The sequence below is a fragment of the Corvus hawaiiensis genome, chromosome 14 (genome assembly GCF_020740725.1).
Source record: "Corvus hawaiiensis isolate bCorHaw1 chromosome 14, bCorHaw1.pri.cur, whole genome shotgun sequence".
Classification (NCBI taxonomy): Eukaryota; Metazoa; Chordata; class Aves; order Passeriformes; family Corvidae; genus Corvus; species Corvus hawaiiensis.
Window position 1 is genome coordinate 11,728,307 of NC_063226.1, and position 70,608 is coordinate 11,798,914.

The 70,608-nt window shown below is 40.0% G+C and overlaps 3 protein-coding genes across 7 annotated transcripts; 2 read left to right on the plus strand and 1 right to left on the minus strand.

The window, feature by feature from the left end:
- Positions 1 to 297: 297 nt before the first annotated feature.
- On the minus strand, positions 298 to 13,243 carry FAM199X (family with sequence similarity 199, X-linked). Its single transcript, XM_048318952.1, has 6 exons — positions 12,950 to 13,243; positions 9,918 to 10,137; positions 7,658 to 7,807; positions 7,175 to 7,336; positions 5,835 to 6,095; positions 298 to 4,983 (listed from the first exon to the last, which is right to left on the minus strand). Exons 1-6 carry the CDS (start codon positions 13,135 to 13,137, stop codon positions 4,813 to 4,815), a joined length of 1,152 nt encoding a protein of 383 aa, XP_048174909.1. The 5' UTR covers positions 13,138 to 13,243; the 3' UTR covers positions 298 to 4,812.
- Positions 13,244 to 13,322: 79 nt separating this feature from the next.
- Positions 13,323 to 29,647, plus strand: COMMD5 (COMM domain containing 5). Of its 3 annotated transcripts, XR_007206816.1 has the most exons (8): positions 13,323 to 13,465; positions 15,522 to 15,682; positions 16,793 to 16,821; positions 20,623 to 20,673; positions 24,757 to 24,852; positions 26,558 to 26,633; positions 27,415 to 27,597; positions 29,126 to 29,205. XR_007206816.1 is itself a non-coding variant. In XM_048319074.1 (7 exons), exons 1-7 carry the CDS (start codon positions 13,330 to 13,332, stop codon positions 29,225 to 29,227), a joined length of 651 nt encoding a protein of 216 aa, XP_048175031.1. In that variant the 5' UTR covers positions 13,323 to 13,329; the 3' UTR covers positions 29,228 to 29,647. The 3 variants fall into 3 exon arrangements, 2 of the variants coding, with proteins under 2 accessions (XP_048175031.1, XP_048175032.1); XM_048319074.1 differs by lacking the exon at positions 27,415 to 27,597 and having other exon boundaries at positions 29,126 to 29,647; XM_048319075.1 differs by lacking the exons at positions 20,623 to 20,673; positions 27,415 to 27,597 and having other exon boundaries at positions 29,126 to 29,647.
- Positions 29,648 to 35,988: 6,341 nt separating this feature from the next.
- LONRF3 (LON peptidase N-terminal domain and ring finger 3) lies at positions 35,989 to 56,147 on the plus strand. Of its 3 annotated transcripts, none has more exons than XR_007206784.1 (12): positions 35,989 to 36,625; positions 37,882 to 38,000; positions 38,586 to 38,708; positions 40,870 to 41,025; positions 42,435 to 42,678; positions 43,364 to 43,454; positions 46,720 to 46,834; positions 47,246 to 47,367; positions 48,021 to 48,179; positions 49,198 to 49,360; positions 49,444 to 49,704; positions 50,149 to 50,227. XR_007206784.1 is itself a non-coding variant. In XM_048318872.1 (12 exons), exons 1-12 carry the CDS (start codon positions 36,004 to 36,006, stop codon positions 51,174 to 51,176), a joined length of 2,223 nt encoding a protein of 740 aa, XP_048174829.1. In that variant the 5' UTR covers positions 35,989 to 36,003; the 3' UTR covers positions 51,177 to 56,147. The 3 variants fall into 3 exon arrangements, 2 of the variants coding, with proteins under 2 accessions (XP_048174829.1, XP_048174830.1); XM_048318872.1 differs by lacking the exon at positions 49,444 to 49,704 and adding an exon at positions 51,018 to 56,147 and having other exon boundaries at positions 50,149 to 50,298; XM_048318873.1 differs by lacking the exons at positions 40,870 to 41,025; positions 49,444 to 49,704 and adding an exon at positions 51,018 to 56,147 and having other exon boundaries at positions 50,149 to 50,298.
- The last annotated feature ends 14,461 nt before the right edge of the window (positions 56,148 to 70,608 follow it).

Genomic DNA, 70,608 nt, shown 5'->3' on the forward strand with positions numbered 1-70,608 from the left:
TGCCACTGCTGTGTCCTTGCTGGTGCTGAGCGTACATAAAAAATACCTCTGGCACAGGAATCAAAACAAAGGACAGCTCAAAGTACATGACCTTGGGTTATATAATTCACAACAATTAATTGCTTCCCTATGAAACAATTCTTGTCAGATTTTAGTTAAGGGGGGACCAGTTTGGTTTCTGCCATCAAGAACAGTTGTGCCACTTTATTTGTATTTTCTGCCTGAACAGTGACTCCGCAGGTCCTGCATACAAACTCCCCTTCTCTGAAGAAGATACTACATAGTTTCATTAGAATATCTTTGTTATATCATTAATTTTAATTCCAACCTGTACTTCAATATGCACATAACTATTTTCAAATACAATGAAAACTTGAATTCAACAGCATCAGAGCTTTCAGTAAATCCTTCACAACTTCAGAAAAATCTCTATAAACATTATGTAAAGTAGATACAGAATGTACAGAGAACAGTTTTCTATACAAAAGTGCATTTTAGCAATACAATTAGCAGAGAACCTGGGAAAAGAACACCCTCAATTTAAGCAATACCATATACGCTAATCTATACCCTCATCTCTCCCCCCGACTAAAAAGAAAAAAAAAAAAAAATCAACCCCCCCACTTTCCCCTTGCTTTGGTTATTAACTATATTCAAGGCTTCAGTATTACATTAATTTTTTTTTTTTTTTTACATTGAAGAATTTGTCATTTGGAAATGTTTTGAAGTTAGCCAGATGAGAGAGAATGCAAATATGACTCACCAGAGTTAACAGTCAAAATAGACAAACTTTTAATATTACTAAGATTTTCCCTTGATAGATTAATAAACTAATCTTTGCAATCCTTAAATGGACAACTGTTGACTTTTCTGTGCCCAAGAATTGCAAGATCAGTAAGTTTAAGAACATTAAACCAATAAATCTAACAACATTTGCCATGAAAATCTGGCATATATGAATGAACTTTAAAAGCTCCCAAAACAGTCAGGTTTATTAATATTTATAGACCAATGCATCAACTGATTTAAAAGCTGAAAGAGTGTTAGGAGAAAAGAAATGGCTTCAGGCCATTCAGCACAGATGAACAGTAAATATTGCCATTTTATCTTTCTGTATTGTATATGCACTCTGATGTAAATGCATGTAAGAAAGTTCAAGCAGGTTGGTCGATTTGTTTTCTCCCCAGAGAATGATCTTCACAGGTTTCAAACAACAATATGAGAACTAAAATTTGAGCCGAGGAAAGTCTTGCAAAGACTTTTCTTGTTCTTCCAAGTAAGCACCCCATACTGAGCATATTGTAACCATCTTTTTATCAGCTTCCCAGATTACAAAAAAAAAAAAGGTATTTTAACAAAAGATGACATACACAAAAATCAGCCAAGTTTGTCAGGCAGCTTTCTTCCTCATATTTAAAAATCATATTAGAAAAGAATGTTCTCTCTTGTTTACAGTCCTATTGCAGTCAGACTTTCAGTGCTCCTTCTAAGCCTTTTTAGAGAAAAAGTTACCATGGAAGCAAACTGTTATTGTTACAGAGTGTAAAATGATTATATTCACATTGCAGTGGGTACAAAGTTCCTACAGACACAGTTTCAGTACCATGAAGCCATGTAACTATGAGCTTTTTCCTGTGCGTCTCTATGTTGCTTTTAAACTTGACAGTTTTTCTCTATTAATAAAAAGCAGGGATTTGATTTAATTTTTTAAGAAAAAAACACAATAAGGATGCATTATTTTAGCGGTCTGTTACTCTTGTTCATCAGTAGTTGCACCTGTAGCCACAATGGCCAAAACTTAAATCGGCAAGACCAAATTTCACTGACATTCCAACTGTTTGACTAATACCATGGGTATTTCATAGAAACTCACAGATTTAGATTGGAAAAGTCCTTTTAAGATCATCAACTACCACCCTAAATCTAACACTGCCAAGCCCACCACTAAACCATGTCTCTAAGTGCCACATTTACATCTCTTTTAAGTACCACCAGGGATGGGGTCTTCCTGGGTAAGCATTGAGTATAAAGCAGGGAAAAACATGAATCTGACAAAAAACCTCCCCCCCACCACAAAATGAGTGTGCCACTAGAACTACAGAGGATGAGAAAGCAAAAGGAAAAAAAAACCCAAATGTGTAGAAGTATGTAAAAACTCTTGAATCCCACAGTCACTTCAGGCCTGATTCTCTGAGATCAGGAAAAGACAACATTTTATCTCTGGGTACTTGGCAAAGAACATTCAAGGTAAGCAAGATGCTATTCTGCATTCCTATCAGAACATTCAGAGTTTTGTATTCTTTGCATTCTTATGAGCATCCTGGATCTATGAGATCACAGAGCTATAAATTATTAGCATGGAATCCCTGGAAATCCACTCTCTTCTATCATTTTAACTGTCACACACACAACTGAAGTACCTGCTGGAGACAACACAGCACAATCAGGTATTCTGGCACCCAGGACCTTTTTGTCCAATGTAACAAAGGAGCAACTGGACCCACCTAATCACTTAGAATACTTTATACTTACATGCTCACACTATGATGGAAATACTATCTTCCCTCACTTCATGATCTCTGGAAGCTAGTAGACAAGTGACCAGAATGAACTGTACCTCATCAAAATGATGGGGTCTTTTCACAACAAAACCTGAGGTATTTTAAACTCTGAATAGCTGCTGAAACAGAATAAAGTGACACACTTTCACGCTCCACCACACTGAGATATTGCACCTTTCTTACAATTCACTTCAGAGTTTCAATTCTCTACAGTACTGTGTGCATTTTTCTTCAGAAAAAAAATTCAATCACATTTCAAAGTCACTGCAGAAAATAAAGGTTGTACTGAACCATGACAGTGTACACATGGTGAAGTATTTCATGATGAATTCATCCATTACCATGCAAGAGTTTAACAACTGCACCCTGAAATTAGCCAAATCGATAGCAATTAAATTTTATTTTTCACACAAGATATTTAAAAGAAGCTCCAGGTTTAAGTCAATCTAAATTCTCAGTAAAGTGTATACTGTTAAGAAGTTTTCAGTATTGATTATACAGGAGGGAGGCATCAACTAGCAACAGCGCAGTACAAGCAAATACTGACAGGTAAGAGACACTTGTGGTTAGTGCACAAATATACTGGCAATATGGGATGGCCAACATGAGCTTAAAATGACATTACCTGGCTTTTAGTCAGTCCACGGCCAAGCCTGGGTACCTGTTGTAGAGCAGCAGTAAGTTCACACATACTAGTTTGCCTATGGGCCTCATTTATTTCTTATCAAAACCCTTTCAGAGGCCACTGTTCAGATAATTTACTGGTCAGTTTATTTTGAGGCTAAAAGGAATGCCCCTTCTGAAAGGAAAATACTTCAGCTGTCAGGGCTAATAAGTCTGTGCAGGACATGGAACATTAATGTCAGTAGTCCTAAAGCCAATCATCCATTCTGCAGGATTGGGCTATATCCTCCTGCAATTACAGACACTTGTGGCCACACTAAACTGTCAAACTCCTTAATTCAACAGTAAAATTAATGAAGCATTAACATAATAAAAAATTATTTTCTAAACTCAGAACTCAAAAATACTTTTAAAATGTTTTAAATTTCACATTAAAATTTAGAACAATCATTTTTATCTCAGCCATGGGGGGAAGGAGTTCTATAAAAGTAAGATAAAGACTAAAATCAGCCTAAAGATTGTCAGAATTAGGAAAAAGGTTGAAACTACTATTACTTCCCTACCTGAAAGCCGCAATTTTACCTAATTTTCTTATCATGAGAAATTTCAAAAGCTGATAGACAACAAAAGGAGAATTCTGATACATGTCATGGTGTAACGACCCACACAGAAGACAACCTCAGCTAAACATACAATTAAAAAAGTACAGCTGCAATAAGTTCTCCTGTCAACAATATGAATCTATTTAGATACGCTTCTGGGGAAGAAAACCACTGAAGTTGTGTGCCACTTGCTTGCACTTCTGTTTCCAGTAGTGTTTTTAACTATTTTAAGCAGTGTCCTAGACAACTTAATTGCAGATTAGTGTATTTTCAATGCATAAATGTGTTTTTATTGGAATCTTTTCACTAGGGATGTACTGGTGAACCATTAGTAACAATCATAAGATATTGAGCAGCAAAATAACCTTCTGAAGACTTAGCCTGCAATTATTTTGAGGTTTTTTTCAGAATTTTAGTTGGTTCCTAAGAACTACATTATTAGGCAGTATTTGTGTTACAGATTCTCTGCATTAGATGTCCTGCTTCTTGTTTTCTGTGTAGTTTGAGTTAAATCCCAACTTTTAGAAAAGTATCAACAGTACTTTGATTTTGTACAAATCAAGAGCAAGGCTGAAGAAAGCCCCATAGAGCAAAAGATTTTTCCTCATGCTAAACAATCTTCCTATTAATGGGAAAGGAAGACAGAACAAGTCAAGTGTAATACTAACTCTAAGCTGAAAAAACCCAAAAAAGCTGAAGCATAGTAATGCATGCTTTGTGTCATCCAAAAGCACCCCTAGACTTACTTGCAAGTAAGTTAGCATGTCAGTCAAGTTCAAATTTCCTTAAAATTAGATCTCTTCAGCAGCTTTTCAGAAGATAGATAAGCTTCTGAATTCTTTGTTGCAAAATTAGTCTCAAAAAGCTGAAACTACTCAATACTTAGACCTTCTTAGCAAAATTACACTTGAGAAAAGATCTGGTTTGTATTGTTAACACTAATCAAAATTTGGTCAAGAAATATATGTAAACAATAAGGATAATACATTTAAGGCTTAGAAAGAACACTGATAAATTCACCCCTGTCACATTAAAACATCCACATCTCCTTCATGGTCCTCCTCAGTCACTTTTAAAGACAGCACTTCTTCGTTAAGAAATAACCCACTCAGTCTTTCCTTACGAGCTTGTCTTTGTTCTTTCAGCTGTCTCTTCCGTAAGGCCTTTTGCTGGAGTTTCCGTTGCTTGGAACGTTTCTGTCAAAATACAGAAGAGACAAAATATAAGATTTTTTCTGTAAATTAGAAAAAACACCTCTGAAGCTGGCAAATATAAATTAACCTCTAAAATAACATCTGCTCTGAAAAATAACAAACACGAATTCTCAGAGGTGGTGTAAACATTCATCCAAAATCATACCTGATATTAAAATATCAAGATAATTTATCACAACTGAATTATGAGGCACAACATTACCCTGTGATGTTGCATAGTTGAGTCTTTGATTGGGGGAATCTTTACTGCTGGAGAAATGTTAGTCTTACATTTAACAAACCCACGATGTTGAAGAGCAAGAAAGAACTGCTCCTCTCCTCCACACTTGAAATTAGAATTACGGGGACAGAAGGAGTACCACAGTACTACTTTAAATGAAACATGCTTCAGTAGGTCCCTTCTCACCAAGGAATCTCATGAGACATGCTCAAAGAATAAACTGAAGAAGATTCAACAAGCCTGATGAAACTTCTAATTGAGAAAAAAAACCAAAAACAATCAAGGGTCTCTCTACTGTCCAGAAATTATGCCTAGATTAGGGTGATCATTCTTAAACAATTTTTTTCTTAAGTTAGATGCATAAGCCTTATTCAAGCCCACTCAACTTATTCTAAACAAAAGGAATTAGAATATCTACAACATACAAACATCAGGCTTTCAATTAGAAGTGATGGGAAGAGGACAAGTTTAAATACCTTATGATCATTGGTTTATCTAGATAACTCAGTTACTCTGTTCCTTCAGGACAAAAACCCCAGGTAAGATCACATGAGCAAGCTTCACAAGTTAAGACAGCTTAATTAATACAGATGTACATAACTAGAAACTTTACTTTTGAATCCCGGATTCTTTCTGCAGCACTTGTGGACAAATTGCTGTCACTGTGTGCTCGACTCATGTTGGCACTGGAGTTTGAAGCGGAGTTGGCAACGCTGGAGCCGCTGCTGCTTGCTGAGCTGACCATGCTGGCACTGCTGCTGCTGGCACTGGCACCACTCACACCACTGGTACTCGCACAGCTGTAGCTGCTCCTCTTCCAGCTCTCCCTCGCAGACCGCTGGCGAGGTCCGTGTTCCTTGATATAGTTTCTCACCTTTAGAACAGAGGCAGCAAAATTACTATAGCTTGATAAATGCTGCACTGAGATACTCCTTTTCATGGAAAAAACACAATCTGCCTATTAATAATTATGAAGCATTGGGTCAGTTCGGTTAGGCTTTTAAAACATTTTCCTGTGGCTGCTTAAAGCCCAAGCAATCCGGAGTCACCCAGAGAACTTAACTGTTCTTTCACCATGGAAGGAAAATAAGTAGCAAGGGCTGGGGGGTTCTTGTTTCTTCTGCCTGTCATACTTGTGACTGTGTAACAATATGTTATTATTTTAACAACAAACAGAAATATCAGTGAAGTTCAAGTGAACCAAGTTGTTTACTTAATGTATCAAAACCCTTTATTTTGCTAGGTATACTCAAACAAAAATGAGTGTAAATAAAGCAGCACTTTTCTACTTTAAGATGACACTTACAAAATCCTTGAAATATGAAACAGACCAAGCCCATAAAAGCAGTGAATGTTTTCCATTTTCAACTTTATCTTCAGCATTTATCAGTGCAACACTGAGGAGTTCAGCTTGTTTGGACACTGCATCTCTTCCCAACAACACATCTCAATAATTCAATGACTGAGAAGACAGTAGGATGTATCTACCCTATCAGCCAGGCACCTTTCTTTGTTATAACTTGCATCTTGCAACATCTTTAAAATGCCTTATTCTCTATCCCTTTCTACATGAAATTTATGGTCTTCCCCAATGAATTCCAATCTTTTGGAGTTTTAAATGCTAGTTTACATTCAGTGAGTAAATGAAGACTCTCAGCTAGCTGATGGTCATGAAGTGGAGTACAGTGCCATAAGCAGCACCAGGTCCACAACATAACTCATTACACACTCACCAGCTCTGGCTTAACACATAGTGAGAATATATAACCAGTCTTTTATGTAAAGATTTAGTACATACAATATGCTTTTGATATCCATCACTGACAGTATTGTGCTCTAGTGTCTCTATATATAATGATTATGCATAAAAAAATTGATCACAAGTCCATAAGATTTTGCAAGATACAATCAGATGCTGAAACCCTGGAGTCAAATGTACAAACCTTAACTCACCTGCTTCAGTTTTTCATCTGTGAGACAGTTCAATTCAATAATGAATTCACTATCTGTAGGTGAGATCTGAGCAGTAGGATCAATAATTTTAATAATATCAAGTTGCTCTCGAAGGCCCATCTCTGTACTGACTTTGCGACTCAAATATTCAATATATTCAACCTAGGACCCAAAGAAAGGCAGGTCATTTTGAAGTATCATTGATTCTAAATGAGAGACAGAAAAAAGAAAGAACCAACAGAATAAAAACATGCTCAAATATCATGATTCTAGCCTTGAGTATCCTTAAAAACCTAGGGTGAAAATTTGAGTAGGCATTAAACTGCCTCCTACAGATCCAAAGGACAAGGTTTAGTTTTGAGAATCAAGTAGTACTGCACAGGTCTGCATTTACACCTACAGCAAACAGGATGGCTTTTAAGTTTTATCTTTTAATTGGAAGTTCTTCTGTACATTGCAGTTCTCACATAGGAAAAAAGTCACCTGTTCATCATTTGTCATTGCACTCCATGGAAGTTCATCAAGATTCCTATGCTTGTTTTTCTTTTTGGGAAGCAGACAGGGAGAGCTTGGAATACTCGGTATAACATCAGAAAGCACATCACTCCCACTTGTAATGTCGCTGCCAGGCAACTTGTAACATGCAAGAGGAAGAACAAAGCTTTAGAATACAGTAGGCAGATTGTAAATCATTCTAACACTATTAACAATTCAAAACATACCATCAAATTAGCAAAGCATTGATTATCTCTGTACTTTAACAAACTCTGTGTAATTACTCATAAACCTGCAATACTCCCTTAAATCTTCCTACAAACAAGTGCAGCAAACTCAATTCACACTATTCTGCACTAATCAATCCTCTTTTTAAAAATTCGTGTTTAAGAAAACAGCAGATTGATGCCGCATTTCAACTATTTCCCTTCTCCATCAGTGGAAATGGTCCATTACAATCCAAAGCTAAATCTAAACCTCCCATTTTGGAGCATAAGTCTAGTTTAAGGAAGATAATTTTAAAGCAGGTCTGTAATTCCTACCAAACTCCATAATACACAAGACAATTCAATTGAAGTCACTGTCATTTGCCTGGAAGCAACTGAGAACTTCAGCTAGCTTCATTTATACAACTGATATGTGATTTCTGAATGCACTTCCAGTTAAAGTGGGACAGTTGGATTACTTGTGCTCAGATTCTGCCAGATAACACCATAAAGAGCTACAAAAAAGTCTTTCCAAAATCCTGTAAATCCAATCAAGTAAGTCTCTTAAGAAAAGCTTGTTTTAAAAAACAAAGAGTAATAAAAAAGCTAGTTACCAATCAAACATACTGTCAGCTAAGGCATAGGAAATGGCTTCTTTTCAAAACAATTGCCAAGTTTATCAAGCAATTAAAATTTCACAACTCAGTGAAGCTCTGAATCTTTAGGATCCAACCTGAGTTGTTCCTACAGACTGCATTGTAAACACACACTTGTAACTTCAGCGATATAACATACATTGAGACCAGCAGATGGACTAAACCAGTCAGAAATTCAAAGCTGATCTCAATACATGTCTCAAGTTCACTTGCATCTTCTGGAACAGGATTTGAGCTTTCTTGAAATCAGTTTTCAGTTCTTGCACTGTCCTTAAAAGACTCTCTACATGCTCTGACCAAGCTTTATGACAAAATTTTAAAGTATTTCCCAATAAATTCTGAAGCCCTATGTTGCCTATTTCGAAGTTATATATACGTTCATAGTTGATTTAAGTCTTTAATATAAAAAGTCAATTTAGGTCTACAATATATTTTAAAATGCATATCACATTTGAAAAACTGCTGAACAGGGAAGACTATCACAAACTAGAGATATCCAACAAGGACCGCATTCAGCGCAGATGCAGGAAAAGGATGTGATTCACCTTCACACTTCTCCCATTCTGGTCAGACAAAATGAGGTCTCTACTCTTATTGGCATAGAAAAAACAAAAGGATGGAAAAAAGCTATGGCAAGAGTTTCTACACTTTACCTAGAAAGCTTCAGTAGGACCAGACATCTATAAACAGATTTCATTAACAGGGCAGATCCTCAGTACAAAGGGTCTAAGCTCATGGCTACAAGAAACAGACAATGGTTCCTAAAACCAAACGACATGTAAGCATCCTTCTTTGGAGAGCTGACCTTCAGTCTCTCCTCCTGATTAAGGAGGTCGGAATAAAATGAAACAAAACATTTTTGTTATCATTCAAGATTCAGATATGTGCTCCTATGTTCGGTAGTTACAAAGAAACAAGTGCTGAGGTCACTTGGTTTGTTCAGAAGAAGAGGAGACCAAGGAGAGACTTCATAGCTGTCTACAGCTTCCTCAAGAGGAGAAGAGGAGGGGGAGGCACTGATCTCTCCTCTCTGGTGACCACTGACAGGACACAAGGGAACAGCAGGATGCCAGGTCAGGGGAAGTTAAGCTTAGATATCAGGAAAAGGCTCTTCCCCCAGAGAGCGGTCAGGCACTGGAACAGGCTCCCCAGGGCAGTGGTCACAGCACCAAGCCTGAAAGAGTTCAAGGAGTGTTTGAGCAAAATCTGTCAGACACGGAGTGTAACTCCTGGGCTTGTCCTGTGTAGGGCCAGGAGCTGGACTTCAGTGATTCTTGTGGGTCCCTTCCAACTCAGGATATTTTATTCTATTACTTTTCAGCTACAGCTAAATCCAGCACATAACAGTCTACACAAAATTTTACATTTCCAGTGGAACCACCTTACCTGCCACTCAAACTCGCTGTCTGACCAATCCCAGTATGTGCTGATAGAAGAGGAGACATCACTGCAGACACTGCCCTCAGGGAACAAATCAAAAGAGGTGAATTCCTGGTCATCCAGGAGTGAGTAACAATCATCCTGATCCCCCACTGACACCGATGAGAACAGCTCCTCGCTGCACTCTGAGCTGGCCACGCTCGTCCCACAAGATGTCAAGTTCCACCTGCAAAACAGGATAACACAATTAGAGAGCAGCAAACCTTGGCATCATGTGTCTTAAGAAATTCCTTTAAGCCTCGTTAAACTATCTCCACTTTGCTAGTGATATTATACATTGACTTCATTGAAATAAGTTCTAATTATGTAAATTGAAGTATTCTATTTTTAAATATTTTTTAAAGTACATAAACAACACCAAATGGGACACAATGTTAAAAATATCAAGGCAAAAATCCATATACAGTTAGTATAATTACACCTTTATTTTGATATATTATCAGTTTCTGCCCCAGAGCTATGACTCCTGTAGTATGGAAATTGTCTTTTTTTGCTGCTGGTTGGGTTTTTAAAACACACAGATCTAAAAATAAAGTTTTCCAGGCATTGGGATATTTAAACTTCCACATAAACTGGAATAAACAGAACAAAGAAGTTAATCAATTTGACTCCAGGACACATAGAAGTCAAAAGAAATTTCAGGTTGATAATCCCCCACAACATTAAGGCTTAATAAGGAAACACATTATGGACCTATTATTCACAACTCTGAATGTCAAAAACATTGGACATGCTATTGGAATGAGACAGTGCAAGATGGGGAAGTGACCTGTGTGAAAATGCTAGCATGCCAAAATTAAACACCTTTTTCACCTCATTATTTCATTACAAAGCTAGTTGAAGTTGTTGCTAAAGGAAAGCCATTGAGAACTCAATTTTCACAGAACAGATTTTTTACTCTAATGAGAGTAAGCCAGAATGTAACAAGCTCATGAAATCAGTCTCCATATCTGGATTTATTTTACATATTGGTGAAAAGTAGGTCAAGACAAATATGAGTCAGCACAGCACTGCAATATGGCCAAAACAATTTGAAAAGGGCTTCTAAAATGCACCACACAAGCCCACACAATCACCTCCTGTTCCATCAGCCTGTCCACTTCATTCTGGCTAACTACAAAAACACTCTTCTATCCAACTGCAAAAGCTGAGCAATTCTATCACCAGAAAGGCTGGTCCTCAATCTCATTATTTAAACTGCATACCAGGCTGGCTAAATATGTTTGTGATGGATTCATTTCCACATCTGCTTGGCCAGATGTGAATTTATCCAATGTTAAAGACATTTCCAAAACTTTCCTCGTAGCAGATTCAGGAGTTCTTGCCCTGCCTCCCTTTCTGCATCCCTTATAGATGTTCACTGCTTTGCTGGTACAGACTCTTGTGGGCAGGGCAATCCATTGGTAATGAGCAGAACAAGACTGTGGTGACACAGCACATTACTCGACATGAACACAGTTTCAGAATCCATAAAATAATGACGAAAGGAAAGACAGAGTGGACAGTTTCCAGACATCAAAACAAAGGCTGAGGTACATGGGCTCTAGTACCAACAAACTACACACGTACTCCAGGTACAGGCAGTCAGCCCTCACCTTCTCATAGCCAGGGGGCCTGCTGTGTTCCCTGAGGTGAACTGGATTAACAACAAATGGGAACTACATTAAAATTACTCCTAACTTTAAAAAATAGAAAGCCTTATGTGAACACCACAGATTGAGCTGCACATCTGCAATGGCTTAATCAGTGCAAGACAGGGCATGTCCTTTTCCAGAGAAGTGAAACAGCCCCTCAAGATGCCTGGGTTACGAACCTGGGCTCGTAAAATGAGCAAACCTGAGCAACACACTTGAGAAGGCAACAGAAAGAGAAATGTACAAAATTAATTAAATGCAAATTTGGTGACTATCACACTTTTATTTACAGATATTCTAAGAATATATCTTACTGCTCATGTCTTATGACTTAAGAACTATATTATGGAAGCGTATCATGTTTGATCGAGGCTCTTCATGCTGAATCATTTAAGAATGTATAATTAAGAATTTGCCCTTATGAATGACACTTTTAAAGCGCAATTTCCAAGACTTCATATAAATTCACTATTCATAATTGTGTTGCAGAAATACTAATAACCCATAACAGAATCTTGCAAGTCTGGAACAGGAATGTTGGAGACATATATGTTGGAGACTGAAATCTCATAGATTATTCTCAAAAAAAGCTATTGCTATATTCAAGCTTAATACTATGCATTAGCAGAATTAGGTTCTTAGGAAAGCAGGACAGTGGTTTTGATTTTAGGAGCACAACTGGAACTTCTTTGTTGAGCTGTATTTGCCCTTCTAGAACAGACCTTTTCTACAAATTACAGGCAGAATAATTTGCCCTTAATTAGTAGCATGGGGTGGAAATGTCTCTTCAGAAGTCAGTACAGTCACCAAGCCACCTAACTCATTCTGAATCTCTTAAGGTCTGCCTGGTATCCATGCAAGACCTGCCTTTAAGTCTTATAAACACACCATTCTGTAGCTGCCTACAGCCCTCAAAAATTATCAAAATCTCAAAAATTAAGAAACTCGGAACGAGGCTTGGAGCAACCTGAGCCTAGTGGAAGGTCTCCCCGCCCAGAGCAGGGGAGTTGGAACTAGATTGCCTTTAGGGTCCCTTCCAACCCAAACCATTCTATGATTCTATGAAAAGACACATCTTAAAACACTGACCCAGCTCACACCGGCAACTGTAACATGATGAGCCGAACGCAGACTAAGCCAAGGGGAAGGGTAACCCAGCAGGGCGTGCGGCGGACACGCGGAGCACCTGCAGCCCGGCCATGGCCGGCTCGTCCCCGGCAGGGTAGCGCGGGAAGGATGCGCGGCCCTGCTCAGGGGCGGCCCTGACCCCGCCGCGACCGCCGCGCCGCCCGCCCCGGCCCCTCAGCATCACCCGGCCCGCCCGCTCTGACCCGCTGAGCAGACCTGTTGGAGTGGAAACGGTGCAGCGGGTCGGTGCGGTGGCAGGAGGAGAGCTGGCAGCCAAAATCGCTGACGTCCACGCAGCCCTCCTCGCTCAGGCTCAAGCTGCCGCCCCGCGGCGGGTGCTGGTGCGAGAGCAGCGGGCACGGCTCCTCGGGGGCCAGGAACTTCTCGTACAGCTCCTCGGTCATGGCGGCGGACGCGGGAGCGGCGGGAGCGTCTCAGGCAGCGGCGGGAGCGCCTCGGGCACACGGCGGCAGCGGCGCCGCCATCAGCGGCCGGTCCCGGGACGCGCCGCGCTGTCGCTCCGGGTCCTTCCGGCGCCGCGCCCCCACAGCGCCCCCTGCCGCGGGGAGGGCGCGCGGCGGGCGGGCGGCGCGGCCATGGCGGCCGGGGCGGCTCACGGGCTGGGCGAGGGCGGCGGCGGGTTCCTGGGCCCGCGCGTGCCGGCCGAGGTGGACGCCATGGCCCGGGGTGTGCAGGACGTGGGCAAGGAGACCTTCCGGCGACTCCTCAAAGGTAGGGACCGTACGGGGCCGCGAGGCGCCGTCCCGGCGCGGAAGGGCCCCGCTACCTCCACATAGGGACGCGAGGGGTTCCCAGCCAGAGCCCATGGGCAGGGGCCGCGTTCAGGAAGCCGTGGATCCTAACGGGAAGGCAACGACAACTACTGGAGAACTTCCAAAGGAGAGCAATGAATGTGGTGTAAGGCCTAGAAAGGAAGCCATATGGACTGAAGTCACTTGGTCTGTTCAGCCTGGAGAAGAGGAAACTGAAGGGAGACCTCATAGCTGGCTAGAACTTCCTCACGAGAGGCTGCGGAGAGACAGACACTGATGTCCTCTCTGGTGACTAGTGACAGGACACGAGAGAACAGCATAATGCTGTGTCAGGGCACTTCAGGTTAGGTATCGGGAAAAGATTCTTCCCCTAGAGGGTGATTGGGCGCTGGAACAGGCTCCCCAGGAAAGTGGTCGCAGGACCAGCCTGACAGAATTCAAGGAGTGTTGGGACAATGCTCTCAGGCACATGGTGGGATTCTTGGGGTGTCCTGTGCAGGGCTGAGTTGGACTCGATGATCCTTCTGGGTCCATTACAACTCAGAACATTCTGTGATTCTGTGACAGCTGAGGGGCTGCAGCTGAAAGGCCACAGCTTCTTGGGACACTTCCCATTGCCTTTCCCGACAGGAAGCTAGAGCTGAGCTTTAAATAAAATGAGGGGCTTGCTTCGTTGTATTCTACAATTCTGTGAAATCTGTGATAATGAGGAACGGAGTTCTGCAGCTGTGGGTGGCCCCCGAACTCAGCTGAGTGCTGTTAAAGTCATTCCTGTCTCATCCCTCTGTCCCAGAGCGAGCAGCCCAGTCACTGTCAGGTTGTGTGTGGCAGTCAGAGACCCCGTGGGCATCTGCATTACGTGCAGGAGACAATGCAGCAACCGCAAGCTGCAGGTGTCCTACTGAGGTTGAGGGTGAAAGATTGACAATTATTTATTTCATTTTTATCTGTGAGGCTTCTCCCTGTGGTGAGAATTTTCTCGAGGCACCTTTGACCATCAAAATCAAGAGTTACCCTAATTTACTCAACTGTGTATGTAAAACAATAATGGAATAATGGAAGGGTTGATTAGCAGAGCGAAAGCACAGCTTGCTGGTGATCAGCTGAGAGGAGGGTAGCTGCTGCCCAGCATGGTGTGACCCTGACATGTTCTCTCAGCTAACATCCTGTCAGGGATTTTCTTTTTGGTTTGAAGGACTCAAAACATCTGGTAGCTGCTTTGTCTCTAAAAGTGTTGCTGCACAGTAGCAGAAACAGAGCAATGTATTCCGGGGTTCCTTGTAATACTTGAAATAATAAAGCTGTGTATAGGCAGAGGCATTTTGGACAGAAGTAAATACACATTAAATACATATTTGCTGTCCTAGTGCAGGGATGAAGAGACTGAAAAGCTTTATCAGTGCCAGGAAGCCTGACTGTCTGGGTTCAACTTTGATGTAAATTACCACCTGCTTTTGGGTGTGCAATAAATGCTTCCTTACCGTAGTGGGGGCACACAGTCCTTCAAACTGCCTGGAGCCAGGGTAGTGACCCCAGTGCAGATCCCCCTGGAGTGGGTGGACACAGCCTTCCTCCAGGTTATGCAGAGCTGGCACAAGTCTCCCATCACTGTCTGCTCTTGCTGGCCTGTGACTCACAGTTTGCAGGGCAGCAGTTTTTCCTCTGAAGGTTTTGTAATCTTTGAAGATGTGATGGATTTCAACACTCTTGCACCAAGTTCATTTTTTGAGGCTGTTGCTGTTACTCTATTGCTAAACAATGACTAATGTAAAAAATGAGATGCAGGTTCATATGCCTGCTCAGTCCATGATGTAAAAACTGCATATAACATTATCTGAGGGTTATCCAGCCAGTGTTATTGCAGGCTCTGCTAAACTGTCTCAATGATTGATTTCATTTTTGTCTGTGAGGCTTCTCCCTGTGGTGAGAATTTTCTCGAGGCACCTTTGACCATCAAAATCAAGAGCTACACAGTTGAGTAAATTAAGGATCTTGCTTTGCTTTCTTATTCACAGTCACTGTTAATGCACTGGAAGGAAAAGACTGCAAGGAATCTGTCAAGCTGATTGCAGAAAGTGCTAATCTCTCAGAAGAGCAACTTGCTTTCCTTATTTCTGGCATGTACACCCTCCTCCGAGAAGCATTGAGACTCCCCTTATCAACTTTCAAACAAGAAGTAAGTTCTGGGAGTATTTGGAACCCTGATAAAGTAAAAGCTGTGTCAGACACAAGTCACCATCTAAATCTCATTTGCCAGGGTGGGAAGCTGCACAAAAAAATGGTACTCCAAGTTAAGGTTGTTGGAAGAAACTTAAAAATCTGGAATTTATTATTTCACTTGTTGGGAAGACTTAGAGTGAGCTTTTTGAAAAAATATTTAAGCTTTAGGAAAATGATTCCTGTATCTATTTCTGCTTCAACATGTTTACTGTGCATGTTTGTTTTCACTCATAAATTAAAGCCGCCAAAGAAATCATAGCAAAATGTTATTTCGTAGGCATCAACACTCATTCTGGGTGTTCACACATACCACTCATTTTTGTCCACGCTTGTAATTTCTCATATTTGTTTGCCTCCCTTTGTTCATATTTCCACCATAGAGGAAGGAAGGTCTTATGGCCAGAACAATATAGTGGAATTTGGAAGAAAGTGCAATTTCTGCTTATGCTATAGATGTTTGGTGTGAATATGTACACACCTGCCATGTTCCCAATCTCTATCCCCTATTCATGGCTATTTTCTTAATTTTTCATGTTCCTTTACCTTACTTTTTTTCTTTTCTCATTTTATTTTTATGTGAGTGAAGCACTTTTGGGATTCCAGTAGCTCTTGTTTAAGATACAGCTTCATATTTACCCAGGCATATTGGGGAAGCTCCCATATTGCAGGAAACATAGTTGAAGTATGCCTTTGATATTCAGACCTTATCTTTTGCCATTTCCTTTTTGTTGTCATAGTTTAAACAAGTAACTGCAAAACGTATCTGAGAATAAGGGCACATAGTTACTCTAAAAGAAAAATTTTTCTGAATAGCTGCATAAAAGAAGTGGCAGAGATGTTTTGAAAAATAAAGGCTTCCAAGGTATTTAGGTCTTTAAATCACAATTTGATTGAGCACTTCTGAAAATTCTTTTCAATATATCACCAGTCATTTCAAAACTACTGGCACTTGAGACTAAAATTTTTGGGGAGAGATACCAAATAAGTAACCAGTATAGATTCAGAAGGTAAAAAATGATCATTTAAGGCTATATCATGTAAACTTTCATCTTCCTTCTCTTTTTAGGTTTTTAAGGAAGACCTGAAGGAGCTTGGGTATGCCCGTTTACACATTTTAATGTTTGTTTTCTCATGGCTTTTATGTAACTGCTTCCCCAAATTAACTTTTTTACACAAAAAAAGTTGTGTACAAAAAATTACCTGTAAATACCACATAACGCATCTGTTGCCAAACGTCACGTAAAGCCAGAGGAAAAAAACAGGTGTTGTGTAAGACTTGATTTAGAACTGAGCATGAGTAGTTTATTTCACATGCTGGGGAGAATGGTCTAATTTAGTCTGTAATGTAGGTTATGCAAATATGAGTGACCTTCTCTCTACCATCCCCACCTTGCCCTGCAATATTTTTTGAGGTGTTTGGTAAGACAGTGGTAGCATTTCAGAAGCTAAGAACTGCCCTACTTCTTTCCTTCTTTGAAAGGTCAATGATATAACACTCATGAAACTCTACCACCATGTTCAGCTCTGATTTCTCCTGCCCATTTCCCAAGAAATCATGACCTTTGTTACAGCCTTTGCCAAAATTTATGTCAGTCTTCCATGAGTATCTCTGAAGGGATCATATCCTAAAAGCTAGATATCAGATGCTAATAATGTTTATAGGTTTTGCCTTATTTCTCTATTCAGTAGCAATGAGAGAATAACGGCAGTAGATGTTTTCTTCTGTGGAGAAACCTTTGCACCAGTTTAATTATTTTAAAACACTGTTTCCGCACATTTCTTTAACATTCTGATTGCTACCTAGGAGAAATAGGTGTGTTTCTAATGCCATCATTTTTCATCCTTATTTGTCTGTTTACCTGTACATTGGCTTTCTTCTCATAAGCAGTCAAGTCATAAGCATAATTTACTTTATGAGCAACTTCAGGCAAACTAAAACTGCAGATTTAGACACGTAATCGAGGTGTAATCAGTGAAAGGTGTCATTTGAGCCAACGTGAAAGTTTCCTTGCAAGTTGATACAGTTTTGTCTGCAGCTCAGTGCTGGAGTTAGGCCTGCCTTTTGTCTTGGGAGCTCAAGTGCAAGCTGCCGCCTGTGGCATGTCATGGAGTTCACACCCAGGTTAAAGTAGGTCAGTAAGAAACTGATTAATTGCTTTTCACCCAGTGGGAGCTGGTGTTTTTTGAGGTGCACACAGAATGTGCCAACTTTGATTACAGAATAACAAAGAATACTAAAAGCTCCATGCCAAGTTCTCTGGGGCTGGGTGAATATTCCTCTTCCAAGCAGTGGAGAAAGTTGGTATAGGAGTGTCAGAGGTCACTGTCCGGGCTGGCTGTGTCTAGAAGTGGAGACACCCAGGTACCTGTCCTTGTCATTTGACCACACTTTAATGACTTACGCTTTTGTAGTTGTGTTTGGGGTTTTTCTTCTCACTTAATGGTTTATTCATACATTTTACTCAGACACTTTTCAGTCTGGATGATCTTTTTTTATATCTTTTATGTCTTGATAAATCTTTTTATTTTATTGTCCTGCAATGGGTGACAGCAGCAGTAGTTAGGTAACTGCATTTGTGTTGCTTGCAGACTTGAGTGTTTTGTGTGCTGCTAATTGCTGCTATGCTCCCAGTATTCTCACAGTATTGGGACTCTTCCTAACTTCCATCTCTGACAGTCTTACTTCCTGTGAGTATCTCTCTTCACCTTGTGGCTAAACTTTTAGAAGACTAAATAGCTTATTCTACTCTCAAGCTGTGATACTTAGAAATTCGGTAGCACCTTTAGCATCTTCAGTTCCTCTGGGAAATGTCATTTCCTACGTTTCCCAATGGGCTTGAGTTTGGAGATTAAATGCTTGCTTGTTTTCAAAGCACTTACTAATTACATTCAGACACACTGCTGGAGTGGCCATCCTGTGATCAACTGCATGAAGAGCATGACATTGGTTGAACAGTGGTGTCTTGGCATTATTGGCATCCAGTGTTTGAGCAGATGTTTTGCCTTTTAAGGCAAAAAAAGGTCCTATATCCCTCTTTTTTTTCTGTCTTCTTTTAAAAAGCTTGAGCTCTGTGCCATGTAATCTTTTTTTTTTTCAATTCTTGCATTCTGTTTTGTTTCTTTCAGTGAATCTGAAGCTTGAGCTAGTTCTGCCCATGTAATATCTTGTAATTCTCAATTTTCTGGTGAGGTACCTGATCTTGGCTTCTAGTTTTGATGAAGAGAGAGGCTGGAATACATGCCCCCTTCTGATTAGATAGATCAATATTACTGGTTTAAAAGAGTTGCAGTTCCCTATTTCTTAGCCTGAGTGGCTGAGCCAGTGGGAATAAATTCACACTAACTTGTGGGTGCTTTTTTTTTCCCTCCCCTCACAGGTTATTAAATAACCTTATGACTCAGGCCAATAACATGGGATTGAGACATCATCACACATTTCTTGCCCTTTGAGTCCCTTCCTCAGAATGTTCTATTGAAAAGTGATTGCCATCTGTAGTTCAGGCTGAACTGTGCCATATTCTATCATCTGTGTCGTGTGTGACTGGCCTCATGTGTGCTGCTTGAGCCAGGAACAGAATTTTCAGCAAGGTTGTTGACTGCACTGCAAAAATATGGCAAACTCAAAGGTAGTGTTAATGCTTCTGTTTTAGTAACGCTTGCTCTTGGGTCAAGCAAGTATTGTGATAGATATCATCATAATCATATTACAGCCCCCTCTCTCCAGCTATTCCACTACATAGACAGGATATCCAGTCAGCATCAGATGGGTTAAATGATACACTTGCATGGGAAGTATAAGTAATGTTTGCAGAAATAGTCTTGTCTCTTCTGAAAGACAGACTCTTACAGCCAAAAAAGCTGTAAAATTCTAGTGCTTGCTAAAATTAATTCCTTTTTATCCAAGCACCATTTAAAAATGTGGTTTAATCCCGTTTCTTCCTTTATGAATTCAAGCTGAAGTAACTGCTGTTTCATCTTCCCACTGTGTGAGTTGATGAGTTGTTTTTTCTCTGGTCGTTAGACACTGTAAGCTCTTTAGGACAGATAACTTCCGTGTTTGCTTTGATTTTTCTTCGATACACTGCTGTGTGTCTCAAGCCACTGGTGAGTGATGTCTGTGGGCACTGATTCATGGTGAGTGCTGGATTTAACTGTGGCAGCAGCAGTAGTGACTTCTCCCACTTGTCCAACCTGCCTCTCTGTAGGAGGTTACTGTCCCTGTGGCAAAGGCAGCTGAATGGATAGTGTTTGTTCTGTGGTCTTTGCAATTCACAGCCTGATCTATTGAACTGAAAATCAGCAGCAGCTTGTTTGTAAGGCAACAGCAGTGTCAGAGGAATGGTGAAGGAGTGGAGAGGTGTAAGGGTGGATGGAATATGTTAGTCTATTCAACCAGTCCCCATGTATGCTCCTTTTGTAAGTAGTCTTGGCTACAAGGGCCTCTGAATTTTGAGGGGGTAATTCCTTCTGTCTTCAATACACCTGAGGTGAAAGTGAAATGAAACGTGTAAGTTTGGGATTTTTGAAGGCATGCATTGCTGGCCTACATTCTACACATATCAGAGCCATCAGTAAAATTTTTCTTGACTTTACTAAGAGGAGTTAAGCAAATACTGGGTTCTTTTGAAATATACTGTTGCCAATACGAGGTAGGACAGGAGGATGTAATACAGTTTTTAGGATTCCTGATATATAAACATAGGTCGTCGTTTTGAGAGCACTGACTGAATCAATACTGAAGTGCTTGCATAAGAGCTGGCAATTTTAAGCAATGGAAGATGGAAAATGTTGACACATCTTTTGTGTCCTGTAATAGATTTAAGGTTTTTTCAGATAAAGCCATATAACTGTGGTTAGAAAGAAACCTAATTGTTTTGTCTTGCTCTTCTCTTTCAGAATACCAGAAGATTTCGTTGTGGACTTTTCTAGTGTAGTCTTTGGTAACAGGTTAGTGTCTTCATTGTGCAGATAGCAGGGCTGCACAGAGGTCTGCTGACACAAATCCTTGGTGTATTGAAGGAACAGCAATATTTTCCAAATTAATGAGAAGAAGACTTATCCCATTATCTTGATTCAGCACAGTATGATGTCCATCATGCATGGCAGTACATGCATTAAGTAGCTTTCTTGCCAATTTTCAGTTTTTCTGTGTTCATCAGTATTTATAATGTTCTATAGACTGTAAGGTGGATCAATACCTACAGATGAAAGATGCAGTGCGGAATTACTCATTTTTGCCATCATTATCATTGCAAATTAGAGCAAAAGTGAAAGACTTGCTTTGTTGAGAGGCAGGCTATATCAGTCCTTTACGTGCTCTGGTTCATGGCAGCTTTCTCAGATAGCATTTCATCAAGTCTTAATGTACATTTCAGTTGGGAATTCTCACTGGGTGACTTGATCACAACACATATGAGATATCAAGTGCTCTGCCTGCTGTAATTCACTTTTTATTTCTCAGTAACTCTAGAGGAAGTTCTAAATCGAGAACTTTTTGAACAGCCTATCTCTTTTGTCCATTCTTGAGATTCCCTTTTTCTAGAAGTTTCTCTGCTCAACCATATTTAGCCTATTCTACCTCTAGAAATTTCTTGAACATTTTGAATATGCAAAACTTGTGCAGGACCAGGAGTTGGACTCTGATGATCATTGTGGGCCCCTTCAGGACACTCTGTGATTCCAATTTTCCTTCTTGAAACTTGAGGTCACTCAGCATGTAACGTCACTAACCCAATGCTGCTTCAGATTCTCTGCATGGAATCCTGATAATCATAGTTGTGGTACTTCAGTTACCCTCAAGAGTCTGAGTGCTGCTACGAAAGTTAAAAATATTTTTCATTTCTTTGATTAAGATCTTGGCTTACAGCTAAAGGTTCTTGGAGTAAAAATAAATTCAGTCTTCTCATCCTTTCTTTGCTCTTCTGTTTGAATTATAGGTGTTAAGATGCAAAATTCATGGTTGCAAAGTGGAAATATTGTTTGCAGTAGAGAAAGAAGATAAATTTAGATGTAATTTGAAGCATGCATGATTGTCTGTTTTCTACTGTGAAATCACGATGCTGGAAAATTTAGCTTTTTCTCATTTTGAAAGCTGTGATTATCCAGTGTAATCTTGCTCTGTGTTTTGAGACCAGTGAAGAACACCTCAGGTTTGATTTTCAGGCAGATCTGCTTCTACAATCCTAAATGTAACACTGAATCATACATATGCGTATTGAGTTGTAAATATATATGTTTGTGATGGTAAGAGATGCATTAGCATGTGATCAAAAATTCAGTAATTCAGTATGAGCTAGATAGTCCAGAAAAATCCATTTTTAATACTTTTCTTGGCATCTTATCTTATTTTTGGAGTTCTGTTCACTAAACAACAGCTCTGAAGTATTTGGCATTTGTATTTGTGTCCCCACAGTTCCATCAAGCTATGTAGACTGAAAGAAAAACTTGCCACATTGACACCATCAAATAAGTACATGAAATTAAAACTGTTTTTTAAGGGAAAGGATAACACTAACTTCCTTTCTGAATGTTTATAATAAATGCACTGCTTTTTTTTTTCTAATAGTGTAGCTTTACTTTCTACCAGGAGGGTACATTCTGTGTGCCATTTGTCAGCATTTCACACATAGCGGTTTGTTCATCCTTCCAGTTCAGTGGCCTGCTAGGCATATCTTGTTATGTGCATAGGGAATCATCCAGAACTTGTCTTTAGTTTTGATACTGTTAGATCAGCTGCTGCTCCAAATTCTCTAATCTTTCATTTTCGAGTGCTCTTCTGTTGCATCCTTTAGCAGGTGATGTTCTTGTCACCAGGCGTATCATCCTTTCCACCATAGCTTGAATGGTCTCTAGGATGGTCTCTACCCAATCCATAGTCTTTTACTTGTTCTGACTTCTGCCTTCTGCACAGTGTGCTGACAGTATATTGCAGCTGCTGGCACAGAGTGTTTACAAAATGTAATTGTAGTCTGTAGGTTTTGGATGTAAGATTCGTTGAGTCTTTTCTGCCCCATTTTGCTATTCCTTTCAGAAACCAATGGCTTGATTAGCAGCCTGTGTAATTTCTGTATGCATGTTGGTCACTATGCATATTCTGTCATCTTTGCAGGATTCTTGCAGTTCCCATTGTGATCTTGTCCAAGCTGGGAAGGTCCTGATAGAAGCATAAACTAAGCTTTAGAAGCTGTGACTCTTCCTGGGAGAATGGTACAGAAGTGTAGTCCTGACCAGAAGTAAAGCTTTGTGTTTGACCACAGAAATGCCATCTTTCAACAATATTCAAAAGCTTCCCCTCTGTTTGGGAGGTCACCATTTCTGACCTTTCCCACCACTGCTATGTACAGCATCTTTCTGTTTTTAAAACTCCTTTATTCCCCTGCAGTGCTGGTGCTGCACTGAATGGACTGACTTCCATTGATGGGAGTTAGCATGTCTTAAGGAAACAGTAGCAGTGTGGCTATTTTTAGGGAGTCTCCAAATTAAGCAATAGTCTGGCAGCAGCTCTCCACTGAGGGAAAGGCCTGTTCTTATTGTTTAATCCTGCTAATGACTGTTCTAGACTCCTGCTCCTCATGGCTGCACCCAGCTGTGATGACCTACTTCATATCCAGGAGTTGACAGTGAGTAAGAACCAGCTGATCTCCTTTTTTTGCTCATTCCTTTACCACGCTATTAGGAATGTGTGTCACTTCTGACACCACCCAACCCCTCCCCCCCCTCCCCCCCCCCCACCAAAGAGATAAATTCATTCTTATATCACCTTTGCGAAATACAGGACTACTGGAGGATCTCAGCCTGTCAATCCTGTGTACCTTATCGGATCATTAATCTTCTTGGGCAGTTTGTAAAGGCACCAGCTAACTTGCACACAAGAGTCTGAGTAGTGATGTTAGACTGCCATTCCTACAGTGCTTGATTTGTTCAGAGAGGATTCCTTTCTGATGTAAAGTCTGTAATTAGATTATGCCTAGCACCATGGATAAAGGATGTAATGTTTCTTATCCTGCCCTTAGTGGAAGTACAGGAGTAGCCTTGAAATGTACCGTAAATAACTTACAGGGACATGGGATGCTTAGCAAGGAAAGAAAAAAAAAAAAAGGTAACACAAAGTCCAGAGGTCCAGCTCCTGAATGGCCCAGCTCAGTGACCTTGTTCTGAAATTATTTCTGCATATATATCTAAAAACGAATGGTTATTATGTATTTGTATCAGATTTATCTTGTTTAGTTATCCAGAACTTAGGATGCTGTTAAAATTTTAAAGATTGTCAACCATCTGAAGTTTAATTGCTGTTAACTATATTTCTGCACAGAAATAAACTAGGGCTTGATCAGCCTGATTTTTCCTGCAATATGAGTAACAAATTAAGTGCTTGGCTTCTTACACATTAGATTAGGCAAAATCTTGAAGGTTGTGCTGGGGTTCGCAGTGAACATTATGTAAGGAACTTAAAGTTTGTAAATTATGTTGGATTAACAAGAACCGCTGTGGGGTTTTTTAAGTGTGCTTCAAAATACACTCAATACACTAATATTATGTTTTAAACATTGCTGCTTGCCAGTGCTAGATGGTTTTTGCTGAAGAAGGACAGTGACCTTATGCAACTGTTTTGCCTAAGTCATCTGTCTTATCTCTGCTTGCTTGTTTCTGTTGGATTTGCATGAAGGTAAAGATACATTTGCAGGTGCCTTTCTTTGCCTCACAGTTGCATATAATTGAAATACTAGGTATGCCAGCCACCACAATGACTTACTAAACTTCATAGTGACATCAGTTTACTAGAATTACACAGTCACTTGGTCTCTTTTTTCAACATGGACCATAGTTAAGCATAGAAAAAGGGGATAATCTGAGCACAGCTGTCTTAAATCCACAAAATCTCCACTTGTTCAGACCTCTCTAAGTGAGGACAAATGTAGGAGAGAAACAAGTTCTGGACAGGTTTGTGCTGAGGAATCCTGTTTTCTCTTTAGATTGTTTCTTCTTTTATGAATTTACATTCCAGTCTCCTATTTCCTATTCACTCTTTAGGCGTCCCACTTCTGAAGGCACAGCTCTGACACAAAGAAGTCGGCTACCAAGTATCCGGGACTTCAAGTGGAGAGTGGATGTAGCTATATCCACAAGGTATAAAAGAGGATCATGCACATCCCTGGAATTACCTAAGATTAAACTGATTTCTTGTGCTGCTTAAAAATTTTAGTGGGGTCAAAATGGGGCTTGCTATTAGGGATTGCCATATAGCATTAAACAGTAAGATACAGGTGGAATTTTCTGAACAGTGTAGAAGTTAGTGTATATATGCTTTACTGCTGGTAATATTTCACTCAAAGTTTGAGTCTCTCATTTTAAAACTTAATGGAGCTGATACAAATCCACAGGTCCTAGCGATGATGGTATAAATTAGTCAGACGGAGCCTCAAGCAGCTAGGCAAGCTCTTAGTTTCACTGGAACAGGGGAAGGTATTCATCTATTCAACTTCTCAAGCAGACCATCATTTGTTGCACATGTTAAATGATTTTCCATCTCTTGTATTCTGCTTCTACAAAGAGGTTTCAGGACAGCACCTTTACACTGCCATAGTTATGTAACTGGTCATTGAACTACCTCCTAGTTTCTTTCACAAAACAGGAGTAAAACCCTTTGAGATCATTCTGCCTGTGCCTGCAGTGAACAGCTTCTTACCATCTGCCACAGCAGAGGCATCTGGGGGATGGATCTTTGTCTAGAGCCAGAAGGAAACAGAAACCTGTTGACTGTGCTGTTTGGTCTCTGTCTAGTTCTAACCAAGACAGACCAAGCTGAAAGAAATTAGATTATCCAGTCTTTGTTAGTAGTGTAAATTGTTAGCATGAGTGACTTCATGTTGCGTGTCTGAATACCTGCATCTGGGAGAGAGTGCAGTCTCTTTGTTGCCAGAGTTGAGAGGCCCATAGCTAATCAGGGATTGTCTTCCTGAAATCAAGAAAAAAGGCTCCTCAGAGAAAATTGGAATGGCCACAAGCTATTAGTTCAGGTGATTTTCTGATGAGCTGTGCTGTAAGCACCACACAGGTATTACTCTGTAGAAAAAGAATCTGTACTGATAAGAGAGCAAAATGTCCAGGTAAACATCCTCAGGCACAGTGCTTGCGAGCTGAAAGTAGATCCTATGATTTGTTTGCCAAGCAACACAGAAGCAATACATTACCCTTTTTTTGTTTTCCTTCCTTTTAGTTTTGTTTTCAGTTAATCTTCCCACTGGGATTTCTTGTATATCATCCAGCAACAGCCTCTGCAGGGAGGTATGGCAGCTTTGGGCTTTGGGCTGTAGTGCCTGTCTGTACCTGAGCAGGCTTTGGCAACATCAGTTGATGGAAGCTGCACAAGAATGACTCATTTCCCTTCTTTGGGTCATCAAATAAAATAACACACGAATTTAGGATGAAGCCTGGAAGAGGTTGATTCCCCAAATGAGGTGGCAGTTGGACGTGTGAATGGATGGAAATGATTAATGCAGCATGATGAACTGCAAAAGAGAGCTATGCATTATTTTTGGCAGTACTTGGTCAGCTCTTATCCCTATCATAGTTCCAGTAAACCAATTATACAAAAATGAAAGTGCTCCTAAACTTGCAGTTATTAAACTATTAACTAAATGTTAAGTCTCAATACTGAGGTAAATTGGACAGAACTCTTGTGTTCATGAGTTTCTAGCTAGACTCTGTGACTGAAATTACTCATGTTCTGTGTAAAGCCTCCATGAACATCTAAAATTGTTAATGTGCAATGCTGTACTCATCACACTGCTGATGTCTACTGCTGTAATACTAATGATGTAAATAATTTCAGTTCACTGGCCCGTGCACTCCAGCCATCCATTCTGATGATGATGAAGCTTTCAGATGGGACAGCTCATCGCTTTGAAGTAAGTCTGATTGCCATAATAAATAGTAAGGAAACCACTTGAAGTTTTATTTAGAGAGTTTAATTATTACTTAAAATACTAAAGCTTTTGTAGAAAATGTGTTACCATTGGTTGGTTTGCTTTGGAATCCTTCATGTTCAGTGTAGCCACATAAAATATTTAATGTAATACCAATCAAAATAATTTCATACCTTGTTCCTACACATGTTCTGCTGAACTGCAATTTATTAGAAGAACATTAATTACTGGAAAGCAGCGTTACATAATATCTGGTTTGATTAAAAGTTATGGGGTTGTTATGAACTGTAACCTTCAGACCTGATGGTGGCTCTTGAGGGCAGGAAAATGACTGGAGTAGTTTATATAATGTATGATACACTTCTAAACCTCCTGCATTTGGCAGAGAACGGTGACATTCTTTTCTGTGGCAGAGGTAGTTTTATTCTTTTTCTTCAGAACTGTTCTGGCACTAGAAAGTAAAAACAACCTCTTTGCTTGTTACAGGATTAGTCAGTGGCGGTATTTATGACACTGTACCTAAAGGCTTGCCAGAAGATGGCATAAACTCTTCCATAATTTTAACCTTTGAAAAGGAATGCTATTTGTTCTATATATAACATGGTGGTGCATACAGGAATTCAATGCACAGCAGGCATTGTTACATTTGAACTCTGTACAGATTTTGGCTTCAGTTCTCTCATTAGTAGTAGTCTGGAAGAAGCACCAAAGCCCTGTGTGTTGAAAGAGGTGGACTGATTTTAATGTTAAATTGTTTTGCAAGAAAGCATCTGTTGAGGAAGGCGTAAATTCTGTGCTACATTGCAAACTGCTGAGGGTGTCACTTCACAGGAGATGAAATTTACCCCTCTGACAGTCCAGCTCAGAGCATCCCATACACTGTATTTGAGGACTTCCATGGAACTTAAATGATGCCATGGACTTCAGGTTAACCCTTTACAACAGGGTAAGTTTCACTTGTGAGAATAAAACCTAGTTTATATTCTTCACTGTTTAGATTTGCCACTTTATTTCCTGGCATATAATGTCAAGTGTTGGTCTTGATGCCATTGTTTCTGACTGTTTTGGTTTGATTTTAGGGGTTTTTGTTGTTGTTGTTGTTGTGAATCTGTGGAAGACCCTTTGTTATTTGGCAGTGGAGATGTGTTTGTCCAGCGCACACAGGAGTGCAGATATCTGATAGCAGACAACGTGCTTCTCTTAGAATCAGCTCTTTGCTGGTGCTGCTGCTTGGATCTGAATGCCAAGGATGTGACTGCAAACAGGATTTCTATATCTCATGAGTGGTCTACCACAGTTTAGTAGCTCTTTGTGTTTTGGTTGTAATATGCAAGTAAATATAGTCCTCAGCTCTTCAGTTTTCCTTTATTTGAACACGTTCAGAATGTCCTGCTAACTAACAGGGCTTATGTAAGATGGTAAGTCCAGAAAATATTTCTGTTGTGAACAGTTTTAAAATGTGTATAGCATAGGGAGAAGTTACATTCTTCGGTCTCCATTTGGTATTTTAATCAGTGTGACATCTGACTGAAGATTTTTTCAAAAGCAGTGGGAATTGCAGCATTTTGAGTCTTGTATATATGTCAAAAGTGAAAAGGACATGGTGCCTTTTTATGCATTTCTGATGTATGTGGAAAATGCAAATCAGATGTTGGATTCCTCTCATAGAATTGGTATCTGTGCTACAGTGGGCAGAAGGATGACAAGGGTCTCTGCCAAAAGAACTGCTGTCTTCAGTGCAGTCAAAGGAGTAAGTTAGGCAGTGCTGTGCAGACAGCATGGGACCAGCCAGACTGCACTGGACACTTGTGTGAGCACGTGTTTGTGCACTGCACTGATGTCACCAGTCTGTGTCACCAGTCTGTGCCTGCACTCGGCTGGGGGTCTGCCTTCACAGATAAGATTTCCATCCGCTTGGCTTCTCAGGCTTGAAATGGTAAAGGAGAGCCCATGAGTCTCCTGCACAGCTGAAAAAGCTTTATATGATTAACCCAAAATCTTTTGCCTTCCACATGTAGTGCCCAGTGCCCTTTGCTTTTGAGGTTGCTGTCAAGTCTCTTGCTTCAAGTCTCCATTCCTTTCTTTTGCAAGTTTGGACAAGCAGAGTATCTTTAATTTGTTGCTTGAGAATTCTGTAGTCTCCATGACCTTCCAGATGTCTTTCCTTCTGGTCCATGACTTTTACATCACCAAAGCAGCTCTCAGTTTACATCCTTGAGTATTTCCTTTCTCTCATCAGGCAGTACAGAAAATGTACCATGTAGGTGTTCTGTTTTTCCCCACTTTCCTTTTCCACGTGGATTAACTGAATTTTTTTAACCTCAAATCCTTTGTCTTAAGTCTGGAAAGAAAGAAAAAAAAAGTATTTTAGGAGAGATTGGCCTTACACTGCGGAATGTTCGCTTGCCACAGGCATGCCCTAGTCAAGGTTCCTGAGATGTCTTGTGTTTTCTAACCTGAATACTCTGTTTCAGTTGCCAGTTGCAAAGTTTCAAGAACTGAGATACAATGTTGCCCTTATACTGAAGGAAATGAATGATTTGCAGAAGAGGAGCATACTGAAGATCCAAGACTGAACACTTTTAAATTGGGAGTTTATGGAAGAGATCTGAAACCGTCAGCATGTTTTGTGAATGCCAAAACAGGGGACCATCACCACTTTGCCTCTATGAACTTCAATGTGGCAGTTATGATGTCTGCTGTAATTTTTTTTTTTTTTCAATTCAAGTGTTAAAAGCACAAGCTCTTTCTGCAAGACTTAGGAAAAGCAAAACATATATCTATGAAAAAGTATAATACTGTTTGTGAGCATTTTTGCATGATTCATCAAAACGTTTTTTAAATAACTTCTTAATAGATGTAAGAGTCATTTATTTCTGATTATGATTCATAACTCTAATTTTTTTTGAAAGTGTGCTACCGGAAGCCCCATCAATGTGTATGTATCATAAGAAAGCTCTGCAATATTTCAAATAAAAAATAAAATAACAAACCCACTCCTGCCTTCTAGTATGACAAATATATTCTTGAGTTTTGCATTAAATTGTTGCCTTGTTTCTTACTAAGTGACTGTGGTTTAGCTCTGGATATTTAAAGGCTGATTTGGAAGAAATTTGGAAGTCTGTGGATCAAGAAAGAAGTACCATCTGAGCTTCCAGGACTAATTCCATGGAATTACAGCAGTGGAAAGGTGAGATCTATGTCTTTATCTGGTTGATCAGAATGGGCTGAATAGCCGTGATCTCATAGTTTTGTAACTGGAAATGCCTGCCTCTTGTTTCATGTGTTGCCTGTGTGTTTGATTCCATGAATTTAGCTGACATGACTAGGCAGAAGCCTCTGGCCTGCAGTGATGGTGAGCAGCAAGAGGCAGTGATCTTGTAACCCACTACAGCTCATCAGTCGTGCAGGCCAGACCCCAGCATGAAGGGGCTGCCTACAGCCTCTGGGACACAAGTCAGAGGTATGAGGATATGCAAGCCCCCAGGTCGAGAAAGCAGTCAAGCACAGGCTGAAGTTCCCTGAATTGCTCAGGCAGTTGGACTGGATGGTCATTATAGGTCCCTCCGTTTGTACCGGGATAGTCTGTTAGTCGTTTGGCCCATGAGTTTACCTTGGAAGGACTGCTTAATGTGAAACATGTTTCAAGTCTCATTTAAATGCTGTGGGACCACATGTATGTCCCTAAGAGCTTTGCCAAGAAAGGATGAATTCCTCAATCCTTGCCTGAATGAATTTTCTCCAGCAGCAAAGACAGGGAGGCCGTGAGCAATTGCCCAAAGACAGCAGGCTCTGGGCTCTAGAACTCATCTAAAGTCAGACATACTTTGGAAAGCACATGCCACTGCCACTGTTAAGCATTGTTTTTTTCCAGCTAATTGCAGGTTTTCTATCACAGTAGTACCACCCATACTTCTCTTTCATGTTTTCATGATTGTAGAACTTGCCTTTGTCTTCCTTACTCCTTGCAGAAAACTACTGAAATTAAAATTGTGGATTAAGGACGTCTTTTACACTCCCACAGATGTTTGTGTAGGAAAGGATGACTTGCCTTTTGGATTTTAAAAATCACAACAATCATAGTAAGACTTACTCATCATACTTTTTAAGAGGAGACTTCTTTGACAGCAGTCCATACCAATCTAAAGATTGCTGAATAGCTGTGGTCCAGAAAGCTTTTAAAACCTGTGCAAGAATGTGTCCTGCAGTTTCCAATAAACCATCAGCCAGGATTTCAAACTGTTCAAAAGCTTCCTGTTCCATTTGCTTTGTAGCAGACTCATCAATAGCTTCCAGCTTTGATCCATACTGCATCTTAGTCTATTAACTTCCAAGTGGACTGTAGACTGCATTAATTCTTCTATGAAGCTTGTTCATCTTCCTTCTGGAATTACATTATCACAGGCTGTGAAACAAAACATACATCCTTGTGTGCCTTTTTACATTTCCCTTCGGAATGTTTAGGTTTACATGGTTGCAAACTGGAAATGTATCTCAGCTGAGCCTAAGTGAAGTCTTTTCAGACAAAGGGAATTCTGCTGACTGGAGGTAAAATGACCTGTTGCTCAAGGCATTTGCAAAGTTGTTTTTTACTGTCAGAGCAGAGGAATCCAGAAATACCTTCCAGATAAAATATATTCATTTGGTGGTTCTGTAACAACAATTGCTCGTGTTCTCCAGAAATGGAAAGGCTTCCTGACCAGATTTATCATGTTCTCTGGACTACTTAGTCTCGAGTTTGTCTTGCCACACATTAGGCAGCAGCTTACTGTAATTGGAGGTTTACCATGTATGCTGAGAGGTGCTTGAAAACTTGGGGTGTTCATTCCTCTGTACTTAAGAATTAATTTGGCCTTTCCTCCTGACAAATTAGTAAAGCAAAAGTTGTCGCCAAAATGGCTAGTGGGAGTACACAGTGGATAGTTCCTCGCTTTTGCTAAAATAAGAGTCTTCAAAATATTGTTAGGTTTTTCAGAATTCATAGTGAATTACTTGTTAAATATTTGTTCTATGTTGAAATGTCTTCTTCCTTCACAACCAAAATACTCTGGAATTTCACTGAATTTCTGACTCTAACCCTTTCATTCCAATGCAGAACAAAAGCAACCTTCTAAGAATCTGGATATGGCTGAACCGAAATCATTTTATCCAAGTCACTGTTGGTTTGGTTATGCTTCAAGGGCGCATTGTGAATCCCCCTTCCAGTATCATGCAGTGAGAGATACAGCCTGAGTGGGATGCTTGCTTTGTCAGTCCTGAGGTCTTGTCAAGCTGATCACTAGTCAGTCATCAATTAGGCAGGCAGGAGTTTGTGTGGGAAGGGCACTGGGGTTTTTTCTTATTACACAGTTCATGGACCAGTAGGTAACAAGGACCTTTTGCAGGCTCTGTTGGTATTTTTCCTTGAAAAACAAACCCCCGTGATCATGTTGCTCTCTCTATTGGTGCCTTGCATTTATTTAAACTGAATCATGTATTTGTGTCTAATTGTAGTGATTTTCTAACCATGGCATATGAACATAAACTTCTGCATTACAACTTTTCTTTAATTTCCTTTGTTGGGGACAGAACATTATGCCTTTTCTTTCAAGATTAATTAATTTTAAACAGATTTAAAATAGAACTTGCACTTGATTGTTCCTCAGTGGAAATCATGTGTGTATGATAGCAAGGATGCCCAGTACAGGAAGGAGTAGTCACCATAGGCAGAATGCAAAAGAAGAGGTAAGGATACTTGCCAAAAGTCACTCAGAGGTTCAGTGGCAAAATAGCACAGAAGAATGCACGTGTCTTCTCCTCTTGTTCCCTATGCATAAGTTAGTGCAGCTTCCTGACACAATGGTCAGGCCTCCTGCTTGGTGGTTTTTTTTAGTTACCTCAACTGCATGGGCCATCAGTCCAAATCTGTTCTTGCTATGGACTATTACAGCACGTGCAGAGCACATGGAAATAAAAAGCCATCTGTGGCTGTATTTGTGATGTGACTTTTCACATCCCTTCTTCCACTAGAGAAGGAGCTCTGTCAGTGTGACTGGTGGTTTGGAATTTCACACTTGGGTTAGTTATGTTTGAGAGAGGAAAGAAGCAGATTTATTGGTGGCTTTTGTGGTCTCAGAGCCTGATGCGGTTTACAGATCCAGAAGAAGGCTGAAGAATGTAGTCATGCTCTCATGCTGCCTGTTATGCCAGCCATTAACTGCTGGAAGAAGATCAGTATTGTGCTCATTGTCATTAAAAGGAAGAAATTAATCCTCCCTTTGCAGAAAAATCATACAAGGGAGATGTGCTTTTTCAGAGTGAGTCACCTCCTCACTTTAACTTTTTCTGTATATGTAAAGGATAAATCCATTCTTGATCTCATGAACAATGCAGGTAGGCAGGAGGGTGCCTTTTTGCCTTTTTCTTTTTTCTTTTGCCTTCTAATCAAGTACACCTCATGACCTACTGCTGCTCCAAAGCCATGAATATATGTATGAATGTATGAAAACTCTATGCTTTCAGGATGCGTTATATAAAAACACCCCTGCATATCTAGATTATGTATGATCAATTCACACAGCTGTTTTAGCTAAAAAAGTCTTTGCAGAGCCAGGCCTGATGTCAGAATCAAATATTTAGTAGTTGTTTGACTTCTAGCAAACAGTAAATCAGCATCTTGGCTTTAAAGTATTTTGCTGTTAGTGATTCTATGGCTCACTCTGTACCTGTCACACCCCACCAAGTACTAACATTTACCAAACACCACGCATACCAGGAACTAGGAGAGGCGGAGCCAGCTGGTTTCTCCCCTAAAAAGTCAGAGTTGCTGCCCATGGGCCATCTGTCATAAGGTTTTAACTATTTGCAGGCTTGGGATAAAGGTCTATGTTCTGAACTCTCCTAAGCACACAGCTCCCACCATGGGGAGTAGTTCATACACACAGCTGCTCTTTTCCCTTGCAACATTTCAGCCATGTGTAAGAGAATTCCCAGAAGTGCATTTCCCAGTGCTTTTTTGAGACTCCTTTCAGTCCGGAGCGCTCAGACTGCCAGCCAGCCCTGCAGATGCTTTCATACACTGAGAATAGGAACTGTGAAAGTTCCTTTCAGAGCACAACTGCTGATTGCATTTCCTATGATAAATCTATTCCCCTTCCCTATCTTGAATTCATGTGCTGCTAGAAACCCTCCCTTTATATAATGACTTTTCTCTTTAAGTGTCTGCTATGTAACTATGTAAATACTGGTGGCGTATCTCTGATAGAGAGATTGTCACTGCATTGCTACTGGTAACCAGTGGTTATGTCACTTTCCCTCGCTTGAATAGGCTTTGACTCATAGTGGTTTTCAGGACAATGGTTATAAAATAACACATTGAGGGGTTGCTGAGACTATAGTTTTACAATAGAGACAACTATTTCTTCTTTTTTCTTAAGGGTTTGTTCTTTTATAGCATGAGATTTTTCTTGCATGGAAGTTTGGAAAACAAGAAGTCTATGTTAGCAAGCTGGAGCCTGGAGGGAAAACTCCACACTCCTGAGCACAAATGCTCATTCTTTCTAACTCTTCTGAAGCATACTTAACTGAAATTTTAAGTGCTTCTGTTGTCCCACCTTTCTTTGGATTACTTGCTGGCAGGCTGTGCCGTACTTTGGATTGTAGTCTGATTTAAGTGATGGCAGAAAGAAGTACTGAAACCAGTGGTTATTCCATTATTTTTCTAATTAAAGGGTTTGCTTGAGAACAACAGTTAGATGTTAAACTTTTTCTTTCTTTTTTTTAGAGATTCAAGAACCCTAGAGACAAGGGCCAAATTTTTGGCAGATGCAAAATGTCTTCGCATCACAGGAATCAAAAACAATTGAATGGTCTGGTGGCTGGCTTCTGTTTCCAGGTACATATCTGATTTTCTGTATAAGCATAATGTTGCCTACACTTGGACACATAAACATCACAAAATTAGCCCTCATTATTAATTCAAAGTATGTATCATTCAAGGTTAAAATCCAGATTTTAAGCAGTTTTAAACTAATTTTTCACTTTAAATCTAAGTTAATCTGAATTTTCTCAAGTATCCTCCATAAACAAGGTCTTGAAAAACTCAGGTTGCCTCTCCTTTCTTTCATGTTTTCTCCTGTCCATTCAAACTCCACAGACAGGGCTTGTCCCTTAATAACTGCTTAGCTCACCTAGTCTAAGCTGGGGAGTCCAGACACTTCTGTAAGTAAGAAAATGGAAATTAATTCCTTCATCCCCTCTCTTGAGCTTCATGGGGAGGCTGATTATATCAGTAGTAGGATATCATCAGAAATTTCAAATTCTGCAGTGGATTTTAAGACACTGTGAAAAGTGCTCTATATTTTTAGAATGTAAGTGTGTGTATACATAACGCGGACGTTTCTGGTGGCAGTAAATATGCATAAAGCTGCAAACAAAAAGCATTACACAACTTATTTTAGAAGAACAGCTTCTTCTTTGTAGTAGCACAGGTGATTTTCTCCCTAGACTACATTTAGCACAGACAGTTACACAACTAGTGCAACTCTCACATCTAACAAGAATTGGTGGGAACGTGCAGATTGAAACGGTCAACAGAGCTGTTCTTAAGTAAAACAAAGATACATCAGAAGGCATATGCTTTTCATCTAGAATCTGGCACGAACAGGTAGAGCTGTGCAACATGCCACACTGCAAAACTAAATAAACACAACATTCAGCTTCTAGTGTTTTCCTTAGTTGTTCTAAAACGAAGACTACCTGACATTAAAATAGCTTCACTACTATGTAGATCACCTTAAAGAGAATGATTAACTGTGTAGCTACAAAGCTTCATTATTCCAGTTCTAGCAGGAAATGGCATTCTCGGTTTTCAAAATCACTTCGAGCCGATATTTCTTTCGCATTATCGGAGGTACCAAAACACCGAACCCTAGAGCGAATTCCGTGTATCACCGAGACGCCGGTGCAGACCAGCGGGTCAAACCGAACTCCGAGCACGGTGTGCTCGGTGGGCAGCTCTCCGCAGCCCAGCGCCTCGGTTCTCCGCACGGCTCAAACCCCCCCACCCTGGGGGAAGCGCCGCTGGGACGGGGTATGTGAGGGGGTGGAGGAGCCGAGCCGGGGCCAGAACGGAGCAGCCCCTCTCGGCGCGGGCCAGGCCGACGCGTTACAAAACCGCCTGGTTTTGTAACAACCTGCGGGCGCTGCCCAATGAGCGCCGCCGCCGCCGTCACGTGCCCGTCTTTATATAAGCGGCGGCGGCGGCGCGGGGCGCTCCCGGCGCGGGGCGGTAGCACCACCATGGGCCGGCGGGGCCGCGCCGCGCCCGCGCGCCCCGGCGTCCCGCGCTGCCCGCCGCGCTAGAGCCGCCGCCATGGGCTCGCACCTGCCGCCGCGCCCCGAGCCCCAGCTGGTGCTGCAGCTGGCGGCCGGGGCTCTCCAGGCGCAGAACTTGGAGGCACCGGGCGGCGGCCTGGGGCCCGAGTGGCAGGTGCTGCTCGGACGGGCGGACGCTCTGGCCTTCGGCGGGCGCCTGCACGAGGCACTACCGCTGTACCAGCTGGCGTCCCGCCACCAGCAGCTGCGTGCCGAGCAGCTGGAGAAGCTGGTGGAGTGCCTGGCGCAGAGTGTCCGGATCAAAGAGGGGCTGCCCGCCGCCGGGCAGCCCGCGGCACCCCGCGAGTGGGACGTCTTCAGGTGCCGCAAATGCCAGGGCTTCCTCTTCGAGCCCGTTTCCTTGCCTTGCGGACACACGTTCTGCAAAAAGTGCCTGGAAAGGGACCGGGCGCCCGAGTCCCGCTGCGTCCTGTGCAAGGAGGAGGGCGGCACGGCGGCCGGGCAACTCCTGCGGGTCAATGTCATCCTCAGTAACCTGCTGACCAAGTGGTTCCCCTGCCAAGTGAAGGCTTCGCAGCTCCGGCACGAAGGGAATCTCCTCTACAAGGAGAAGAAGCTCCAAGCCGCCCTGCAGAAGTACAACGAAGCGGTCAGCCTAGGTAAGGGCTTCTCCTGCCTGGTGCTAGTCCCCGGCTCCGCCCCGGGGGAGATAACTTTCCACGGGCCGGGGCTCGCTGGCGGCCTCTCCGGCGCCCCTCGTCCCGCCGAGCCCTGGGCTGTGCCGGAAGTACCCCGGTGTCCCGGGAGTGTGCCTGAGCCGCGCTCCTGCTCGCCGCCGGCTCCCCCGGCCGGGTCCTGGGGTGGGTGTCGGGACAGCCCCGGAGTGGAGCCCCAGGGAGGGGTCGCGGCTCTTCAGCCCGTGGCGAAACTGGGTCAGGAGAGCAGCGGTTGCATAAGCCCGAGCCTGCGGTCCGGCTGGGCTCCCCCCGGCCGGCGCCGTTGTGTAACTGGCGGAGCCGGGAGGGAGCGGAGCGCCGCGCCCTGGGCATCCCGCCGCGCCCTGGGAAGGGCTCTGGGCGCGGGGGATCCCCGCCGACCACCCCCGTGCGCGGAGGAGCCGCTCGCAGCCGAGCGCAAAGGCAGCGGCGGGGATGCGTGTCCGGGCATCGGGTTTGTCCCACACCCCCGGCCGGCCCGGCCCGGCTCTCCCGCCCCATCGCTGGGGAGCGCCTGCGGGGCTGTGCAGGGAGAACTTTTGATGCGGTCCTTCTCATGCAGTTTGAGGAAAAGTGACTCACTTATTACTTGCACGTTGCAAGTAATGGGTAGAAGTTAAATGCAAGGTATTATAGGGAAGCATTTCACTTAAATGAAAGTGTTCCCAAGAAAAGTGCCCAGCATTCCCCCCCAGCACACGCCGTGTCTCGATGATAGTGTGTGTAACTCGGTGATCGGTGTAGCGCTACCTGATTATTCATGCTGTCCCTTCTTTTCCTGTGTTTTAAGCTCTGGCATGAAAAGATCCTTATTTCTCACTTAAAAACTTTCATGCTACAAATTTTGAACTTTTTAAACTCCTCCCTACAGTATGACTGCATTCCTCCTGCTGTCTTAAATGTCTCCACCAACCCTCTGATCCCCAATCAGTGCTGGTAATTTATTGTGTGAGCGTCTCAGCATTTATTTGTGCAATGTTCTCTGCAGTTATATAACATATAGCTGGCATTTTGTCTGGAGTTGTCCGAAGAGGTTTCCAGATTTAATTTAGTACATAGTTATTTAAAAACTGGATATTTTGTGGGTTTGTGCAACTTGGAAGCACCAACATGTGTTTAAAAAACGTAAAAATTAAGGACTAAAGCTTATGTAACTAATTTCTTTTTACTTAATCAACCCCTTTTTCTATTTCCTACAGCTCCAAATGACCACTTACTATATAGCAATCGGTCCCAGATTAACTCTACTTTGAAAGCTTGTGAAGATGCATTGCACGATGCAGAAACAGCATGCAGGCTCCAGCCATACTGGTTGAAAGTAAGTGCTGACTCCAGCTGTACTTTTTTAAGGCCTTGATACTGCCCTGATAGGAAACTGTTAGAATGATCAGACAGTGGAATCTGAGGGAGGCTTTAAGCCCTGTAATTTCTTGAACTCCCACAATTACAGACATTTAACCATGATATTCTTTAGCTTCCTGAGGTGAAGGAAGAGAGTGCTAGTCCTGGAGAGTAAGCTAAGGCTATTATCTTTGACTTGGATGAATATCAATTTTGTGAACTCTCGAAAAATTGAATGCTGTGCTTATATCATTCTGTAAGAACAAAATGACTATTTTAGAAGGTGCATGTAGGGGAAATGGATGTTTCCAAGATCAGTTGGGCTTAGGTGCTGTGAGAATCATACTTGCATGAGTTGGAGAATATCCTGTTTATGCTTGTAGTTTTCAGAACTGTTAGGTTTAGAAACCCAGACACTGGTGGTGTCTAGCTGTAAGACATGGTTATAGTGATTTTTCCTGTCTAACTTTTCTTTCTTCAGAAAGATCTTTTGTACTTTCACTGTGGTTTTATTGCATATTCTCTTGACAAAAGCTGCAGCTGTGGATGTGTTTCCTTGCAGGGTCACTTAAGGAAAGGACAAGCATTAGCTAATCTGGGGAAAACAGAAGAAGCTTTAAGGGAGTTTCTATTCTGCCTTGCTCTAGATACTGGGAACAAGATGGCCAAGTCTGAGGCCCAAAAGGTGAGTTTCCCTAAATCATCTGGAACTGCATAATTGTTTTTAGTGGCCTTTTATAAAGGAGGATAAGTTTTTTTTTCTTCTCTCTCATCACTGCAGAGAGCTGGATGGTAATATAAATCCAGACTGTTGTTTACATTTGAGTTGTGTATTGCTGATCTGAAGATAGAAAGATAGCAAGAAAATATACTCAGCTGCCACTCAGTGGAAACAGTTACAGCATTAGCATCAGCAAATTTGAAGGAAAACTGAATTGTTAATAATTGCCACCCACAGACTATTGTGATTCTCAAATTTCTAATCTGATTCCTAGCCTGGTAATCTATTACCAGTGATGGAGTGCACAAGAGGGGGAATTGCTACTGAATGATGTTTCAGGCCGTTGACTGGCAGAACACAACACGCAGCACTCATCAAACTCCACTTGGGAGCAGCAGCTTTCTTCCTACTGCCAGTTGTGCTGCCCAAGTGTCAGTGTGTGCAGGAGGTGTGAAAGAGGAAGCAGTCGACAAAGGAAGAGCAGTTTTAAAATAGTTTCTTAGGGTTGCTAATAATTAATGCTAAATAAGCAAAAAAAAAGAATCTGCAATGAGGCTTTTTTCAGTAGCAGCCTACAATGTGTGTGAATTCTTACATGGCTTTTGTGAATATGGCTGTTTTGCCCACCCCTCAAATCTCTGATATCCTGTAGATCAGTATTTGGACGTTTGACCTTTTTGTTGTTGTTGTTGTCATAGCTAAAAGGCTCAGTGTTGCAGTGATTACTTATGACAATAAAAATATAATAGTTTTATTTTCCTTTATGGCAGTGTATTTATGCCATTCTCAATCACTGGTGGGATGGGAAAGTTGGGGTTTCCATGTGCTGTAGCAGACGAGGCTTTCTAAAGGCACAGTAGAATTCTTACAGTAAAACTCTATTCATGAAGGTAACGCAGTATAACCTGAATGGTTGTAGTGAAATCAAATTTCTATCTCATTTATATATGGTTGAGATTTCAGCCTCCTTTGAGGACTTTTTGTCACTGATATTTAAGGGTTTTGTTTGCTTTTTTCCCCCCAATGGGTTCCATGCAGTCTTTCATTGTCATTGTGTCATGATTTGTGCTCATAGTCATGCTGGGAGACTTTCTGTGCACTAGAGCAAAAAGACCAGAAGCAAACAAATATGTTTCTAAATTCTGACTCCAGATAGCTGTTTCCAAGACATTTAATTTCTGAGCAGTGAGGTTCTGAGAAAAACTAGACTTCTTATAACTGAAAGAATCACTCGTGCACTCATCAGACACAGAGTTGATCCATGATGCAATATTTTACTGGGTCATTTCCAAGGCTGTTTGCATAACAATGACATACTTTGTTGTACCAAATTCTTTGGGTGCAGTTGTGATGTTCTGCTTGTATTAACTGTCTGCCTGTGTTAGTTTGGACATAGTGTGATCCTGTGAAATCCTTTTTGGCTTTAAATAGAAATCTCAGCTATCATGTGGCTTCCTCAGGCATCAGCAGGATCACCTCAGCAGTATGTTGAAATTAGTTTTTGAAGTGTGAATCTTCTATTCAGCTCTGTTTCTTTCCTTAAATAATCATCTGGTAAGCTATGCCATACAAGGGGCTTCAAGCTGCTACTTGAAACAGATTCACTTATTTTCTTATAGCAAATGAAAAAATAGCATTTTTCTACTGCCTACCTTTTTTGTATTCTCACATAAGTGAATTAAAAATAGCTACAGTTTACAATATCAGACACATTTACCCAACTGATCTTGGATTAAGCCTGTGAGATGAGTGCTTTCTGTACTAGTAAACTCCAGTGAAAGCTGATGTGCAGCAAAAAAACCCAAAAACATTTAAGAAAGATGTTAATAATTTCTAGCGAGCCCTGAACTGCAGGACAAAGAGGACAAAGGCATGTGTGTGTCACATCACAGAGAGTGGTTAATAACTCTGTGGGCTTTTTTAACTCTGAAAATGTTTCTTGCTGTCTGTTTGGCCTGTATTGCATTAGCTCTTGCACTTTTTGTTCCTACCCTAGTTTAAAGGGCTCTTTAAATGGTTTTAACAAAATCATGGATGCTTCTTTCAGCTATTCCCTTACTTGCTTTTTCGTTTAGAGGTTGCAAGGAAGGAACTAAGCAGTGAAGTGTTCTGTTTTATATCACAGCTTCTACTTAGTTTGTTTTCACTCATCCCGGGAAATGCTCAGGAACACTTACCCGATATCCTGCAGCTGTTGTCACATCACTCTAGATTAAAGGGGAATCTCCTAAATTCAGTGGGATCTGGAGGCACCAGCCATAACCTACAAAGGTTGCTCAAGGTAAAGATCAAGTCTGATGTGTGGTTCTTAATTTGTTGTGTGTTTTGTGTTCATATTGGGAAGCCTTCTCTCCTTTTTGCCTCTGGGAGATAGGAGGACACATTTTCTCAAATTTTTACTGAGTTTCAGAACATACAAAACAGTGTTGACTTACCAAAGTCTCCTTATTTGACTTTCTTTCTTTAATAGAAGTCCTCTGTTCTAATAAATTTTATGTCAGAATTGAGTGGGTTCTACTCCTGTAATTGTCTTTAGGTCTTTCAGGTAGTTGGTAGTGGAAAAGGGCTTCTGTAGATTGGATTTAGATGCCCTCAAAAGCTGTGAAATGCTAAAATCTAGAGCTTCAACTCAAGCTATAACTGGTGATGCCAGTAACAAAGTCATCCCATACTCAGTCGGTACAATATTTAGAAGTTATTGTAGAGCTATGTAAGATATATTAGCTACTTCATAACTTTGGTTTTGCAGCTGTAGTTTTGTAAATGGCTGTAGAGGTTTACATTGATAGGTTTGTAGGGATCACTTCTGCTTCACTGAAACCTGAACTTTGGGATGGGGTTTGCATATATTTGCATATATTGTATATTTAGGAGAAAACTTGGCTAGTCCTTACAAACAAAAGTGGTAGTTTTGAGCAGCCTTGTTGAGACTGAAAGGAAACAATCAGTGACATTGCCCTCTGGAAAGGCTGTTAGGATATTCTGACAAGAAACCCTTTAGCATGACTCTTTCATAAAGCCATTCGAGGGACAGTTCACTCATCTTTCTGCATGTTATACGTCACCACAGCTCCTGATCACAATCCACAGTGTCTGTTTTCAGGTCCATCCAGGGAGTTGATGTTACAAAGCTGACAGGTGATGTCCTGCACAGTGGCTGCTCACAGGATGTCCTTTGGCCATAATGGGATAAACCCTGAGTGGTTTGTCCTCTGAGAAAGGAATCTGCCTTGCAAGAGGAAGCTCTGGGCATTTTCTCTCTTATAAATTTTGTGTGTTTTTACTGCTTCCTTAAAATAAACTGACATTGTTTTTGTTGTTCTATTGGTTGATACCATCATCATGATATAAACAATATGCATTTTTCCCATAGCTTCAGTGATAACAATATATTTAATGTGAGATCTCGCCACATTTCTGTCTGAATCCAGTTTCATGATCTTCAAGCTTTAAAGCCACACGAAAGGGCTGAAAGTACTCAATGGTGGGGAGGGGAAATCAGGTTTGTTTGTTGCTTGCTTTTTGGGGTTTGGGTTTTTTTAATTAGGATTAGCAATTCTCAGACTCTTGCTTCTTGACCTACAAAGTCCTTCCTGGTGATCCATAATATTAAATATTTGTGACAGGTTGAGTTTTTTCCTTACCAAGTTGTTGGAAGATTGGTCTAATGTCGGTCCTCTCTTCTCACAGGTCAATGTGGAAGAGAAAAAGGGTTTTTCCATTCAAGAGGAACCAAATGTAACAACTTCTGGTAGTTTAAGGAAATCTATACAAATTACAGAGAGCAAAAAGGACTGTTTGGAGGAGGAGAACAAATTCACCTCCATGCCAGAGTCTACTTTTCTCATCTCTGAGAAATGCAGCCTCCTGAAAAGGAAGTGCTGCTCTGAGGAGATGCGAAATGCTGAGGTGCCCTGCAAACTGATGAAGAAAGGTATGTTTAATTATACACAGGACAGGTTCCATGGCATGCAATCCATGGAAACTTTTCTTTTGTAAGATTCAGACAAAGAGGGACCAAATTACACTTTGCCTTTTATATTTTCTCTTTTGCCTAATCATGCCTAAGGCATGCATGATGTGGAATCTTTCCTGTGTGTAGGGAGAAAAAAGTCTAAAAAGGGGCAAAGAAGGTTGGGTCATGTGCTTTTCTCAGCAGAGCTCGAATCTTTTAAAGAACATCAATGTTTCATATGGTCTTACCACTTTCTATAACAATTTAAAAAGCTTAAAAGCACAAACTCTATTTGTTCTTCATATCTGGCCTTGTTTTCATGCTGTGGGAGATATTTACAATGGTATGAGAGAAGAATTTGTCTCACTTTAGACTTTCAGCAGTAACAAAAAGTGTTTTGACGTTGTTTGCTAATGCAAGGCCAAATTGAACCCTCTGTAAGTGGGTATAGTGTGACCAAAATTAAGGGGAGATGTGCTGATTTGTGCCAAGGCTGAATTTGAAGCTTTGCATAGAAATTACTCTAATGATGCTTCATGGTTCAGTAAGTTGCAAGTATATAGGAGACACATTTAAACATCATATGCTGGTGTAAATACATGAGTAGCATTGTGCTTGCATAGTTCTGTTCAATTACATTATCATTTTTTTTTCTTGTTGATAGACACAGTTGATACTAAGGGAAATAGTACTGGACAACATATTCCATTTGAAGTTGTGGATCCATCAGATTTGGACTGCTCCCTGTGTATGAGGTGTGTTCTTTTCTCACAGATATCTATAGCTTTCCAGCTGTATCTTCTTCCCTTTAATGACCTAGAGATTTTCTAGCTTACTTGGTACTTATTTTTGCCTGTGACATGAAATTAGCTTTTACTGTGACTGTTACTCCAGTGATGCATTTCTAGACCTTTAGCTCTGAGCACTGTTGATGAATGGGGACTCTTTAATCTTCTCTGGGCTAGCAATTGCTTTGGAAAGGGCACACAAAGTCACATGCAGGTTAAGCAAGTTAGCGAAGGTGTCTGAAAGATTTACGCTCATCACTGGCACCCACCTAGCCACTGACACAGTGCACAAACCCACAGTTTGTCATCTGGGAATTTGTAGAGCTATTTGTCACAAAAAGCACAAAATACCTAGAGACCACATCGAATGAATATTCTGAGTTTACATGTGAAGTACTCTGTTGCTGCTATTGCAACAGGAGGATCTTGCGAGTAAACAAGAGCATGTTTTAATTCTCTTGCTTAAGAGATTTGTTCCTCACTTTACTGAGGCAGTCACTCCATTTGCTTGACGATTTCTTCTTCCAGTTAAACAACAGTTATTCTTGGGAGCAGCAATGACTTAGTAAAACAAGTAGGAGCTGTCAACTGCATCTGTTTTACTACTTGTTTTCTACAAAACATTTTAAGTTTGGCAAATATATTATGTGGGGGTTTTTACTGACTTAGAAATATTGGGAAGGTGTGCACTCACTGCAGTGAGTGTTGCTTAGGTTGCTTATTTTTTTTTAATTACCCAGATTTATCTATAATGCATGCTGGGGTTAGTTTTGCACAATATTTTTTAGTTCTTAAATAGTAGATATTCTCTTTAGGGATTTACTTTTGAAGGTCTGTGTTTTGAGAAATCTGGATTTTGTTGTTTCTATGCAGAAGAGGGGGCTTCAATTTGTTTCAGACAAACTGAAAGCTTTGAGGACCAACTGCTGTATTGTATGATTTGCTTCTGCTTGGAACAAATCAGATCTGCCCCCTCTCCCTGTCTACAGCTGAAATATGTTCCAAAAGTTTATGCAGCTGTCAAAACACTCCATAGTGCAAAGAGCAAAACTTTCCTCTAACAGAAAGCCACACAATTAATCTTAGTGGTTTAGTGATTCTGCTTGTTTATCATCATGTCCACAAAGCATTTTTCAGATGTTTTAAATAAAATTAATTAGTCCTACTTTCTCATCCTCTATGTTAAATCAGAAAGAACTAGACTACAATACATTTGTAAAGGAATTAGCCCAAGGATTACTGATTCCCTTACAGTATAGAGGATGGTATAGGTGCTGCACTTGTAATTGCAGTCACAAATCCAGGACTTGCCTTCAGAAAGATGTTAGCTTTGTAACATCACTGCACAAGGAAGGCTTGTGCTCAGGAAAGCTCTCATAAGATCTTTCTTGTTATTTATGCAGACTGATTGTAATTATTTCCTGCCATGTGCTTCAGAAGTGTTTTGGGGATTTGGTTCCTGAGATACTTTGGGCTAATTACCTAGTAACCTAGTGACCTGTTCACAATTAACTGCAGGAGCTGTTATTAACCTTTTTGTCTGATGAAGTGGCCAAAATGTTATTGATCTACCTTTGCTCCAGCAGCAAGCAGAAAATACAAGGTAGTCAAAGCAACTTATTGGTGAGCAAAGAAGCAGCACTGTTCTGCTGCCATTTAGTTTCTGCTGTTTACAGTAGCTCAAAATAATGTCATGAGAAATCTTGATGTGTAGTGTTTCTTTCTGCAAATCATGGAGCTTGTCCAGGTCCTCTTAGAGTTGTTAGGAAAAGCAGCTACTGGCTTTTGTAAGAGCTAGGGCAGACTCACGAATCTTAACAGGAGTATTTTGTCTTTATGCTACATTTCAGACGAAGTCAGTCCCTACTAAATTATTACATATGCAATGCAGTACTTACTGGAACATGGGGTAGAATTCAGTGTTTTGCATAGTTTAAGTGAGGTTTCTGTTTGTGAAACAATTAACAAGTGTTTTGAGTTACACTGTCAAGTTGCAGTAAGATAGGTGTGGCATTTCAGATACTATTTCATATGTTCCATTGCTTAAATGTCAATGTTTTTGGTAACTAATGACATTTAATAAGCTCTCTACAGCAGTCTTGTTAAAAGCCAATTACAATCTTAAATACACTCATCTTGTTAAAGATGCTAATAAACATGGGTTTATGTATTGTAATTTCCACATGTTTAACAGAGCATAGTGTACTGTTTTGATAAACTAATACTTTAAAGAAAAATTATTAATTCACTTAAATTATAATGAGACTAATATTAAAGACCTTAAAATGCTTAGACAATATGTTGTAAAATACAGTATGTTCCAGACAATTTAGTTTCTAGTTTTGAATTATTTCTATTTTTTAAAAAACTTCTATATTACTTACATCTCCTTAAGGTCCTTATTGACAAGGAATCATGACTTTGCAATATCACATAATCCTAATAAGGAAAAAAATCTTTACATGAAAATAAGTGTCATAGAGGTATTTGGAATGGGTAAAGAAACAGGTACCATGATACTTTGAAGACCTGGCCTTATATATTTAAATATTCTTCCAGAGGAAGCATGAGCTTCCTGTCTCTCATTTTCCAGAAAAGCAGTCACTTGAAGGTTAAAAACTCTATTTCCCACCCCCACCCCCCCCCCCCCCAAAAAAAAAAAAAGAGGAATGCCTATTAGAGCTGGCAATAATAGAATCATAAAATTTTTTAGGTTGGAAAGACCTCCAGGATCTTTGAGCTCCACTATTTATTCCAGAGCTGCCAAGTCCCTGTTTATTGCAGTTACTGATGTGGGCTATTACTGCAAATAGGTATTTTGTGCTTAGCTCTACACATACAAGTAATCATAACATTTCCACAGTAATAGTTGTGCAGGCATTGCTCAATTTCATTAGTGAAGTCAGATGGTCCAACTTCTAGTTCTCTTTATTGCTCACACAGAGGAAAATTAAATACTGGCTTGTTGGAAGTTCGTGACAATGTTGTCCCTCACATTCACTGAAGTCAAAGTTCATGGGCTGCCTTTCATGTTGGGTGGCAATAAAAAAAGTCTGTAAACTGAGTAAATACAAAAGTTGGTTGAAGAAATTAAAAGCAAGAAGCAACTTTATCCCTGCAGTAGTCAGTAGTTAAGTTAGTGAATGAATTCAGCTATTTTTGGTAGCAACTTTTTTCTTTTACTTTAGTACACGATATTGTTGTCTTTTTTCTCTTGGATTTTCCAATCCAGGCTCTTCTATGAACCTGTCACTACACCTTGTGGACATACCTTCTGTCTCAAATGTCTGGAGAGATGCCTGGATCACAACCCAAAATGTCCCCTGTGCAAGGAAGGGCTCTCAGAGGTAATCCTTGGATTTTTTCAGCATCAGTTCAAATGCAAGTGATAGGAATGACTTCACTTGCAGACAGCCTTGATATTTCCCAACACAAAAGAAATATTGCATAACTTGGGAAGAATGTGACTTTTAAAATGCTCTTGTGAGTGGCCAAGCATGACTAGTCTCTGTTCAAACCTTAGGACCAGGCCTGTACTTAAAAAATCTGTAGGTGATTTTTACTTTCCAAATTTCCTAAGTAAATGTCTGTAACACAGGGAATAGTTAAAAAACTGACTCTTCGCTGGCAAGTTTAACAGATGATAGAATCACAGAAATCAGTAAATGGGGGTAACGGATGACTCCCTTTTCACAGGGACCATACACTGTGATGTGCTGGATGTTCTCTCTAACTGCTTGTGTGTGTTCTTACTGCAGTGCTTGGCTATGAGGAAATACTGTAAAACAGTGCTAATGGAGGAGCTAATAGCCAGATATCTTCCAGAAGAACTCACTGAAAGGAGGAAGATTTATGAAGAGGAAATAGCAGAGCTTTCCAAGTATGTAATCCATTTATGTAAAATCCCATCTCTAATTCTGCTGCTGTTGGCTGTGAATGGCTCTGGCTGCTGTGGAACACGAGCTGAGATGCTGATGGTGCTTCTTTCTCTGTATCGTGTGATATCGGAGAGCAGGGTCCAGGTGAAACCGTGCTTGAGGGAGCATAAAACTGGACACTGTGCTAAACAATAAAGAGAAGTAGAAGAAATCCAGAAGGTTGCTTTATAAACAAAGTAAAAAGCCATGTGCCTGCTTTCAGTGGACCTCTATGAAAGGCACAGTGTGAGACAATAGGTAGAAGTAGTCTGACAGGATGGGGTTTGGAATATACTGGATAGGGAAGAAACGGGATTAAGGGAAATAAATAAAAGCAATACTAGAGATACAATAATGCTTTTACTAGCAAATCAAGAAATCTTAATGAAAAATTTGTCTGCTATTAAGTAGTATATAATTTTCTAGAGTATTTAGTCAGTTAAAGGGAAAATAATTTTAGGTTTTACTTACTTCATTAAGAATTTTATTCTAAAGATGTTATAATTTCTATTTAAAGATGTCATAATTAAAAAAAATATGTTACTACGTGTTTTATACCTAGTCAGTTGTGTGGTAAAACATCATATCTGATTTTTCCTTTCTTTCTTTCTTACAGCCTAAATAAGAATGTTCCCATATTTGTGTGTACAATGGCTTATCCTACAGTCCCATGTCCTTTGCACATCTTTGAGCCGTGTTATCGGCTGATGATCCGGAGGTGCATGGAGACTGGCACCAAACAGTTTGGGATGTGCATCAGTGACCCTGTCAAGGGGTGAGTGAAAAGCTCGGACCATGTGAGGTATCCACTTAGTCTCGAGCCAGTGGAGAGGTGCAGAAAGGTCCATGGCTGTAATATCTGTGGTAGTTTTCCAGTAGAGAAAGTTTCTTCCTCATCATGCATGTTAAAGACGTTGAGGAGACTGAAGTTTTTCTCTTGGGCACTTAGGTTCTGACTAATATGCCGGTCTGTTCTCTCAAAACACTCATAGCTGAACGTGTGTAATATGTGATTGAGCTGCAGACCTCCTGTAACACATGAAAAGAAAGTGTATTTTTCTGCTGCTTTCCAATCTACTGAATGTTTTGGCACAAGAAATCGAAATGGCAGTAAGGTGTGTTCTTGGGCTTAATTCCTTTAAACTATGGGATCTCTTTATATTGTCACTGTTCTGAATATAGTGGAGACTGCAGACGTATAACAGGACCTTCATAAGGACTGGCTGAGCATTTACATTGAACCATTTACAGTTAGTATTAGGTAATTTGACTTCAATGTGTGACTCTCTGTTTAGCTTTCTTCCCTTCTTTTTATGCTATAAACCTACTGGGTATGTATACACTGTGAAAAGTACAATTTGCAGAAAATACCCACCTGCAAAGTAAAATCTGCTGAAATTGTGCAAAAACATTTTTCTTCATAGATTTCCATGTCCTTCCATAATGCTAGTATTCTGAATTGCACTTGTCCTTCTGTACAAATTGACTTGACCATATTAGGATTATGGAGAAAGTCTGCTTCTGAGCTGTATAACTTTCAATTTCATAAGATGTTCCCTGTATTCCAAAACATCCAGTTAGCATTAATCAGATTAGACAGTCTGGATCTTCCTGATAGTTTTGCAAACAATTGTGGTATAATTTGAACTACAGCAGGTCAGTGCTATGAACAATAGAAATGAGCTGACATTGGTAAATACCTTTGTGGTAGGGACTGGCTGTATGGCAGCTCTGTGGAACTCAGGGTGGAGAGAATAAGACTTGTTTACTTGCTTTTGTTCTGATTTCAATAGGTTTGCAGATTATGGCTGCATTCTGGAGATAAGAAATGTTGAATTCTTTGCTGATGGTCGCTCTGTTGTAGACAGCATTGGCAAGAGGAGATTTAAGGTGATCCAGCACAGCCAGCGGGATGGATATAATACAGCAGATATTGAGTACATTGAGGATCAAAAGGTAAATTTAGAAATATTTCATTTAAACCGTATTACATGTGAAATTCTAAGCATGTATGTTTTTATGTTTTTCTTTCTTTGTAGAAGTTTCTAATAAACCAAATTTGTGGTATTTAATAACTGCTCATGGTTAAGGTGGGAAACATAAGAGTTAGCACATGCATGCACACACACTGCCGATGTACTGAAGAGTGTTTCCTAGAGGTATTTATCAGAGGACAAGATTAAGTGAATCCAGGATGAGATCTTGCTGCTCTTCTGGACAGAATAACTGCAATTTATAAGAGGGTGGAGGGGGAACCTGACACCATTTTTATGGAAGCCAGTTAGAAAATCTCCATTCAGGTAAGAAGCAGCAGGATTGGGTGCACCATAACCTTCAAAATTGCTTGTGTTAATTCTTAAGAGCTTTTGGTGTGCAAAGGGAAGATAAAATGTCTACTCTGAGGCTCTACTGATTTTTCTTTTTTTAAAAAAGCTTTGCATCATCTTTTTTCCGTTTTCACATGATGTTTGTGTAAAGGTTTTTTGATACAACAATCCAGAAAGTGCTAATTCTACAAATAGGTTTTTTTGGTTTAGAATACAGGTAAAGTAAAGAATTTGGGTAGGGAAGGGGCATCAGAAGGGGAAACACCAAATGAGCTCTCAGTATTTATCCCAGAACTTTTCTGGCATGCTTTTTTTTTCCTTTTCCTTTCACCTACCCACTCCAGAAAATCCTAAAAATGCTATGCCTTCCCCAGCATGCAGACTGAACTAACAGTAACCTTCCCCCTCTCATTCCAGGTGCAAGGACAAGAGTATGTTGCATTACTTGTTCTCCATGACTCTGTCTATGATCAGGCTTATATGTGGTTTAACTCCCTCAAGCAAGCACTCAAAAGTCGAATTCTCAGTCATTTTGGTCCAATGCCAGCTAAGGATCCTGACCCACAGGTATCCAGAATCAGTGGCTTATGTAACTTTTAGAGACAGAAATAGCAGGGATATCCGATAAGCTGGCAGGCATTGTGTTCTAAGATGAAAATATGAATACTCTGCATTTACCCCACATAAACTGAGCCTCTAAATTCTGTTGCCACACACCTGTGGTAGCACAGTTGCAAAGAAAAAGCTCATATTTAATGTTGATAACTTTCTGAGACTATTTATCTCACTGCATTAATCTCAGGATACTGAACTGCCTTTTTGCCTGCTCTACTTCCCCAATTAAATGACTGAGAAGTAAATAGGCAACTGGAAACTTGTTACTTTTGTTAAAGGACTGCAAATGGTGGGGTCCTAAAATAACAGAATATAACAACAAGAGCTAAATAGTGTCATAAAGTATGGAGAAGGAAGGCAGGAATCCTAAAGAGCTGGGTCAGTAATAACATATGGGAAAAATAGATTTAAAAAAATGCAGAAGGCCCAGCCTATATGTTGTTGTTACTAATAGAAATGCCTTTTACATCCTATTTTTAGGAAAGGTGCCACTTGTTTGTAATCTGTTTCAGGCCAACCTGTAATCACAAGCCATTAGGCTGGCAATGAAATTATCTACTTGCTACATTGCTATCAAAAACTGTGTTCTCAGAGTTAAATCCTCAAGAATAGGACCTTACTAGCTGTATGAATCCTGACTTCTAATTTTTTTTTTTCCCCACTGACTGCAGGCTAACCCCAATGGGCCAGCCTGGTGCTGGTGGGTCCTGGCTGTCCTTCCACTTGAGAACAGAGCTCAGCTCCCATTCCTTGCCATGAAATCCCTCAAAGACCGCTTGAATGGCATCAGACGTGTCCTTACATTCATGTCTCGTACAAGATCACGGTGATGGTGAGGAGCAGAGCTGGGAAGTCTCCCACAGTCCTTGACTGCAGACTGTCTCTTGTAACTTCATCTAACTGCAATAATGTCTTACAGATTTGAGTGTCAGGATGTTTCAAGCCTGAATTTCAAAGAGAATGAGTTATAAAGAGCAGGGGATGTTTATGGATACTTCAATAGTTTCCATTTGGAACTGAGACGAGTATTCAATCACTGCACTGCTAAATTAGTAACAAATGTGATAGAACAAAAAGTGATCTTGTTTGCCATAAACCTTTTAAAAATCTTAAGGTTTTTTTTAATTTATTTTATTTTTATTTTTTAGTGGAAAAGATAAACTGTGCAGTTTAATGTGAAGCAGAAACAATAAGGTTAATGCATTATTTCAGTGAACTGCAAAGTCTTTTATTCAAATGGTTCAGGTTTTATATAGCATTGTGTAAAATAATGTTCACAACTTCTGTTTGATAATTTATTTTTGCACTATGATTGTTTTGTTTCAAAGTGTATATTATTTATGTGTTCATTCACTAAAGGAAAGTGAGCTGCTCTATTTATAGTGTTTTTACCCTGTATTTATGACTGGGGGCAAAAATTATGATTCTAGCAGTGCACAAGCAACTGCTTTGTTAATTTTTCAGTTATTTGTGTTCAAATACTTCAAATATTTTTCTACTTATCCCCAGTTCTACCGTAGCTTAAGAACCCCCTCAAAGCATCCTGCCTTGAAGTCTTTGAATACACAGATTGTCTGAGTTAATTCAAGCAGAGCTGTTGAAGGTTGATCCTATGCTTGTGGCGAGGTTCCTGATACAACCAGTCAAGCATCTGCTTAAGCATAAGTGTTTAAGTGCTTGCGTAAATTCAAGTACTGGTGGTTGATGTCAGTGGGAATTGACCATAGTGGTGACAGAAGGATCTATCCTCTAATATTTCACCGAACAGAGTAACTTGAAGTTGAATTTATATCTGAACTCCTTCTTTCAAAAATGGACAATGGCTACAAACAACTGTGAAGAAAGAGCTGCAGTATATGAAAATTGGCTTATCCTAGAGAAAACTGGAAGTACTGGTGTCATTTCATTGTAGGTTAATATATAGATTTCTTTTTTTTCCATCAACTCTTGTTGCTGTTAAGATGAGTTTTATTTCTTTTAATTGTTTGGTGGGATTTGGCTTTGGAGTGTGTGTTTATGGGAGGGGGAGGGGGGAGTTATTTTGAACTGTAGGACTCAGAGGGCAGTTTGTGTCACATAAGAAGGAATATGTTGTAATAAATGCTATTTATTTCACCCCAATCTTCAGGTTTCTGTTAGCTTCAAATCTCTACCCAGCCATTACTTTTCTCTTAAGAGATTGGGTAGCATTGCTAATAATAGTTATCTCCCAAGGAAAGCAAGTGAATTTTAGCATGATTACTTCTAGCCATAAAGCAGGTAAAAATAGGGCAGAAATGAGAACAGGAAGTATCTTGGGTTTGATTTTCTTTTTTTTTTTTAAATCAACAGTTCATACAGTTGTTTTGCTGCTTTTATTGCTTACAGTGTACCACTTTCTGGGACTGCTCTTACCTTCATCTGATTATGACTTTCACTGGTTTCAATGTGAGCAAAACTGGGCCTTTTATTCTAAGCTACTCTTTTCCTTTTCAGTGGCAAAAACTAGAATGAAGTGAGACTGTTATGGAATGATATAAATTTATTTGGTTTTTTTACCCAGGATAGCGCTCTGCCATTTCATGCCTCTATGAAAAAAAATGTGGTAGAATTTAATATAATTTTTGTGTGCTTTTCCATTAGCTCATCAGAATATTTATTAGTTAAAAGTAATTTCCATACTGTTATGTTTCCAGAAAGCTACCTTTGTTCCCATTTTGTTAAATTCTCTAGAACTTTTTTATAAGGGTACCAAAGAAACAAGTGGAAGACAAACATGCTTCACCCTTGTGGTGCTCATGGAATCTGTATCCTGTTTGCATTGAGCTACTTTAGAAATGTTATGACTTCCTTCCATACTGCTGGATTGCTGCACTTCCTCCATGGGTGGTACTTGGCATGCTGTAAACAATGTATAAAAACACCTACATGTTCTGAACAGTACCAAGTGATGGTGGCTGACACCTGCTATGGCATTTTGTCTTTGTAAGTCAACAACAAAGCAATTTCTACTTGTGTGGAAGTGAAGCTGCATTAAATGCAATTCTTCCACAAGCCATTATGCACTATTGCAGAGCATAAGGGTCTCATATTGCTCCCACAGGAAAAAAAGCTTCCACTTTTGTTACTCTTATCTGTGAGAAAAGGACCTTAAATATCTTATTTAAACTTTTTTCTCACTGATGTCATTATTTTTTTACCCTGCATGCTGTGTCTTCTACATACTCATTTTATTTTATTGTTTTAGAAACTGTCATGGAAAAAATCCTTGATTTTTAAAATGAATATTGTCTTTTCTGCCTTGAATATTAGCCTTGAGTAAAGCTGCCAGAATTTCCTAAGCAGAGACTCGTGTACATGCCCTGCATTGAGAATGCCCAGTGCATTTGTTGCAACCTGGAAACACCGGACCCTACTGCATGTAATGCACACAGGTGATCTGCATATGCACAACAAATCAAAATTCCATCTGTACATGTACAATAGCATTCTCTCTGGGGCTGCTCTATGGCCACACACATCCTAGACTAATGGCTAAAGTCTACAAATTCCATCAGAAATGAAAAACAATACTGAGAAAGATACTTGCTAGAGAACACAAACCTGTCAAGGAAAAACTGGAGAAGGAATACCCTTAGCCGTCATTATATTGAGATGGTAAAGTTTCAGTAATGATGTTTAAAACCACAAAAATCTAGGTATGCCACAGTATCACTGATTTTTTTCAGTTGCATAAATAAGTACAAGGATGTAAATGCAACATTTATCACAGGCATGAATAAACAGTTGAACCAATTTAAAAATACCTTCAGTTTAATTATAGAAACAGCATTGAACAAATAAAATGCTAATGGGGGGAGGGAGTATTTTATTTAGGCTGCTCACATTTTTCTAGACACCAAAGCCAGTTTGATAACCAGTCTTGCTCATCTGCTAAAAACAAAAAAGACGAACAAACCAAATCATGACTCAAACTTGCATTTCCTGTGTGGTCAGAAGTATTGATTAATTGCTGTGGGGGTGTAAGTAATGCATAGGCTGCTTACACAGTAGTTCAGTAGTTTTAATAATGAAATGATAAAATGGTGTGATAGGCCTTTAAGCTAAGTCTTAAGTGACATTCTGGTGTTAGTTGTAGAAGTTCCTCTTGCTTTTTTTCTGTAATTACTTTAAGTGCTGATATCTTCCATTATATTGTAGCAATAAGAGATACCAGCTGTCAGACTGAATGGCTGATGTGTTGCTCAGCCCGTCCTTCTGCCCTGTATGACTACTTACTGACAGAACACCTCAACCATGGATTTACTAATCCAAAGATTGCTTTAGTCTAAAAAAAAAAAAAGAAAGCACGTGGATTTGGATGTAGCAGGTCTGTCTTAATCTGTGCTGTAGAGAAAGAGCTTCATAGAGTTTGAGTTCTGTTTTAGATGGTCTTTTCATATAATCATAGAATCCCGGGATGGAAGGAACCTCAAGGATCAGCTGGTCCAAATTTTCTTGGCAAAAGCATGGTCTAGACAAGATGGTCCAGCAGGCTATCCAGCCAAATCTTACAAGTGTCCAATGTTGGGAAATCCAGCACTTCCCTGGGAAGATTATTCCAATGGCTGATTGTTCTCATTGTGAGAAATTTTCTTTTTTGATGATTTCTACTTGGTGCTGAAGTTTTACTGGTGTTTAAATCAATGACAGACAGGAGTTGTATTTAAATGCAATGTTTAGAAATGGAGAACATGTTCACAAACACTTATTTAAAGAAGAAAGTGAAAATTAACTATAGGGTTTTTGTGCATAAAACCCCTGTGGACTATGCACTTAGGGTAGTGCTCCCCGTTTCCCCCAAGTCCTACATCAGATGAACACAGTCCCTTTTTTCAACCCCTGCTTAGTTCTCATTTAATTCACAACTGAACCTGTAACTAGTACAGCACATAGTTTAGGAGCTGGGGTTTATTCCAAAGCCCAGTAAACCACTGAAAGTCTTATGGCTATAGAAAAATGGTAGTTTGAGCAAAGTCACTCTCTTAAAACACTTTGCTAAATAAATATTGTCTGAAAGAAGAAAGAAACTAATCTGCTCAGATAGGATTAAAATGGTGGATAATAAAAACCTGAAGTATTACATTGACTTACTCATCCAGGTATCATGTGAAGTGCTTACTAATGTTGGATTTTCATAAGGTCTAAAGTAACCCTCACATAGAAGTGCCTGTATTCTGTTATTGCCATTCTTGAGCTTTTTAATAGTCATAGCCATATATTTTATAAATATAAAACATATGCACCTTTTAATCTTTACATTCAATTTGCAGAACAAAGGTTTACAGAGCAGAAGTGTAGCAAAAACAATGTAATAGCTTCTATAATTCCCTGAGGAGGAACGGGAGAAGTACAAAAATGAGGAGCAAAAGACTATCTGTGTAAGATGTCTTAATTTGGAACCATATACTTGTCCAATTTAATTCCATCAAGCTATGTGGTTACAAGAGTGCCAGAAATATATCTATCAAGCCATTTTAAATAAAAAGTTTTGTGGACTTGTATATTCCATTTGTTTGTAAAACATCCTTTTGTGCACTGTAATGAACTTGAAATGAAAAGTTATACTCTCATATCACTGGACAGAGTACTGTTCAGCTACCTCTATATAAGTTTGAAGTAATTGTTTTTTTCTGGATTTGTTTGCATTGTCACATAAAATATATTTTAAAAAATCATAGTCCAAAGAACCTGTATGTGTTTGTAGATGTACTTATAACTATGTTGTACCAACAAAGTCTGTGTGGAGAGTTGTTTCCTAATTAAAATTTTTGTGTTCTTTACTCTTTGGCTTGCATAACAACTACAAAGGTGAACAAATATTACATGGGAGCTGTTTTTTGTAGGTGTTTTAGATAAAGGAACAAAGAACAACTCCTAGATCCTGCAGTTACACAACAACACTTGAAGTGAAGAAGCCAAACCATAGGAATTAAGTTGTTCAAACCTCAGATGCTGTAAAAGAGGACAATATGTGCTGCTGCTTTTTTTGGATTTTTTGGGTTTGGTTTTATTTCCCCTCCTCTCTTCCTTTGTTGCTGTGATAAAGTAAGAATAATGGGAGCTGAAGAAGGCCTGGCTTACTGCACTACTCTGCACTTCTCTGGGCTTTGGTTCCTCTGATGCATTACTGTTTGCTTTACAGATTGCTGTGATTTAAACCTATGACCAGGGTACTTTTCATTTACAGTCTCACACAAGAATGCATCCCAGCCACATTTAAACTGTGTCTGTGTGGGAATGAAAGGACTGTTTTCAGTGATGACCATTTAAGAAGTTCCATAGGGCTATCAAACTCAACTTCACAGAGAAAGCTAGATAATACCTTTATTCATAAACCTCATATTAAGAGTTTACAAAAAATATGAAGATTTGAAAAATGTTTGCAAGTTACATATGTATGGGCTGCTTCTTTTGCCTTGTCACTTAAGCAAGATGTAGCATGCTTGTGACTTGCTGCCTAAGCCCCAGCCACTGCTGGGGTAACAGGTTGCCTTCCTGGCCTCTTAGGTAAGCTTGTTCAGGCTCTGCATTTACTTCAGAATCCAGGGCACAGGCTAAGGCCTATGGTGAGCCTACAACTCATGTCAAGGCCTGTGTTATATGTAACAAAATACATTTGTGTCTGATCAGAGGAAGCTTTGGTTGAAGTGCATTTTCATCAGGAAATAGTAAATAGTCAAAACTGAAGCTTTTCTTGGGAACGTGTTGATTTAAACTATTGTTTTTAAGTCATAACTTTAGTTTTGAAAGCTTTAAGAGCAGTTATAAAAAAGAGGGGTCTAGATGCAATATGAAACAGAATTTAACCCAAATATAGGATAGCAAAATATTTCCCAACTACTTTCTCACTATGTCCTCATTTTATAACAGTGTACCTACACAGATTGATTCAAATGATATTTGAAATATGCTAAAGTCATCTACACTTACATAATGCTTCATATTAAAATGATCACTAGCAATTTTGGATGATTTCTACCCTGTAAAGCAGTTAAAGGAAAACCACTGCTTCCAGTCAGCCTTTGCTTCCCCGGTTCCCTGACACAAGACCCTGTCCTGACTTTGCTGTGAGTGGGATCAGGACCCTGTGCCATACTGGGCAAAGGGAAGGGCTTGCCATGGGGCAGCTCCTGGCTGAGACCTGCCACAGCTTTGAAAATGTTGTCAGTAATATGCTTTTATTCTGTGAATGAGATGCCACAAAATCCTGGAACATCTCTTAGTGTGCCATAGTTCTCTGTATGACTGGGTGAAAGATACAATGGCAACAGTTTTTATCTTCAAAAGAGGTGCTGACTTCGTAGTTTCCTCTGCTGTAGGAACCATGGATTGCCTGGTCTTTGCTCCATACTACTCACAACCAAGGGCAAGGTAAGGAATGCCATCTCTCAGCCTCTTGGCCACATGTACAGATGAAAGAAGATGGAAACTGCATTACTAAACTATTGTAGGGCTGGGATGGGTTTTTAACGGTCTTTCTGATTTTCAAACAGGCTTTTATTATCAGTCACTAATACCAAGTTCTCTAAAACCTACACAACAGAACTGGTTATGTCACGCTTACTAGACAAGAGTAATGTTATATTTTAACTACACAGATAAATTGTATATTGATACCAAAAATTAATATACAGAGGCTACTAGAAAACTGATGTAAAGACCAAGCTTTGGTATGAAGACCAGCCTTCAGCTGCCACATACTGAATACTTTATTTCTTAGGATAGGATGACTTTCAAGTAGTTAAAGCCCAAAAATCACTGGCTGAAAGAATCTATGTAAGGAAAGCATGCACATGCTGTCAATATCAGTTTTATGCCAGTGTAACATCTTTTGTTTCAGTAGATCTGCTCTTCATTTATAATTCCATATAAATGAAAGGAGAATTAAGCTATTTATGTAAGTGACTTTATTTATGTAACTGACTTATGCTGTATTATGTGATGGCAAAGAAAACCAAGCACATGTCTCTTCTGTGTTTTCTATGAGCTACAGAAAGATTTTGTAAAAGTAATGCTAGCAATAAACAGTTTTTTCTATGTGACATTAGAAATTCATTCTCATCCACAGGGACGTTTTATCATGAGTAGAATACAGGGTAATAGATGATACGATAATGTGGAAGGGTTTTAGCAAGTCTGCAGACAGTCTAGAAAATGTGAAAGCTGCACATCACAATTTAGACTGCAAATCAGTTCAACAAAGCAATTGTTATTCAGGCTCCTCCTTGGATGAGTCAGTGATTTGTACTGTGACTATTAGTACTGGATGTACCATCTAAAATTCATTTTGAAAGATTACTGAAGCATTAATGATTTTAAAATCAGTTCTACAAGTATTTTTTTATCAATGATAAGTCCAAACACTATCAGGGCTAAAGAGCATACACAAGGATTTTCAACATAGTGGAATTAGGGGGTTTTTTTACATGCTTTTACATTGGTTTTTACCCCTCAGTGAATGATGACTATATAATATTTAGGAAATCAGGGTCAGTAGAGTAAACCTTTCTGTAGCAATGTGGCAGACACACCTTTCGTAACTCATAAAGTCACTACTGGAAAGGCACAACTGGGTCACAGAAGTGCATGGTGGGATGCTGCTTTCCAGTTATGCAACCAGGGTAACTAAAGGTTAGAGCAAGTACTTGAATAACGAGCTTTTTGCCAGAAAGAGTCGAACAGAAAACCACAGTGTTTTTAAATGCTGGCTTCTGAGCAGCAGCCACCTAACGTGTCTAGTTAGGAGTCATCAAACCGAAATAGAACCGGATGCGTCAGAACTTTGAAGAATGGCAGTTCAACATCCCAAAAGAAAAATACATCTGCTTGTATTCCAAAAGCAGATTCTACCGGTTCTCTCATTCCCACAGATGATACTAGAGACATTTGCAGCGTGCTGCTCCACTTTTTCTCCTGGCTCACTGTAACTGGCTTTATCACTCATATCATCTTTTTACTTTCTCCATCATCCAGCAACATTTCCAACTTTAAGGAATTCCACAGTTTGCCCCGTTCTCTTTCCTCCTTCTATGCATATGTTGCTGGATTACTTCTAATAAACATAATTAGTGCAGAATTCTTACCTAACTTCTGACAGAAGAAAGAAGAGAGAAAGGAAACTGTGTTTCCACACTACAATGATTTTCTGAGGTTTGGGGGGCTAGGACCATAGCCCAAGGGCACAAATTATGACATAACCAGCAACTAACTCCCATCAGGTTCAGGGATATTAGTTACAAAAACTGAAGGCTATTGCAAAGAGACTAAAGAAAATGATAGTCTTTTAATCACAATTACATGTCCTGTTACAGCTGCACACCAGATAAATATATTAATCAAAATGACCTCATTTTAGGCATGCGTAGCAGTGTGTTATATAACCATGTTAAGTATGCTATTTTATTTCCCTCCCGCCAAGGAGAAACGGTGTTTGTCTCACAAGAGTTCCAAATAAGTCTGGTTATAAAGTGATGGGGAAAAGAACAGGAGGGAGAGACAAAAGTGAGAGCATTAATAAGCAAAATGACTCATTTCCCAAGTGCAGAGGTGATGTTAAACTCCACTTCTATCTCACAAGCTCTGTAGGAAACTAATGTTGTCATCAGCAGTCTCAGCATTCCTAACATGCCCAGTATTTCTCAGAATGGCAAAAACAGATGTGTGACAAGGATGGAAACTACGTCTTTTGAGACCTCATTGGTTCACAGCATTCCTGATTTGTTTTCAAAGCTGTTTTTGAAGGCTGCCTCCATAAACAGGGACTTTGCAGAATCCCCATCAATCTTTTTGTTGCTCCCTACTTCGGTGAAAAGTGGCATTCAATTAATTCTTTTCTAGTGCTACTAATGATGCTTTAAACAAGCTCAAAAGCACCCTTAAAAGTAGAATACATTCCCACACATACAACAAGGCTGAGGCTTGTCTAGATTCATACTGCACTACAGAAAAAAGGACCAAGAGGCGTACATTTTTGCAATATAAGATCACTCAGCCAGAGAACTCTGATAAGTGCTGAAAATGTGAAAAACAAATGGCAGGGTATGCATTTCCCGTTTGCTCAATACACACACATAAAAGAAACACTGTGTAGGCTTCACTGCAGCATACCAGTGCGTCCAAAACTCAAAGGTTAGTTACATAAATGATAAGGCGTGGGCTTAAATGCTTCATTCAGCTTGTTAATTACTTGCTTTGTGGCCTGAGCCAATGTTCTGAAGCAGGTTCATCCAATATTGTGCTGCTTCCTCTGAATTTTCATTTACTGTATTAAGCTGAAGTGCTGGGAACAATTTGTTGCAATACCTAGGAAGAATCTGTTTTCTTTTCAAGCAATTCACAGAACAAACTTACTCAGACCAATCCACAGATGCTCTTTAAATGTCCTTGCTATTTCAGAAAATTATGAAATTTAATTCTTTGAGTATTCTCCTTAAACAAGGAACTGCTGGCTGCATAAATATGCATGTGTTATTGGCGTATGTTTGAGGGTTCCTTTTTTGTGTTCTTTTCAATCTACAGATCCAATGTGGGGAAATGAATGGCAATGTGTTAGAAAACTCTCAAAATGCTTATTATGTCTCTGGCAGAATAAAAGAAGCTACATTTAAATAGCAGATGGAAATATTTCCACCTTCAATTCAGTTAACTGGGACACCTCATTGATAAGGTTCTTTAATGCCATGGCTATGAACAAGACCTCATTATTGAACAGCCCATCCCAATCCAGACAAACCAACTATTTCCTGAGATGCACAGGCAAAAACTGGAGTTCAGAATTCCTTACCTCTGTGGAAATAAATAATATTATGTTGGCAGCAAACTGTAGTTTTACCTCAAGATCTCTCCTCAAGATTGCACCTGGGAAACCTGAGATTCACATCTAGCAACAGAATTGGTTTTAAAATTAAAACTTCCTAACGTGCTTTGTTTTCAGCAGTGTATGCTTGCAGACAACTTGATTTGCAACTCAGACATGGGCTAAGAAGCCTATGAAGATCTTGAATTTAACAGCTACAATAATGTGGAAGCAAATTGAACACAACCATCTCAGTTGTTTTTGACTACCTGCATTTTAAAAATTAAGAAACATCCTTCAAACATCACCTTTCTTTTTCTACATGAAGGCTCATCTTTTCTTTCTTTGGTAAGGATGTCACTTAGAGATTTCTGAGTCACAAATGCAGATTAGCATTTGGATTTGAATTACATGTCAAAAAAAGGAGGCTGACTGAAATGGAAACCTCATCCAGTCCATTATATGGACCAACTGCAAAGCACAGATCACAGCTGCAAATCTGGGCTGAAGCTATCTGCTGTATGGATTGCTGAGGGAGAGGTGATGACGTTATCCTGTTGTCACCCTATGTAAAACCTTCTTTCTATATAATTCTCCAGACTTTTCAGGATTATTACTTCTGAAGTTGCTCATTCCTTTTGGTTCTGCATTTCATATTATTTTTCCTACTTCTACTGACTTGCTTTACTTTGCACATTTCGTTATGTCCTGCCCATGGGTCATATCACATCATTTCATCAATATTTCACCAGAATTACTTACTACTGGAATCAGTATGGATTTCTGCTTAAAAATTGATGCTGCAATATGGCCACACATTTCCATCCTTATGCACCTGTTCCTCTTGAGTTACAATCCCTCCATGTCTTAATACTTTCATTCTTCACATTGTTCAGAACAGCAGAGTATTCTTAACTGTATTTAAACTATATAATGAATAAAATTTCTAAGTTAGAAAATGTATAAAAATGCCTTTTCCATTAGCAAGTGAGACTTAGCCACACTATTTAGCTGATTTCACTACACAGATCACTTTTGTCTTCAGGCTAAACATTGTTTCTTCAAATTGAAGATGAAAACTACAATTAAATATAGGCCACAGATGTTCAGGATGCAGAGGACAAAAATATAGGTTTCATAACTCGACAGTTATGCAACCAGTTGCTTTTCACATATCAAAATGAATATTAATTTTATGATCTTATTTACCCTTAATCTAAACACAAATAAACCTGTAAGGAGTCCTTAAAAGGTGAGACTTAAAGGAAGATGTTTCTGATCTATTTTAATCTCAGATAGTACTTTCCTCAAGATGTTCATTATTTTCTGATTTAACTTCAGGTCGCTAAAAACTCAGACATCCAGTTCTCCATTGCATTAATGAGACACCTAAATAATTTTGAAGATTTCAGTCTTAATTTTGTCACATATGTGTCAAAGGCTAGACAGTTTTAAAATAATATCTATTATATATAGATGTTATTTACCCTACTGCATTTTACTTAAAGTATCTACCCTGACAGTCGAAGTCCTGTCTGGCACTGGCTGTGTGATGCCCTGCAGCAGTGAAACCTTCATCTAGTAGAGCACAGTCATACATGCAAGAGACAACATTTTTATAGCAGCTGAATCTAGACTATGGAATTTAATCCTGTGGCAGATAAAAATCATCAGGGGAATAAGCATGTCTGTACTTACGTAAAAATCCCTTTTTTCAACTTAGCTTCCCTCTAGTAAATCACACATATTAATTCTCTCACACAAAAATAAAGCGGCAAACAAAACAAGTTTCTCCATTTGTAAATGGAGACAATGTAAAAATGAATGTTCTTCTTACAACTATTTATACTTTTAGCCTAGATTAATACAGAACTTCACTTGCAATATGGTCCTGCATGTCCATCATCTCTGAGAAGTTTTAAACAAAGTGGCTGACTTTTAACCGATTTTTTTGACCTTTCTACCACCTGCTTTCAAATTTCAACCTGCCAGCCAATCACCCAACATGCAGGTGCACACAGAGAGAAGGTGGTAATTTTCCAGGTGGCTCTGAACTATCTGCAAGGTGGAGTGGAGAATACAAGGGACAGGGAACAAATGCAGTGGGAAATATGGAAGGGAAGATACACAACTCTGTATGAGGGAAAACTTCTTCAGTGTCAGTATGCACAGAATTAACTTCTTAATTATTCAGAAGACACTTAAATATTTTGGCAGTATGAGCACAGTTCCCAGAATGAGAAATACAAACTGAGCCTTGCCAGGTATTTCACAAGTTTTTTAAACTAAGGCCACAAAGCACTATCTTAATAATAATAACAAAATCAGAATAGGAAGTCAATAGGTTTGCCCACAGTCAATAAAGGCACTCATTCCCACAAGTAGTCATTTTTTGTGATCAACAAGATAGGCTTTGTAGATACGTCAATCTGTATTTCACATTAGTGTGGATATGCAGAACTAGTACGCTTTTATTTTTAAGCTTAAGAAGTTTAATTCAGACACAACACAGAGCCTCACAATGCCATTTTTGCAGCATAATTGCATTCTGAAGAATTCAAATCAGACAAACTAAGAGTCTAAGATTTCTTAGAATAAAATCGATGTAAACATCTAGAAGAGCTCTTGACCCTTTTGCAATGTCTGAGGAACTGGAAAGACACACAAATGAAACACTTAATAAATCTGAATTACAGCTGCTGGTACAAAAACCTAATGTGTGCGTCTACTCGTTCTGGGTCCCCACAGCCTCGCAAAGGCAGAATCAGCTGTTCCCAACCCCTGAAGAAAATCTTCATTAATCTCTTCTAAGAATCTGACACAAGTTGGTTGGGTCTGTCAGGTTCAGCCAAGCTGCATGAGTCAGGTCACACGAGTCAAGAATAGAGTTTTACTGGTAACTTGGAAAGAGAGAGACAGAGAGATGGTTATTTTAAAGACCCTATAATAGCCAGTCTGAATCTGGCAGGCCAGTTCCTCTCCACAGCACAAAGCAAGCTTCTCACAGTTTCTAAATGAAGCACAAAGTCCTTAATGCAGTTACTAAATGAGAAGTGGCATCTCAGTGGGCTGCCTCAGTGGATTAATTTTAAATGCATAATTCAATATAGACCCACATAAACCTTTATGAATAGAAATAGAGGTTATATAAGCATGTTCTTACAGCATATATTGCAAATTTAAAGGCCAGTTTGAGTAAAAATCAACTCTATCTTTTACTAATATTTTCACCTTCCCATTGGTTCATTTCTCTAGCAAATGTGCTAATCAGATTACTTCCTCACTCATACATTAAGATGCCTAAAATAAAAACAGCATTTCATTGCCAGAGACCAACTTTTTTCCTCAATCCTTTAAGAAAAGTTTACACTGGGCTTATTCTGTGGAGGCAGTTTGCATCAGCGGTAGTTCAGCAAAGGCACTGAACGTGAAACCACCATTTCACATTGGTCGAAGTCAACCATCCACAAGTCCTGCAGGCACCTGCAGGTCTCACAAAGCCTTGTCTCACCAGAGCATAAAAGATGCTAGACAAGTTTCCATAGCAAACCAGTGCTTGAAGGCAAATTTGCAGAACATTTACATTCCACGAAATAGGTATCAGGCAAGAATGAAGTAGCATATCCTGTAAAAAACAGGCAAAAGCTCTATGTCTACTCCCTGCCTTCTTTGAAGTCAAAACACACACTCTTCGGGGAAACCAGAATGGAAACCAGCTTCCTATTTTCAGCCCTTCCTAGCTAGACAAAATTTGCCTCCAAACATAGGCCTGCATTAGACACAGGCACTTCACTGCTTCTGCAATAAATGATCACAGGTCCAGCAGTTTAGCTCTCATTTCTGTGCTTGAAGTACATAGCTGTTAACTCATCAAAGACTTCAGAAAGCCAAAATAAACTAAGACCTATCCCAAGACTATTTTTCATGCGGTAGATGGACTGTTTCCCATAAATTGATTTCTCTCAATGCACCTCACTGCAATACAAGAAAAAAAAGGTAAGTTTGATGATTCCAGAAATACAAAGTCATCTTTTTATCCAGGGATTAATACTGCCTTCAAGCAAGGTAAATCCCTAGCCCAGTGAATGCCATTTTAGCAAAACTGATTAGCAGCCTCACCAGTTAAAAATATGTCCAAAACATTACTACAATTTATTATCAAGCATAACCAGATTAGTTAGAGTCAGAATGTCAGGCTTGGGCTATTAGTAGAAATATTTATATGTTGATAGTAGCAGCTATTCTGCTATTAGGCTGTATGTTAATAGAGTGAGTCGAAAATGAATACTGTTTATAAGAACAAGAAAATTGCATGGTTTAAAAATAAAAGCAATCCTCCAAATATCCCCACACTTTGAGGGAGTTCAGATCCAAATTTGGACCAGAGCAGTGCATCTGAATAACAGTTCCACAACACATAGAACCAAAACCTCAATTGAGCTGTGGTCAGCCTGTGAAATCTCCTACCTTGGGACAGCTCAGGGGAGGAAATGTCTGCAGTGACATAGAGGAAGTAAAAGAAGACAGTAAAATAGTATTTCTAGTAAGAGACTAGAATTGTTAATTACAAGTAAAGTTCTGAAAGGGATACCTAGGAAATACAGATGTATATTTAACCATTTTTACTCTGTAGGCTATCAGACAGTGTGAATTTGGGGCAATTTCCCCCAATTTCAACACAGTTCTGGCATAGCTAGGAGGAGACTTGACCTCAAGTTGTTTACTGGGATTAATTTTTGAGCAATGCAGAAACAAAAAGGACCAATTATAATCTTATTTAGACCAAACTAATTCCATTGGCTTTAGCGGATTTGTTCCTGTCTGACAGAGCTGTTCCTAAAATCTGAAAGCAAGCCCGAAGTGCCACTTAGCACTGAAATCCTTCTTGTTATTTTACATTTCTCTGGAAAATTGCATGAAGGCTGTTGCTGCTTAGGTCACTTCCTAAAATAAAATATCTTTGCTGCAGTACTGTGGTTACAGACCCATACTGTTAATAAAAACAAATGCAAAAGTCTAGCAAAAGTATGAGCTCTGTCTGGAAAATTGTTGACTTTATCTGCTCAGCCAATACAAATGTGTGTACTCACACTTCTGAAATTCCCATTATTGAACAGAGTGAGAAGACTGACAAGCTGCTTGTCTGAGGCAAAGGAATCAGATGTTCCAGCAGCCCTGGCTCTGGACACCGCCAGCATTGCTGGCTCCACTCCTTTCACATGGCAAAAACTACGAAAAAGTAATTTTGAGGACTGGGTTATTATGCAATGGCCTTGGTTACATCAGTACAGCGAGGGAAACACTAGGGGAGAGTAAATAAATGCCAGGGCTTTGCGCCTGCGAGCCGCCTGCGGAGTCTGCAGGAAGCCGAGCCACTGATCCCGCTGGGAAGAGCAGGAGCGGCTCCCGGTCAGCCCCGGCGCTGCTCAGCCCCCAGCTCAGGGTCGGCTCAGACTGCGGGACTCCAGTGCCCAGAGCAGGGATGGGGCGGGACAGTCCAGCCTCCTGCTTCACCCCACTGCTCCCAGGCCAGGTCTCAGACTGCTGACCAGGGCACAGAAGGTCAAGCAGGGAGGGGAATAGACTCTTCCACTCCGTAAGTCTCCACAGAGGGGTCCAGGCATCCCATCACTCCATCCCAGCTCCTTCTGCTATGCCATTAGCTTTCGGGAGATACAAACTGACTTTTTAAAGGAGTGGCATGCATGCTCTAAAAATGAATTAGTCAGAGCAAGCGTGTCTGTATACTCTCACCTTTGAGCTACTGCCTTCAGAGGTGAAATCCATAGGAAAAGATATAAACCAGCACAAACAAATTACATTCACCCAATTTCTGTCAATTCCAGTGACTTTGGTGAAATTGCAAAGGAAACTGTTGAGACATGTAAACTGAGCCCACTAGGCCAAATCAGTGGCTTGCAGTCATAAAGACACCCGTGCTGTAGGAAACCCACTCAGCTAGATTAATCAAACATGCCATGGAACTCACCTGTCTGAGTAAGGATTGGCCATAGCTCTCTCAAGAGAGCCCCTACACTGAAGCTGCACAAACACTTGTCCTGCTGTATGACAGGAGGGAGCTTCTGTCCAAACACAAAGCCAAATATGCAGGGTGCCTCTGGGCACAGATGCAAACGCACTGCACGGAGCAGCTACTGCACATGGGGATTTAAAAGACTCTCAGGAGTGACCTATCAAATGTCGCTTTAGAGAAGATGCATTTGCTTGGAACTTCTGACCACTTCAGATACCATTTTGGGGTGCATTACCTAGGAACAAGTGAAGACCTTCACACCCAGCAAGTCTAAGCCAAACATAGGTCCTAGAGGCATTAGGCTGAGCACAGTCACAGAACCACACCAACCTGGTTACCAGGCTTGGATTCCCAGGAGTAAGTGGTAAGACCCAACTTTTCCCTCAACCAAGTATGGTTGGACTCTAGATTGCAACATTACACTTTGTCACATCAGCCCATGCCATATCAGCCCCTGAGTTATATTGTTTGAATTTGCATGACATGGTTCATTATTAAAAAAATAACACACTTTTCTGAAAGCTTTTGTTCCACTTTGCTTAAACATCTCTTTAAAGGGGCCAAATCTAATTTTCACTGTGTCCAGTGAAGAGCAAGACCAGACCTGCAATCTACCTTTGGACAGGCCCCACGAGGTCAGTCCAAGCCCCAGCCCATACTGAACTGTGATGGAGTACTTTGCAGAATTTGGGCTTTACTAGCAAGACATGCTCTGAAATTATTAAATAAATAGCAAATATGATCTGATACTGATTCTTTTAGCATTTTACAGGCAATTAGTTTGTGATTATTCTACCACAATATGTAGTACACATTACAGCCAAAGCTCTTATTTTATAACCAATGCAAAGCAAGGAGACAGTTATTTTTTTATCGGGATCATAACTCTAAGGATGCTTATGTAATAAATTGTTCTGTCAAAGTGGAAGAAAAACCCCCATAAAACAAGGCTCTGTTCTGATTTGTTTTCATGCAACTACAGATGAGGTCACTCATCTTTGGGTAGAACTCCCTTTACGAATTAAATGCTGTACTAAAAGATTTTTATTCTTCCTCTTGGAAACATGTATGACTCAAGATCCAAACTGAGTAAATGCCTCTTGTGTTTAAAACACAGCTCTAGTTTAATGTAGATATATCCTAATTTGTACATCTAGCTGTGACAGAAATGTCACTTTATTTACTCCTGTATGAATAAAACATGTTTCTACAGCTCACAAAGTCCAGTGAAGTTATTTCATCCCACAGGCGCAACTGGTAAATTTGCACCTTTGGGGTGCAAGTCACCCCTGCACTGCTGCTCAGTGACTGTCACTTTACCCCCCTTGCCCACGTCACCAGTGATGTAGACGTAGCACAGCCTGAGTGTCACCCACGAGGAGCCAACCAGCAACATCCCCTCCTGCTTTGTCAGCTCTCAGCGCTGCCAGTGACACCTTTAGGGGAGGCTGCTGCATGGAATTTAAACTCCATGGAAACACAACACAGCCCCAGGACTTCGACCCTTTCCCATACATTGCTGCAGCTGCTACAGTGAACTTATTGTGTAACTTGGAAGAAGTTGCCTCAATGCCACAGAAACATACTCCTGAGCAACGTGGAAAGGCTCTAATTTTAAAGCAGTCAACCCCATCCTTCTGTGTTGGAAAAATACCTGTAAATCAAAACTAATTTGGAGTCAGAATGATATAATAGGGAAAATGCAACGAACTATTAGCTTAACCACATAGATTAGGGTGAACTTTGAACAAGGGTTGCCAGTATTTAAAGTATGTGATCTTGGGTTTGTCCGCTTTTCATCCAAATTCTGTAAAATAGGACTGACTACAAAACAGGTTAAGTAAAAATTGGGTTTTGATCTCACAAATGAAAAGTAATAATGCTTAGAGAGGGAAGCAATATATTCTGAGGCAGAGAGAAGAAAAGCCTGGAATGAGTCTTCTGGGTACCAAACAACCTTCTCCATGTAGGTTATTTATGTCAATCAACCTCTTCCTCTGTCTTTCTATTTCTACATCATATGAAATTATATAAATTAAATACTCTGCACTTCATCCATTTCCATACCTGCTTCTTGTTTAGTGACTAACTTGGCTTACAGATCAGTCCAAGAATTGACAGTTAATAATCCTGTTTAGACAATCTGCCTCCAGATTTTTCTTCTTTGAACTGCCTCTAAAAAATAAACAGCTATTAAAATAGCTCTTTTTTAATCACTCCTAGCACAATGAGAATAAAAATAGCATCTCAGATTTTCCATAGTCAATAATCTGCCCCTCAAGTCAGAGGAAGCTGCTACACTTTGGTTTAGCTCACTCCTGAGAAGTTGCATTTTGAATGCACAGATCATACAGCAATTCCATTTAAAGTGCTGCACAGCTATGGACTTAATCAGCAGCTCACAACAGGTTTTGATTTGCAGTGCAGTCACGGTGCTCACCTACTTAACATGGTTCAAAGCAACAAGGTCTGGTATCCCTTATGTGCAAAGAGAAATGCAGGAAGAGCGACTATTTAAAGGTCCCTTTCAGTGTCCTTCCTTGGGCTTAGATCCATCCCACTATGGAAGAGTAATTTGAATTGTAGCTTCCCATTCTAAGCCTTTCATTTCTCAAGCTGAACTTTCATTCATCATCGAGGCATGCCCCTTTAAGTACCTAGATGGAAATACCTGAGTAACCTTTTTCTTCTGGGCAGATGCATGGGTTTGTGTTCCAAGTTCAGAATCTACAGTTTATTTCACCTGCCTACTTCCATAAAAGACATAAAAAGCTGTTTTCAATGAAAAACAGAGGTTTCAGTGAACCTCTGCATGAAGAACTATCCCAGGCTGTAGCCTGCAACAAATATTGATACTTTGGGTGCAATACTTCCTGACTACATAGGGGAGACAGAATTCTATAGTACAGCAAGCAAATCAAGGTCAGAACCCTAAACAGATGTTCAGATTCCCCAAGAGGTTCCACACCATCATTACTAACATTCTGGTGATGATTGATGTGACAAATTTGTCAAATCTTATAACCAGGATAAATCTCTAACAAAATTTTAGGCAGGCTAACAAACACTGGAGGAAAAGACAAAGAGAAATATTTGCCTTTTTTATTAGGCTGCTAATCACATCTCTTATTACCTGTATCCTTCAGATCTATCCTCTTCCAGGAACAGTTCTAAAGGACAGCGTACCCTCACAGGCTAATACCTTTCCTGTATTGACCTGAAAAGCACTTAGGAGAGCAGGTGGCACATACTCAGGAACTGCAGCTTTTCTGAGCTGAGAATTTCTACTGTAATACTTCAAAACTAATTACATCTTTTATTCTAGACAACAGCCCTTAAAAAGACATAACATAATACATTAGGGGGGCCCTCTCTCTCCAAACTTCTACATGAGAAGGCGAGAGTTTAGTGC

Coding starts and splice junctions, on each gene's coding strand:
- LONRF3 (XM_048318872.1), top strand. CDS start 36,004: ATGGGCTCGCACCTGCCGCCGCGCCCCGAGCCCCAGCTGGTGCTGCAG. Junction 43,455..46,719: donor GACTGCTCCCTGTGTATGAG/GTGTGTTCTTTT, acceptor TTTCCAATCCAG/GCTCTTCTATGAACCTGTCA. Junction 50,299..51,017: donor CTAAGGATCCTGACCCACAG/GTATCCAGAATC, acceptor CACTGACTGCAG/GCTAACCCCAATGGGCCAGC.
- FAM199X (XM_048318952.1), bottom strand. CDS start 13,137: ATGACCGAGGAGCTGTACGAGAAGTTCCTGGCCCCCGAGGAGCCGTGC. Junction 10,138..12,949: donor CACCGTTTCCACTCCAACAG/GTCTGCTCAGCG, acceptor CCTGTTTTGCAG/GTGGAACTTGACATCTTGTG. Junction 4,984..5,834: donor AAAGAATCCGGGATTCAAAA/GTAAAGTTTCTA, acceptor GTATTTTGACAG/AAACGTTCCAAGCAACGGAA.
- COMMD5 (XM_048319074.1), top strand. CDS start 13,330: ATGGCGGCCGGGGCGGCTCACGGGCTGGGCGAGGGCGGCGGCGGGTTC. Junction 20,674..24,756: donor AGTGTAGTCTTTGGTAACAG/GTTAGTGTCTTC, acceptor TTCACTCTTTAG/GCGTCCCACTTCTGAAGGCA. Junction 24,853..26,557: donor GATGTAGCTATATCCACAAG/GTATAAAAGAGG, acceptor AAATAATTTCAG/TTCACTGGCCCGTGCACTCC.